Source organism: Calonectris borealis, chromosome 2, assembly GCF_964195595.1.
Source record: "Calonectris borealis chromosome 2, bCalBor7.hap1.2, whole genome shotgun sequence".
NCBI classification, from domain to species: domain Eukaryota; kingdom Metazoa; phylum Chordata; class Aves; order Procellariiformes; family Procellariidae; genus Calonectris; species Calonectris borealis.
Genome location: NC_134313.1, coordinates 16,229,537 through 16,301,625, shown reverse-complemented (window position 1 = coordinate 16,301,625; position 72,089 = coordinate 16,229,537). Strand labels below are relative to the sequence as shown.

At 41.2% G+C, this 72,089-nt stretch overlaps 1 protein-coding gene across 4 annotated transcripts; it reads left to right on the top strand.

Annotated features, from left to right (window-relative positions):
* Positions 1–50,831: 50,831 nt before the first annotated feature.
* Positions 50,832–70,814, top strand: MED30 (mediator complex subunit 30). 4 transcript variants are annotated; one of them, XM_075141249.1, is made up of 5 exons: positions 50,832–50,918; positions 51,690–51,895; positions 52,875–53,033; positions 56,629–56,739; positions 66,834–67,079. In XM_075141249.1, exons 2-5 carry the CDS (start codon positions 51,722–51,724, stop codon positions 66,927–66,929), a joined length of 540 nt encoding a protein of 179 aa, XP_074997350.1. In that variant the 5' UTR covers positions 50,832–50,918; positions 51,690–51,721; the 3' UTR covers positions 66,930–67,079. The 4 variants fall into 4 exon arrangements, with proteins under 4 accessions (XP_074997350.1, XP_074997353.1, XP_074997352.1 ...); XM_075141252.1 differs by having other exon boundaries at positions 50,883–50,979; positions 66,834–70,814; XM_075141251.1 differs by having other exon boundaries at positions 50,901–51,142.
* The last annotated feature ends 1,275 nt before the right edge of the window (positions 70,815–72,089 follow it).

Here is a 72,089-nt window from a genome sequence, read left to right as displayed (position 1 = left end):
CTGATTTGAGAGATAGTCTATATGACTATGCAAATTTATCCCTCTGTGTCCTGGGTTTATACTGTCTTGAAGAATCATATTTATGCAACTTCCAAGTTAAGGTGTTTTTCCAATTGTCAGTTTGTGAAACTTCCCCTTCATTTCTGAAAGTCAGGCTGGAATCTTATACTTACATCACTCACAGAAACCGTAACCATGCTAATATGTACAATCCGACACCATATCCAGAAACGAAATTGGCTGGCTGGGGTTATTGATGATGTCGCAAATCTGAACAAAAGCTCACCTCAATTTTAAGATGGGAGACTGGATTTTTAGACTGGAGGGGAAAATCAGTATTTATAACACAGAAGTAGGGAAAATTGGATGTTATTCAGTAACCTTTGGAGCAAAGAGTTCTACAAAGAAGAAAAATAGCTTCGTGATTTAAATTCTTTTGAATACTTAGTTTATCCAAATAATCTGCCAGTGTGAGTTTCTGGAAGTCTAACAGAAAAATAACGTGCATCAAATCAGAAATAGGATAAAATTATCTTCAGCCACTGCATTATCATCATTTACAGCATAGGCTGCTTCATTTGCAAACTTCCACCAAGCAGTTCGTGAATACACCCTTCTCAAAGAAATCAAATGCATCGACACAAGTATGACCTGAGCGATGCTACATGCTGTCACAGGGACCAGAGCAAAAATAGAGAGATGTTTTCATGGCTGGAAAAGGATTCACTTCAATAAACAGTTTACACAACCATTTGACAAAGACTAAGAATTCTGCTTCTACTGGAGGCAAATGGCCGATTTGCAGGAAATAAACAACCTTATAATAACAACCACTCCATTACTAGATGTTAGGGAAACATCAACTTGGATTTATATTTTTTAACTACATGATGAGAGAGCTTCATGTTCAGTTGCTGGCTTATTCTAGGAGAAACCAGAAGTTAAAGAGAAGAACGTCTTTCAACATCCATATGATGACAGAGAGTAAGTTTAATCATCTCTCCTACTCTCCAGAAAGATTTGTAATGTGACTGAAGGAACACTGTGTACACTGCTTTTATTCTAAGAGAGATAATAACTCCTTATAGGTGTAAAAATGCACCGACAGCCTACTGCATAGTGAGAATGTGAACACAGAGTCAAGGAAGTGGGAACCTGGAGCAGAACTTTTAAAATGTGAGACACGGTATAATGAATAACGCAATAAACAGCGTTCACAGAGCCCAAGGCTGTTGGTATAACCAGCTATTCTCCCAGTATGAACTAAACACCACGATTAGTTGAAGTAAAAATGTGCAAGCAGTACTAAACAAAACTATGTTTTTTTATTTTCTTCATTGAAGATGGGGAAAAGGAAAAGTACCTACTAGCTTTTAGTTTTCTATGTAACATTTCCTTCAAATTATAATTCACCAACTTATTTTCTCTCCTTAAATAAATGATGCAAGTATGTCACACATTAAGGTTTCACGGTTTCTTACTTATTTTATTTCTTGAACAAGTAAGCAGCAGTTAGCTAAACCTTGATCAAACAGGATACCTGCAACTATATTCAAGTCCCATGCTGCTATTTCTAGACTGTCAAATACGATGGCTTCCATGATTTTTCTAGTGGTGAATGAATACTGTCCATGCATGAACAAGCGAGCCAGATGGAGCTTTAAAATGGAAGCAATTCTCCTGGGCTTCCGTATGATGCCAACCACTCCTCATGGAAAGCATGACAGAATTTTTATTATGAAACTACTGATACATTTTTCTCACTCCCAATTTTACTTTAAAAGACTGAAGTGATTGAGAAATTGAAGAAAGAAATTCATTCTTTTTCCCCCCAGAAGCTCTCTATGGTGTACAGCACAATTTTTGTCAAGAACTAGTACAGAAATTATCCAGGCAGGGCTAGAAGGACACCCTTGGGACTACTGCTTGATGGAGAAAAATCATAAAATCACCTTCAGAACGTACTACCAAGGCATGGTGGACCTCAAAACCACTCCTGGCAGAGGCTGGGAAAAGTGATTCAAATCTGGGCTCCATGATTTCATCTCTCTCTCATTCTCTTCTTTCTCATCAGAAGAGCACAGAATTTGATATATATTTATATTGCTAATGAGAATGTCTACAGCTATATTTAAAGGGATAATTATTTATGACAAGAGATGAGAGAGCCTTTTTTCTCTTGGGCTTAATCTAGCCACACTCTGGTGGGACTTGAATTTCCGTATGTGTTGATTTACATGACATGGTTGAATTCTTTTGACCTGGAGCTCTGCAGTGCAAGCCTGACTAAATTTTGCTATTTCGCTGTAATTTATGCAGTTACAGGCAAGTTGCCCTCTGCTCACGAATAAAAAAAATGAAGCAGTAAATGGAAATGGGATTGATGGATATCCATCCCTTGCAGACAAATCTCACTTAAGTTTCTATAGTTATTCTATTATCATGCAGTTATTTGTCTTCTTTCATACTATCTGCCAAGTGCTGGACAGATTAAAATCCACCCATGACATCATTCCTCTGGGCTTCAAAAAGAGGAAATCAAGGACAATTATTGGGAGCTTTTGTAAAAAGAAAAGAGATAATTTAAAGTAAAAATATTCCCTGTTTCTCATAGTACAATCAACTATTTCAACCGTATAAAAAATGTAAATAGGTGATAGAGTAGTAACACTTGGTTATCTCTAGGCAGGCCCTGTTCCACTTCTCACTGAATCCAAGGGCAGTATTTCTGCTGGTTGACTTTGAATCACGTGTTGAATACCTACCCCTTTGCTGAGTCACCTCAGCGTGCACATAACTTACAGCAGAAAGCTGCAGTTGTACTCAGCGTGTTTGTAAACAGTAGAGCATTGATAGAGCAGCGAACAACATGGTGACATTTTATAAGGGTTACTTTAAAATCTCCTACATTCTTGGCAGATTACTTGACATTTCCGTGTTACAATTTTCTTTTACTGTTCTCCCTAAAAAGTCTGTTGAGCACAGGCAAAACATTAACCAGTTCTGAAGCTTCTTGTGACTAAGCTAATTCAGGATAATCTAGCAAAGAATTTCAATTCTCTAGCCCAGCTCTTGCATGTGTAAAGCATTCCCCATCACTCCTTTGCAATCCAGCAAAACTCCTGCATTGACATAGGCACTCTGCCTGAGGAAGGAATCTTGGCCCAGCCATCAGGTATCTTCAATCCAGCTTTGAACAATTTTCCATTCCCCTGCTCTACATCTAATAAATACACATGCTAACAAGTATCACAACCTTTAAATAGCCAAACTTAAACAATCCTTAGCCTGAGTCCTTCTTACCTTGCTCCCAACTTTCAGCTTGTTATTTTTCAAGCACTAAAAAAAATGAAATTTGGTGAGGTTAATGTAAGATGCAAGAGAGATTCCTGCTGCTCCTCAGTTGCAGGAGCACTCACAAGCTTCTCTTCATGCTGCCAGTAAAGACATTTTCATTCCAATCTTGCAAAGCACATACGTTGTCATGTCCTTGATCCCCATGGGTCCCCTCTGTTCTGGCCACCAATGGTGCACCCGCTGCCTTCCCATCTCCACCAAGCTGGAGAGGCTTTTGGTTATGTGAGAAATCAAGCTGCTCCTCCACCACCAGCCAGCCCTTTGGGGCATTGACCTTCAGCCAGATTCTCAAACTAGGAGTTGTCTCTCCAGCTACGTACAATCCCATAGGTGTGTGCATGGAGCTAAGCCTGAAATGACGAGTAGAAAGTTATGTGTGTCCCACCTGGAACTGCCGGTGGCTGGAGCCCTCATTTGAGATGTAGGAGACCAGGGCAGAAGTCCTTGTTCTAGTCCCCACACCAGTCTAATGTGAGTCAGGGTTTCAACGCGAGTCTTCCTTTCTCACCCAGTGCATATTTAATTAATTGACAGAGTCACAAATTTGCAAGAATAAAGGTGGTTAGTGAGGGCACTTCCCTGAGACACAGGATCAATCAACCAGAACAAAGATTTTAACCTGAATTTCCTGTGTGATTTAAAAACTAGGAAGCTGATTGATCTAGCAGCATCCTCCATCCCTTAACAAACTCCTCAAAGACATGTCTCAGGATTGATTCTTCAGTGCCTAAATAGCCTGGGAATTAGCCATTACAAAACTGCAATTAGGTTTTGACAAGGCCATTTAAAACTAACCTCCTCTGAGAGAGAAAACAATGACGCCCCAGTGCTTCAAGCAGCTTTAGTTCTAGTTCTGAAAGCTAAATGATTTTGGAGCACAAAGGTTTTTGCTTATACTGTTGTCCCTAAATTTCTTATGCGTTTAAACAATCCCTCTTTCCTACTTCTTTCTGTCTAAATCATCTCCTGTATTTCAGCCCCTTGCACCTATTTCCACAGACAGTTAGGTGATCAGTTAGACAGTTTTTTATCCTAAAATGTAGTCCAAAACTGAACCCCATATCCAAATATTAATAATGGGAACTTCTAAAAATTGTCACAGGAACTTTTGTCAAGTATGAATGACTGTCAGTTTTGTGTATTATACGAACAACTGTACTTCACTGCTCTCTCATTGCTCCTTTGACTGCATTTTGCAATAAGATGGCACCTACACCCATGAGTATATGAACCAAGATTCAAAACCTCTTTAGCTCCCATGTTGGGAAATTTTCAAGCAGATTCCGTGTTAGCCTGCATAAATCACATTCTGTTCCACTTCACCAAGGTTTCTCAAGCTTTTTCAGTCTCTAGCAACTATATTGATTAATACGTAATAGAATGTACCACTTAAGTTTGCATCGTTTTCCTTTGTTCATAGTTAACTCTTTCAAAGCTTTTTGGTAAAGACAGAAGTTTTCTTTTGCCTTCGTTAGTCCTGTTGGAATTGGAATGAACAGAAGTTCGCTCCTAACAGATTTTGCTCTTTTATTGTAATTTCCTTTTTTCTTTACAGAAAACATTTCCCTTATTTTATAGCCCAAAATTGGCCAGAGGAGACAGTTACTTGTCTGGATGAATCCTTTCCTGCCGTCCCAGTGGGGTGCTACCCACTCACTCAGTACCATAAATGTAGAACTGTTCTGCAGTCAGTTATTAATAGTGCCCGTTAGCCCTCCGAGGTGTTTGCAATATGACTGCAGAGGACTAGCACAATAGAGGGAAGTCTGGGGCGCAGCATGAAGGAAAGGCACGTAGAGCCACCTAACAGCATGCAGCTATCAGAGGCAGCAGTTTTTGCAGAAGAGAGGCAGGAGCTCTGCTGAGGACAGCGTACACAGGCTCCGTGGTGGCGGTGATGTGCCACAGGGCATGGTCCCAACAGCTGCTGGAGCATCCATCCCTGTAATGTCAGGGTCTTGGCCCAGGTGAAGCTCGGAATGGAGGACACAGCCCTGCAGCTTGGGGATTGACAGAGCACTGGCAGTAGGTTACAGGAGATGACAGCTCCTCTCTGCTCAGCACTGGTGAGAAACATCTGGGTGCTATGTCCAGCATTGGGCTCCCCAGTACAAAAGAGACATGACATACTGGAGTGAGTCCAGCACAGGGCCATGAAGATGATTAAGGGACTGGAACATCTGTCATATGATGAGACTCTGAGAGGTGGGACTGTTCAGCATGGAGAAGAGAAGGCTTACCCAAATACCTAATAGGGGAGTAAAGAAGACAGAGACAAGCTATTCTCGGTGGTGCCCACTGAGAGGACAAAAGGCAAAGGGCACAAACTGAAATACAGGAAATTCCACTTAAATGTAAGAAAAAAATATTCTACTGTGAGAGTGACTGAGCACTGGAGCAGGTTGCCCAGAGAGATTGCAGAGTCTCCATTCTTGGAGACCTGACTGGACACGACCCTGAGAACCCCATTGTAGTTGACCCGCCTTTGAGCAGAAAGATGATCTCGAGAGCTGCCATCCAACCTCAGCTGTGTCTTGTTAGACTTTTCAGGGCTGTTGACGATGCTGAGATATTAGCTGACTCTCCTGCTGAGCATGCAGGACTGTCAAAGCCCAGGAAAACAGAACAACAAACACACTTTAGCAGCATTTTAGAAAAGGATCTTTAACTCATGGCACTTATTTATGACTTAAGGTACCATAGAGTTGCAAGGATGGAAACTGTGTAGAATTTTTCTCGTTTAAAAGTTTTTTTCTTTTAATAAGCTCTGCTTATGTAGCAATATAATTACTATCTTGGTTTCCAGAAGGCTGTTTGCATGCTGTGTACAACTGCCTGCAGGATCCCTAAGTGAAGAACCTCTTAAATTCAGAGACATGCAAATGATACTGAGGATACAGTAGCCCTAAGAACGTGGGAACTGCAGACTTCTACCCAGAGTAGGTAACTTACTGAATTTTGACACGAGAGGACTATTAGACAGAATAAGAAGCACTACATTGGGGACCAGCCCATCCTATAACAATGAAAAATATTTATTGTTCTCTTCAGCCTACCAGGAGATAATAGGGAGACTAAAGTTGTTTAAGTCATTTAAGTGATGCGAATCACAGGCCTTTTCTTCCCATATTTATGATGATCAGTATATTAAATGAAACATATAAAGAATTTTAAGATAAATTCATATATTTGACTATCATAGTCATCTTAATTAGTTTTCAGGTCAGTCTTTTCCTGAATAACCTTTAGAAGCAACACCATAAGATCTTTATCCTATATCTAATTGATATCTTGAGTCTCCATAGCATCCCAAGTTATGCTCAGACACATATATAAATATGAACTGAATTTTGGCTCATGCAAAAAAGCAGAATTTTTTTTCAACCCATCACATTTCTACTGTGCATTAGAACTGTGATTAACTTATTATAGTTGAACCAACTTACAGAAGAAATATTTATTAAAGAAACTCACAATAAACACATAAAATGTTCTTCATCCTGAACAAAGTCTCCTACCATAACCCCCATAGACATGTGGCTCCATAAGGGATAGCAGAATGTTTAGAGATGATCAGAAATTTTCCAGCAATCCAACATTTCATCAGAAGATACAGTTTTATGGAGTGGGAAGGATTCATTTGACACATTTCAGGTTTTACAGACTTTTATCAAATTAACTTCTGCTGGTCTGTCCTCGGGTTAGGTATCAGGGTGCTCAATAAAGCTAACGTCTTGACAACTTCATTAGAGTTGTTATCTGCTGAAATCAAACAGCACACAAACTTCACTAGATACTTGTGAGGTCTGGGAAGCCACTATTTCATGGAAAATTTGGGAATTTTATGTTTCTTTTCAAATTCAGGATTTAAAAAAATTAAATTTCCTACAATGCAGAAACACTGTTTTTTGGCCACCTCTAATAACGTTTGACTTTGCAGTGCACTGAACAGAGGTCCTGTCCAGAAATCATTACCAGGAAACTGCATTTAGTTCCCTCTGACGCTGGGATTTTTGCCTGAGTATAGACTTCAGCATTAAGCTAGGAAAATATAACATCACTAAATCCAAATTAATACATCTGTAGAAGAACTATATTAACAATATATCTTGCATCCACAGGCATTTTGGGGAGAAAGTGTCTATGAGATATAGCTTATCAGGTAGCTCCCAGCCCTGGGACCCAAAACACAAAGGCTTAATTTCTAGTTTTAGGAATTGCTACTTTGTGCCTCTGTTTTCCCACCAGTAAGACAGTATGATGAGCTCTTCCTCCTTTATAAAGCATTTTAAGATCTACTGGGGTTACACTGATTAAGAAATAGTGATATTTGGTTTTGCTATTATTTAAAATAATGAAAATGAATAAGCCAATGAATTAATTTGAATTTTCCCAACCTCCTCACTTGGATTTTTTGCTTATTACATCAGGCCTCTATGGAATTACTTAATAATGTCATATATAAACAATATGTTGTTATTATGATTTTTTAATATGGTCAATGCACAATAAATACAAGCCATGATCGCACACTGTTAAAAAAAAACACCGATGAAAATCTGTGCTTAAACTGCACAAAACACAGCTTGTTAAAAAAACCTGGCCAATAAACATAATACTCCCGAAAATGTGGAACTGACCACCATGAGACACAAATATGCCAACATCTACTCTAGCCTGCTCAGCAAGCACATCTTGAAGCATTTCTGCCTACAGACTCACAAGAATCATACTGCCTATCGCTAACCTACAATTTGCTGAGGTATAATTCTGCTTGGAGCTGCTCTAAATTCGGCATGGCCAGCATCCCCGCTGGGAGCAAGCCCAGAAGCTGCTCCCTGGTTCTTCTTCCCATTTCCCTGTGCATATCCCGCTCTTGACCCATAAATTCACATCATTGGGAAGTTGGCAGGAGAGAAAAAACAGGGAAAGCATTTGCTCGATCTTGTATCAATTTGGCTCACGGTTATGTGCATCAGGAAAAAGGGCACGGGGCAGTCTGACCCGCCTGAACTCAGTGCCAGTTTTGCAAGTGTAGCCCAGTGTCCTTGTACGATTTTCTCTCTCACAACTCCGCCCTGTCTTTACTTTTCAACTATTGCTGCACACCTCTGCTCAGAGCTCTGCATGACGACTTTTATGTCTCTCTCCTCAGAGAGACCTTGAAAAAGCAGAGCCCATCAGCCTATCAGAAGTTTAGCCTATTTTTACTAATGTGCATTACCTAATGGTTCTCAATTATACTTTAATAGTCCCTTATGAGGGCTCTTATCAAAAAGTCTTTTGAAAATCCAAGTATGCTGTTTGCACCGGGTCCCCTGTATTAACACTCAAAAGAGCTCTAACAAGGTAAAGCAGCACATTTTTTTCTAAGAGAAGCGGTGCTGCTTTGATCCCGAGAAGCTATGCTTATTTGAGCATTGTGCTATTCTATCCCTAATTGTACCCTCAAACAGGGTCCCTGCTATCATAATAAAGTTCACTGATCTGTAAAGCCTCAGATGGCCCCAAGCTTCATTTTGAAGATAAGCATCATGCTAATGAGTTTTAAGTTTTCAGGCCTCCTTGCTGTAAAGACTGTAATATACCCTTGTCAATGTTGCTCCTGTTTAATGCTTTGTTTGTTTACAAATCCTTGGATGAGTATCAGTCGGTCCCTGTGATTTACTGCTCCCGGGTTTCGCAAGTTGTACCACTGATAACTTTCTCCTTAGGAGATTCAGTCTATTAAAGGCCACAATGTGATTTCAAATAACAAGTGCCCTTTAAATAGGATTTTCCCCATGTTCCACCATACAGATTGATGCACACGTGTACTTTAATTCCTTTGCTTATTCTTATTATAGCTGATAGAAAAGAAAAAAATCATAGGAGTGGAACTTTATTAAAAAATACTTTTTTCAATGTACCACTGTCCTAGGATATTACAAAACACACTGTGAGATCATAGAGGAGAGTTTGTTTAGCAGGACTGAAGCCAGCAACATAAAACCATCCAGGTAATTTTCAACACTTTAATCCACGAGGGAAAAAAACCTCACTGTTTGTCTGAATCGCCTGTGCAGGTGCCTCCTCTCCTCTGAGTGTAAAGACAGCCCAAGGCAACTCCTAATTTAGGTGTATCAATTAAATTCCTTAAAGAAAGAGGAGTATGAGGAGAAAAAACCCCTCCAGAGCTTAACTTGGAGTTCCTCAGTCAGGCTCCTACTCTGAAGAGCATCTTTGTCTTCTCTAAGAGCCCACGGCTTTCCACTCACTGTCGACCTTCCTGATGCCCCCAGCTACATCAGCTCCCCAAAGTACACGTTCCTGTATATTTAGGGAAACAGTGCTATGTCCCAATCTTCTGGATAGAGAGTCTCCCCGTGTTTTCCAAGGTTTATGCTTTTTTGCTGGAAGACTCTTATAGTGTTGCTCAACTGTCATTATTTTTAAGAACCCCTTGGTTTGAAGGTAATTTTGTTCATAGTGAGGTTGCACAGTTGAAGAGGAAAATATGAGCTGAAACAGTGACTTCACTTTTGAACATTAAGTGGAAGAAAGACATACTCTTTTGTCCATAAATAAAAATTCTGTTATTTTTCCCATTGAAAACCTCTGGATGTCCATACTTAGGAGGGAGGACCCGGGAAAACTAGAGAGTGGGAGAGAACTGACTGGAGATGGTAAACCTGGCTGGTGCTCTTTCCTGTCTTAGGGAACGTCTACTCAAATTTGATCAAGAAATTGAGAAATGTGAGAAATTATAATTTTCACACAGTCAGGAAGGAGTCAGCTGCTTGAATTTTGAATATAATTGCCAAGAAGATTTGGATGCAGTCAATCTTCAACATAAGGATACAGATTGCTGAGCAGTTACTGAGTATACAGGCTGGACGTATTCTGGGCATGGATCAACGTTGTGAAATGGCAGAAACTGTTATTTGTCATGTCAATACCTCCCAACGTCTGCAAATGAAGTGCGCTGAATACAAGAGGACGGACTCATAGCTACAGCAGTGGAGTGTGGCCCTGAGAAACCGGATCAGCAGCTGACCCAGCCACAGTGCTCCTGTCGCCCGCTACGTGAACTGCACAGACCAGACCTTTCAGAGCCATTAATGGTGTATTCTTCATTTTCTGGCTGGCTGAGCTTGCAGCGCCGGGGCACTGATTTGTGTACATACCTCGTCAGCTGAAATCAGCAATAACTCTGATCAGAGCACATTAATTAGAGATGCTTAAAATGTTTTGGCACCATGACACTTTATCCAAGTCAAAATATTGCACAGGTGCCATATTTAATGATCTTAATTTTGAGGAAAAATAGAACCTGTTTGTAAGGGCACAAGCCCAGCACAGTAGCAGGAGGGTCAAGTCCCACTCTGCCAGATTCAAGGTAATCATACACGCATGAAAAGCTTTGCTTTGAAGCAGGCAGTTGAGCAGGGACGTCAGCCTGAGGCTATGTCTACACTGCCAAGGGATGCAGCACGATGGGGATGAATCTGTAGAGCAGAACAGCTAGTGCTGAGAAACCAAAGCAGGTGTTTCCAGGGTTAGCACTAGTCTGGTTTGCTGGACTGAATGTCTGTCAGCAGGTTGGAAAGCATCAGGTGTCCATCCTTTAGCTAAGTTTCACCCAAAAGGAATTCATTCAATGAGGATGATAAAGAGTCACTTCAACTTACCTCTGACCAAAATTGAAACGTTAATGTGTATGTACCCAGAGCCTCTGACGTACCAAGCTTGTGGTCTGACCAAGAAATATTTTTACTGCTCCAATTTTGCAGTAAAACTCAAAGAGTTTTCAACTCAGTGTAGATCAGAAATGAAATAAAAATGTCAAAAGGCTCTCTGCAACAGAGCTGTTGGCATGTGAGTAGCTCTACTCAGCAAACCCTGCTGTTGCACACCATGAAGAAAAAACATAGTTCTGTCTCTCAAGTTGGCATGGAGAGTCATTGATATGTTTGATGTTAAACTCTCTGACTTGATTCCCCATTTGAAAATGAGAAATACAGTATCTCCTAACTTCACAGAAGTGTGGCAAAAACTAATGAACTTTTATAAAGTATTCACATATTATAGAGCTGAGGGGAAAAAAAGAAAGTTTGATAAAAATATTACAATAATATTCTGTAATGAATAAGATCACTTACTGGATAATGAAGGAAAGACAAAGTATTGTACATTTGTCTATTAAGTAAGCATTATTTCTTTTGCGTGGACAGAAAGACTAGGGCCTACAGAAAACCAGTACATGATAATAGGCTTTAGAATGGTATCATCTGTATATACTACATAATTTTATAGGAAATAGTATATAAGTTATGCGCAGAAGGAGACCTAAGATAAGATAACTCATCATAATTGTGAAATACTTAGATTTGCAACTTTAAAGAAGGTAATGTAGATTTTATAGTGTAAGATATCTCTCTCTGTCTGTCTGTCTGTCTAAATATGTCTCTACTAATACAACACACCAGTGGAGTGATATCTCTCCTGAGATATGTTTGCTTACTGTGAATTAATAAAAGGTTTAATTTTAAGAGAGTAGAAAACATTAATCCCTCCATGTATGCATCCCCTTTTTTTTGGTTGGATTTGGGGGGGAATGAGGAGATGCCTCTGTCTGTGTATGTGCATGTACTTTTGGGGCTCAGTACCATAGTGTGGCTCTAACTCCAGGAAAGCTGTCGCCCTTCTGCTGCTACGACGGCCAGCAGCACTGCGGGTCGTGTTCACAGAAACAATCTGCCGATACCCAGAGCTAATTCCTCAGCAGGATCTCAGCGAGAAAAATAGGAAATTCAGACTGGTCTCTAGTCTCTGAAATGAAATTCTGGAAATACAACACAGCCTTATTCAGGTAGATTGATTTTTTTCTCAGGCCAGGTTTCTATAGAGGCCATTAAACTATCAAAACTGCCATTCTGTGTGGCTTCTTGAGAGCCCCAGGATACCCATCAGAAAATGCAGAGCCTGACTGCAGCTTCCTAAGATTTCTGTGGCTATCTCCAGCCTCAGACTCCCCCACACCAACCCCTAACACGCTGGGATGTGCTGATTCAGAAGGAAGGCTGGTTCTGTGGAAATTTCAATTATGGAGGTGTGTTCAAATCCAGAAAATGAAATCTTAGAGAAATGAGCTTTGCCTGGGTACCTTGGGAGGCTCAACCAGGGAAGAGTTGATTAGGTTAGCAAACAAAGACAACGTAAGAACAAGACAATGAACATATTTAAGTGTGAAATTAGAAGACTGTAATCCTAACAGGAGTGAGTTTGAGGAGTCATGGAGGCTAAATACCCAACTGGTTTTCAAATAGATCCTAATAACTTTTTGGAGGGAGGGGTATGCTCAAATATTTGGATGCCAAAAATACGGCATGTGTTTCTTTTCACAAACTCTTAGCTTAATTCAAGCCTCAAGTGACAGCTATTCAAGTGTCCTCTAAATGTGAATGGGATTGAGGATTTCTTTTTTATCACTACACAGCACTGGGCATTTTAGTAAACATTGGCCAAGCTGTCTGCAATGCAAAACTTTCCCCAGCAGAAGTACAACACAAACTCCTGGGACTACCTTTAACATTACGAGAATCTAAGTAAAACATGGAGAATCTATTGAAGGAATTAAAATATTTGTGCCCCACAGAGTGTGTCTGGAAAAAAGCTCGCTTTTCCCTGAAATGCAGTTGTTTCTGGAATGCGAGGCTGGAGAAAAGAGCACTTGTGAAGACAAGTCTATCTGAAGCTGGGTGGATACCTTGTAATTACCCAAGTTCTAGACAAATCAGGCCTAAAGTCTGGATCAGTTTAAAAATATATAAGAATCTTCTTTTTGATTAAATATGGCAAAGATCTTCATTTTATTTCTTACTTGCAGAATTGGCTAGCAGCCCTCAAACCTCATGATGATGCACTGATTTAGTGCTTAGTGTGGATGAAAAAATAGGAGACACAATAGATAATTCTGTCTCCTGTCATTAGCATTGGTATCTTGAGAACAAGGACAAATGCTACAAATGCTGCAGAAGCAGGCAGAAATAGTGACAGTAGCTTCTATCTAGACATAATGCTAGTAACAGCAGTGAAGTTGTGGTTGCCCAGACTGCTGTGTGTGCTAGACAGGCCCATGGGGGAGCTTGAGTAGCTACTTGAGTCACTAGACTACCCTAAAAATCGTGCTGCCACATCTTCAATGCTGCCTAGCCAGCTATATTGGGTATATCTGTCTTTACGGTAGTCACACATCTTGTTACAATACTTTTGGGAGTCTCCAAGTCAAGTACTGAGGTCCTTTGCTTAAAATGTGAAATCTGCTGCTTGAAGTACAAATGGCACCTTAAAAAGAGAAGGCCAAGTAAACATCAGTCAGCATTCCTGGAAAAATACAAAAAAACACATAAAAGTTTACCATGAAGATGGTGTACAGGAGGTCCCACTGGCTTCAGTCCCACTGACTCTATGAGACTGCCCAAGAACCATCTGCGCTGGAGCTGGCATGTCTCTTTGAAATTACTAACTCCGTTTTTGCTAACAAAAAATACAACTCCAGAATTTCCTGGGACAACTTCTGCTGCTTTTTACACAGCTAAACAGCACTTGATAGGTCACTACAAGATTTCCATTGAGACACCACTGAGGCTGTGATCTACAATCAGTATTATTGACTGTTGCCTGGTTTCTGGGCCATGGCTAGGGTCCATGGAAGGAAGGAAGACCTGGTGGGCAAAAGCTGTCATAAAAAGCCTATCATTTGTAAGTACTGTCAAAAGCAAATGGTCTGAAAGCAACAAAGATATTCCTGTGCTTGTTTTCTTGCCACCCTGTTGCAGATAAACTGAAGCCCAGATGACTCAAGGCTATCACAAATATCTGGAGGTGCATGTGATGGCTGTGAGGCTCCTGCAGTCTGGGGCACTCGTTTCAGGGACTGAGGCAGGAGCATATGTCAGTGCCAAACCAAAACTGGCCAGACATTGCCTTAGGCAGTGGTGCCTGCTTTGGGCCACGGACTAACACCAGGATCTTCCACTTTCATGAGTGTCCCACACTCCCATACAACTGTGGGGCTGGGTCTCAATCTGGCTTGTTGGACATCTGTTGCATGCGCTCCCACTAGGTATGGGAGAAAAAGGTTCAAGCCTCCCTCCTTGGTTTATGTATTTAGTACTAAGTGAAATCTCATGAAAGATTGTGTTTTATCCCTGCAGCTGCCTTGAGGTTAGGACATGCCTGCCATATGGTGAACTGAAGAGCCATCCAAGTATTTTGAGTACCATCTAATTGCTTTTAATCAGCAACCAACAGCCAACATCAAAAGGCCTTCCTTTGAAACAGAAAACTGTGAAATCTCAAATCATTTCCTACCCAGACCAAAGTGTAAGACTGCAGAGTTAGAAATTGGACTTTTTTCTAGATTGAGTTACTGTGGCAGCAGGCAAGCCTGAGCAGTTTGGTTTTCTCTCAAGGTGACTGTGCAGAGGAATCCTGACCAAGCTGTAAGAGTATTCACAGGCACAGAAGTTAGTGATGTGTCAGCCATTAATACTGCTTAAACCTCAGATTTACAGAAGGATTTTCTTCTCTGTGCTTCAGCCAAAATTCACTAGATTCTTCTTGTGTAACTGATTACAACAGGAGTTGCTGTCAGCTCTATCAATCAGACAGATAAGGGCACTTGAAACTTTTCTGCACTATTTCTGAGGTCAAAAAGACCTTAAAATATGTACTGCCCACCTACATAGAGGATGAGGTTTTTATTTTTGAAAGGACTGCAGACTGCTGATCACCTCCCAAGGGATAGTCACAAAGCCTCGTAAGGGATGCAGCTCCTTGTGAAATTTCAGGGATGGCATTAACTGCTAACAGAAGACAACCCAAACTCCAGATACTGCCAGCTGCCAAAAGCCTTTCACTTCACCTTTAAAAAAAACAACCGCAGTGTCATTTTGCAGAAAGGCAAAAACTACATCCATGAGGAAACTTGTTCAGACCCAGTTTGGCATCATGTCTGTGTGGCTGTAAAGCACAGATCATCTGCAGCAGCAATTAAAGTTGGAGGAGGAGGAAGAGGTCAGTGGACCAGTCAATAATCAGTGCACCTTTTCCCCACAGCTGGCACACAACCCTTGCGCAGCTTGTTGCTTAATTAAAGTTTGGAGCTTTCTGTAGTACACTTCTGCCATCTAGAGGCTTTGCTGCCCTTCTGAAAGTCTCCTCTGCCAGGAGGGATTTTTTCCCTTCTATATCCCGAACATCTCTAATCAGGTATCAAACCTCTGATTAAAGGATGATAAGGCTAAGATTGATATCACATATGACTAAACTAGAATTAAGAATAGGTTGGAAATAGGAAAGAGGTGTCTTGTGGATCATAGCTTTGGTGGGCTGCAGATTTTATCACACAATTATATTTCATAATAATCTCTCTGAAATAAAGCATTTTGGAGCAAGGGGGTTAATACAGGAGACCTGAATCATTATCTAAGATAAACCACTCTAAAAACCCCAGTGCAAGACACTGATATTTTTTAACGTTCTCTGAGACTGGAGAAGAACAATCTTTATGTTTATTGCCCACAAAATCATTTGACTTATAATGAAGGTTGATCCCATGATTAATACAAACCTTTTACAAACTGCATTGCTGGAACATTGCAGTTAAACATCCCTAAGCACATAAAAGTATGGGGATTTACATAACGAATCCCTCCACTCACCCCATCACACAGCAATCCACCCCACGTGGTTAACGCTGACCCCCCATACTTAGAACATCTTTCAACATCCCCAGCTCTTGATGCAAGTCTCAGATATTTCATGAGGGAAGGCAGTCCCATTAGCTCAGCTACATACTGCCCTGTAAGCTTTAAGCACCTCTGATATGCTCAGCTTTCCTATTTAAAAGGCAGAGTCTCTTCTTCCTCTCTCGGTAAGGAACCACCCGCTGCTCTGTCAGGAGAGAGAGTACGCAGGAGAAAACAGACCGGGAGAGGTGAGCATGGCAGTGTGAAAGCCCCGAGGCGGGATATTTAGGATATATGTTTGCACTGCAATGTGAAGGCTGCCTCAAGGTTGCCTTTAACACCAGACCCTCCACTGCTTTAATGGCAAATAGGAAAGCTTAGCTCTCAGCGAAGGGCCATCCTGTATGGCATTTGTGTGCCAAGTACATCTGGCGGGATGTTGTCAAGCATCAGAGAGCTTGTGTTCAGGCTACGCGCGAGATAGCTGCATAGTCTGAAGGCAAGTGGACCGTGAGCCAATATGCTCGTAGTTGCTCTTGTGCATCCATCAAATCCATCCACCCATCAAATGCAACGCAGTATACTCACTCAAATGTCAGCCGCCTCAGCCTAAAATACAACCCCAAAGTTCATGTTCAACAGCTGCCACTCACTTAAAGCCTGAAAGTTCACCAGGAAGGTCTGGACCTGCCTGCAGCTCTGTGTCTGCAAACCTCCGGCTCCCACTGAAGCCCTGCTTGAACCTCGAAGCTGTTGTGGAGCAGGGTCCAAGTCCCCTCAGCACCCACAGCTGACAGCTGTGTTTGGCAAATACCTAACGCACAACATCAGGATCAGCCTGCAAACAACGTATGGTTGCAGATTTGTTTTCTTAATAGAATGGGTGGAGGAGATCGAATTTTTAATGTAGTGTTGGTTTAATGTAAACTGCATGCTGAGGAGAAGGCTCGGGAAGCTATGTCAGCCCGTTGCGCATCTTCCCGGGGGCATGCTCTGAGCATGGAAGAACAGACTCCCTCAGCGCCTGCACTTTGAAAGTGAGCTCTGTTCTGCTTTTGAAAGAAGAGAAGCCCAGGTTCACTGTTGGGAGGGAATCTGGGACCTGGACCCCAGCGTGCCTCCTCACAGGCAGGGCTCCAAAGGGGCAGATTTCAGGAACATCCCTGTGTTACTGGTTCCTGCTGGCTTGTTCTGCTTTCCTCCCTGCTCTGCATACGTCCCATTTGATACATTTTCAATAACTGTACAGGATTTATATACCTTAATACTGAATGTTGGCTTCAACTCCGAAGGCTAGGTATGTCCCAAATAATCACCTACCACCCGGGACCTGTGATCCAGGTGAAGTCTTTGGTGGCCTGAAGGAGGACTCTGAGCATTTTAGCTATTTCTGTTGCCCAAGAAACCAGATATAGTCATCAGGCATAAGCAGTGCCCTAATGCTGGAAAGAGCTCAGAGGAAAACATGGGAGAGAGAAGAGGAGCACGGGGGTGGCAGAGTCCGAACTACCAGCGCACTCCCGCGGCTCTGCGAGAGCTGCTGTCATTGTACGTCAGCCCCAAGCCAGCTCATGTCCGGGAGGAAACAAAAGTGCCAGAGAAAGACCTTGCTGGTTTTTGTGTGATAGTGGAGACCAGGAAAGGTTTAGCAGCACAAAGCGCATCCGTTCCAGCAGCCACGAGGAACTGAGTCCCTGAGATTTCCCTCTTTTGAAGACATCAGGGACTCCTCGGTGCGTGGTTAAACTCATCTACTTCATCAGCCTTTAAAGAATTCGCTGTGGTACAGGGCTACCTCCTGGTGCTCAGGGTCTGACCCCACCGAGCGCTTTAAAGTTTCAGGAAAAATCAACTTGCAGCTCGGCCAGATAAACACTTCAGCTCTTCTGCCAAGCAGAAATCCCACTGCTTGGGAATAAAGGGAATAAAGGCCATAAACAAGCAGTAGAAACGTCCTGCAGAGAAACCTTTTTGTTCAATGCTCACAGAGTAGCTAGCGCAGTGGGATAGCAGCAACACAAATCATCATTATTATCATCCTGAAAGACAGAGGGAAAAATACCTAAAGAAACAAAATTGAAAAGGGAAATACACTTTCCAGGTCAGCGTTGAAACTAGAGGCTGCACTCGAGTGTGTTGCGATTTAACTGAAGTTTTTATCCTCTGCGTGTTATAAAATACACAGCAAGATGTGACTAAACAGATACAACCCAAATACAAACTTCTCCAGGGAAGCAGAAGAAAGGCACTGTACTAGAAACAGCAGCTGAAGACAATGAATTGGATTTCGAGACCTATATTCTGGTTTTTAAGTATTAATGTATTGAATTACACTATTCTCGCTCGTATTGATTTGAATTGACTACTTTCAGGAAAGCAATTGATTAGAATCAGTAGGGGTGACAATGACATAATTCAATATGGTAATATTTTAAATACCAAATATTTAAAAATACTGAAATCTAAATCTATTGACCCCATTCGGCGGCATATATAAAAATCTGTGCGTGACATCTGTGCAAACAGCACTGACAAAACCCTGCTGGAAGGTTCTTCCTTGTCTGACTTCAGTCCAGCTTTAATTGCATTCCCAATCCTGTTGAAATGTCACGTTCTTAGTCAGTCCGTTGGGATGGATCACCAATTTCCTCCACATAGGCATGACCATGCCTGGCCATTTCTCATTCACTATCAAAATGCTACCTTAGGTTAGGCAGCGTGACACGCCAACAGGTTCATCCTAAAACCCTTCTGCTATTAAGCCTTGGAAACTACTAATGTCCCATCCGAGGTCTCATTCCCTTGCATAATTGCACCTGAGATAAACTAGATCCCTGCTTTTGCCTATCTTTTTATTTCATGCCAGGTCCTGCCTGGAACAATGTTAGAGGTATAGAGAGGATTTGAAAACTCAAGGGAGGTTGGTCTCTGGGGTGAAGCACTGCCAGCACAGGAGTTAGAACAAAGCTCATGTCAAACAGAGTGGCGTAAAGAAAGGTGAGCTGTGTTTGGTACCGCTGCTTGTTTTTCACGTTCCTCATCTCAGACCCAGTTCTTCCTCCCATGTTTGAAACTGGAGGACCAGGGAGCCATCATGTGAAAAAGGTCAAGAGCATTATGCTCCGGTGCCATTGGTTGATCCAAATTCAACAGCCAAAGCAGATACGATGATTTAAATGAACCCTGTGCTTAGGAACAAATTACACCAGAAAATATACTACAGGTCCTGCTCTTACATTTGGTGAGCTGTGTGTCTATTGATTTAAAAATATATTTTTCTTTCTCATTATCACTTAAATGTATGGGATAGTGACTGATTCATGAAGCAGTAGGTATTGTTTCTTTTAAGTCTGATGATAGTTACTTTTATTTCATGAATAAGGTCCAGGTTCAATAAAAGACCCATCTGGCTTCATATAATAAATTGATTTTATGGGACTGCTGTGAAGCGGAAGCCAGAGAGAGTTTTTATTGAATCGAGGCCCAAACACGATATATCACAACTCTCATTTTCGGCTTACTTCATCTATTAATAAAACTCCATTTAATATCCTTGGATATTTTTCAAAAGGTTTGTCCTTTATCCTCCTTGTCATAATTAGCACGGAGGGTAATTAGTTTTTACATAGGCGTTCTCCTTCATCTAGATACAAGTCATCTAAATTATTTTCATTTGCTTATGGAAATGAGAACACCACGTTTTTATTTCTCCTTCAATTGCTCCCTGGCGATTACCTTAATTGGAATTACTATTTCTATACCGCTGTTGCGGAGTTTAACTCTTCAGGAACTGTTGCGGTGGACAACAAGCTCGGAGACTTCGCTGGATGGCAAATGAACGGGCTCTGCGTGGACCTAAAGCCTCCAGCTGCATGTCAAAAACTCATGACAAGAGTTTGAAGGCCACGGGACCCCCATGACTGCCTGGACCCCCGCGAGCGGCCGGGGTGTCACTGGGGCGGGAGCGCAGCTCTGCACCCCCGCACGCTGCCTCGGGGGAGGCGGCCGGGGGCGACCTCGACGCCGTGGCGCCCAGACTGGCCTCCCACCACCGGCTCGTCCTCCTGCCTCCACCACGGGAAACCACGAGCCCTGAGCGACAGCGATTGCTCTGCCTGCCTCAACTCCATCACCATAGTAACTGAAGTCTTTTGGATGCCCCCGCTCGCAGCGCTGCATCTGTAAACGCAAGCACGAGCAGAAGACGAGGTGAAGCAGTAACGCTTGGCCTAGCAGAGGCTCACCTCCACCACAGGGCTTACTTCTTCATTCAAAGGACTTTCCAGGGAGGTGTCCGTGTTGCTGCTAAAATGCTCTCCTTTTGTTTGTTTGCTCAGGAGGGTTGGTGTAAAAATGAAAAAATATACACGTATAGACCTGCAATTAGTAGATTTTTATATAGTTTTACATGTAACATGGAATTCTCTATTTGTATCTAATAAACATATATTTTCTAAAATGTCTTATTTCGGACAATATTTGCATGAAAATATAAAGTAATATAAATTAACATTAAATTAATATTAAATAATAAATTGCAATAATAATATAAATATAAAATATTATTATTTAGTAAAAAGAATATTTAAATTTTTATTCCAGTTTCTGAACCAAATGGAATAAAAAGCATTCAGACCCCAAATTTATTCCTCTCTCCTTCTTTTGATATGAAATGAAAATTTCCATTGCATCAAAAATGATATAAAGATTTTTCAAATTTCCTAAATGTTTTTCTTTCACTATGACTATTTTTAATTCATTACTAATATTTCAGGGAAGCTAACTCCTCAAACTGTTGTCAGTATAGTTTTGCTACCGCCTTGGCTTAATTTTCACGGCATTCTGCAAACTGCGCTCTCAGACTCTCCAAGAGAGCGGGAAGGTGTGTGGAATACAGGGAAGATGAAATGAAAAATATTAAATAATTTAGAAATTATTTTTCACTTTTTTAAAGAATAGTTTGTTTTAAACAATACGTGATACTACATGTGTGGGATACATGTAATCTGTCATTTCAGAATAAATATTATTTAATCTTAAATATTTCCAGGGGTGCTTACTCTCACTCTTACTGTGCAGCACATTGCCTAAGATTTATCACAATCACATTTTGTTGCTTTTTTAATTCTTGGACTCACATGTGATCTGTTAGGGCTTTTAAAAGACCTGAGAGCTTATTCAAAGTATTTTGATTAATTACAAAGCAGCAAGTAACTTTCTGTTCCAGTTGAATAACACAGACAATAAAATGTTATTTAGTATGACTACATTTAATATCTATTTGACATCTTTATGTCATAGACTCAGTGGCATCTTTTCTTTAATATTAAGGTCATTAGAAACACGCAGCTTGACCGTTCTTACATCAGGAAAAACACTTTCAAAGTTAATGTAGTAAAACTGGGAGTGCAAGAAAAAAAAAGACCCATAAAAATGAAGCACAAAATTAAAAACCTGGGCAAGCACATTTATTCAGAAATCAGCTCTGCGTGTGTACCCAAGGACATATCTAAGAAAGGAAAAACTTTCCAACTGACGGCTGCTGTTAACCCTGCAGTATGGGACAAAACTAGCTGCGATGCATCTGCAACTGTACTTCCATGTCCAACAAATGAAAACCAAGTTATAAATGATTGAATCCCATAAACTTTGTTGCTGAGGAAGCAGAAAAGCCCAGGATTTCACATGCTCAGATTTCTGATGTAACACTGAGGGCGGAAAAACACTTGTAAGCAGGTACAAACTCAATAAGGAAACCCAGAGAGATACAAAAATGTGGAATACGGAATAACAGCTCAGTCACCCTTCAGAGCCAAACTTCACTTTGCAGACTTGTCTGCTTATCATTTAAAACAAAAAAAACCAAACAATCCCCCAAAACCTACCCTGGGTATCAAATATTTAAGCTGTGTAATCACCAGAATATCCTCCTCTGGACTCCTGCACATTGTTTCAGGGATCAGTAAGAAGCACAACATCTTTCTTCCAGTCCTGCAGGTTTCATCCTCCAGCCACTGGGACTCAGCCACTTTGTGCCAAAAGCACAAAGCCGAAGACGGAATGAGATACCAAGGGCAAGAAGGCGGCAAGAGGGGGAGGAAAGTGGAAGAAACCTGGTTGCTGCAATTCTGCATACAAGTAAAGCACTTCAATGTTCATCTTCAGAACTAGAATAACTAGTGACATTGCCGACAATAGCACGGTGCAGTAAGAACCGAGGAAGGAAGAAACACAGGGCTGAAGGTGCTTCACTCCCTGTATCCTTGGGTAGAAATGGGTGTGCTTGGAGTGATGGTGTGTAAGGAATAGTTCAACTGAAAACAGCCCCTGCCCTGTGATGAGACCTTTTTTTTTTTTCCATCCCATTTCTGGCTTTGCCACAGGCATTAAAATGGCATGGCAGAGATTTGAGGCTACAGGGGAAGAGAAAGCCAGTTGATAATTAAGCAGGTAGTGTCCTTTGTACTATGGTCCTTGGGCAAGGCAGCTTTGCATGAGATAAGGCTTTGGTAACCAGATACCATAAAAAATACTTTAAAAGTAAGAGATGACTAAGGATCAGCAGCTAGGATAGGGTTTACAATGGAAAGGAGGGATTAATTTTGGAGATACACTGTGGGCTTGGCATTTTAGGAGAAGGTTAGCCTGGGGAAGTGGAAAGTCTTGGAGGCTGGAGAAAGAAGTGGATCTGAGATGGCATCATTAGTGACAGGGGATTTCCAGAGGTGAGGAGTTCACATAGAGGTGCTTGTTGGAGGGGGTCTGAAGCAGTTATCGTCTGGAGGGCAGTTGGGCTGGATATCCCCAAGAGTTCCTATCTGAGATGTCCCAGCCATTTGCATACAAAATTTCTGTCATAGAAATAATGTCATAAAAGCACAGGTGAGAGTTCTCACTGCCTAACTGTAGGTGCCAATGGCAACTGGAGAACTAGTTTCCAGTGCTCTCATGTAGCAGAGAGGAAATTAGAAAGGCAAAAGCCCGGCTAGAACTCAACCCGGCCACTGTCGTGAGAGACAACAAAAAATGCTTTTATAAGTATGTTAACGACAAAAGGAGAGCCAAGGAGAATCTCCATCCTTTATTGGATGGGGGGGGGGGGAACGTTGTCATCAAGGACGAGGATAAGGCTGAGGTACTTAATGCCTTCTTTGCCTCAGTCTTTAATAGTCAGAGCAGTTATCCTCAGGGTACTCAGCCCCCTGAGCTGGAAGACAGGGACGGCGAGCAGGATAAACCCCCCATAATCCAAGAGGAAGCAGTTAATGACCTGCTACGCCACCTGGACACTCACAAGTCTATGGGGCCGGATGGGATCCACCCGAGGGTACTGGCGGAGGGAGCTGGCGGAGGAGCTTGCCAAGCCGCTCTCCATCATTTACCAGCAGTCCTGGTTAACAGGGGAGGTCCCGGACGACTGGAGGCTCGCCGATGTGACGCCCATCTACAAGAAGGGCCGGAAGGAGGATCTGGGGAACTACAGACCGGTCAGCCTGACCGTGGTGCCGGGGAAGATCATGGAGCGGTTCGTTGTGAGGGCGCTCACGAGCCGTGTCCGGGACAACCAGGGGATCAGGCCCAGCCAGCACGGGTTCATGGAAGGTCCTACTTGACCAACTGATCTCCTTCTATGACCAGGTGACCCGCCTCGTGGATGAGGGAAGGGCTGTGGATGTGGTCTACCTGGACTTCAGTAAAGCCTTTGACACTGTCTCCCACGGCATTCTCCTAGAGAAGCTGGCGGCTTCTCTACACAGGTGCACTGTTCGCTGGGTAAAAAACTGGCTGGACGGCCGAGCCCAGAGAGTTGTGGTGAACGGAGTTAAATCCAGTTGGCGGCTGGTCACAAGCGGTGTTCCCCAGGGCTCAGGACTGGGGCCGGTCCTGTTCAACATCTTTATCAATGATCTGGACGAGGGGATCGAGTGCTCCCTCAGTCAGTTTGCAGATGACACCAAGTTGGGCGGGAGTGTTGATCTGCTGGAGGGTAGGAAGGCTCTGCAGAGGGACCTGGACAGGCTGGATCAATGGACTGAGGCCAACTGTATGAGGTTCAACAAGGCCAAGTGCCGGGTCCTGCACTTTGGCCACAACAACCCCAGGCAACGCTACAGGCTTGGGGAAGAGTGGCTGGAAAGCTGCCCGGAGGAAAAGGACCTGGGGGTGCTGGTTGACAGCCGGCTGAACATGAGCCGGCAGTGTGCCCAGGTGGCCAAGAAGGCCAATGGCATCCTGGCCTGTATCGGAACTAGTGTGGCCAGCAGGAGCAGGGAGGTGATCGTGCCCCTGTACTCGGCACTGGTGAGGCCGCACCTCGAATCCTGTGTTCAGTTTTGGGCCCCTCACTACAAGAAGGACATGGAGGTGCTGGAGCGTGTCCAGAGAAGGGCAACGAAGCTGGTGAAGGGCCTGGAGCACAAGTCTTATGAGGAGCGGCTGAGGGAACTGGGACTGTTTAGTCTGGAGACGAGGAGGCTGAGGGGAGACCTCATCGCGCTCTACAACTACCTGAAAGAAGGTTGTAGCGAGGTGGGGGTTGGTCTCTTCTCCCACGTAACTAGCGATAGGACGAGAGGAAATGGCCTCAAGTTATGCCAAGGGAGGTTTAGACTGGACATTAGGAGAAATTTCTTTACTGAAAGAGTGGTCAGGCCTTGGAACAGGCTGCCCAGGGAAGTGGTTGAGTCACCACCCCTGGAAGTATTTAAAAGACGTGTAGATGAGGCGCTTAGGGACATGGTTTAGTGGGTATGGTGGTGTTGGGTTGACGGTTGGACACTATGATCTTAGAGGTCTTTTTCAACCTTAATGATTCTATGATTCTATGATAATGGAGATGGGCTTCTCCTGAGGGATTCAGCAGAAACCCACCGCAGATGCTCTGATTTGCTTCTTCAAGTGCCTCTCTCGCTACAGAGGGAAGCTGGATGAGTAGCATAGAATAGCTACCTATCTTTTAGATAGCTAATGTAGGTTAGACAAAGCAGACTTAATCAAATACCTCAGGATGAACTGAGTGTTAAGAACTTCCCACATGATATTAATGCTTCTTCGCCTTTGTCTTCAACATCTGGGACCCCCAGAGCCCTGTGTTGGAAGACCGTGACTGAGGGGATGATAAACTCCCAGCCGACTCTGAACTTGTTCAAGACTTATGCACATCTGGATGCACATAAATCTATGGGGCCCGATGGGATCCATCTCAGGGTACTGAAAGATCTGGCCGATGTCATCACGGGACCTCTCTCCGTTATTTTTCAATGGTCTCGGGAGTCTGGAGAGGTCCCAGTCAACTGGAAGCTGGCAAATGTTGTCTCAATTTTCAAGAAGGGTAAGAAGGAAGACCTGTTAGTCTCACTTCAGTGCCTGCTAATTATGGAGAAGGTTATTCTGGGAGTTATTGAAAAACACTTGAGACACAACGCAGTCATTGGTCATAGCCAGGGTTCATGAGGGGAAAGTCCTGCTTAACTAACTTAATTTCCTTTTATGACAAGGTCACCCATCTAGTTGACCAAGGGAAGCCAGTAGATGTGATGTTTTGGGATTTTAGCAAAGCTTTTGATACTGTCTCTCACAGTATCCTTCTGGATAAACTGTCCATCACATAGCTAGACATGTCCCTAATACGTTGGGTGAGCAATTGCCTGACGGGTAAGGCTCAAAGGGTTATAGTAAATGGAGTTACATCAGGCTGGTGGCCAGTCACCAGTGGCATTCCCCAGGGCTCAATTTTAGAGCCAGTGCTCTTTAATGTTTTTATAAATGATCTGGATGCAGGAATCGAATGTACATTAAGTAAGTTTGCCGACGATACTAAACTAGGAGGAACCGTGGAGTCCCTCAAGGGTAGAGAGGCCTTACAGAGAGATCTGGATAGACTACAGAGCTGGGCAATCACCAACCATATGAAATTTGACAAGAGCAAGTGCCAGATTCTCCACCTGGGACGGTGGAGGATTGGGGAACGAGAGGCTGGAGAGCAGCCCTGCGGAAAGAGATCTGGGAGTTTGGGTTGATGGCAAGTTGAGTCAACAGTGTGCCCTGGCAGTCAAAAGGGCCAACTGTGTCCTGTGGTGCATCAAGCACAGCATGGCTAGCCAGTCAAGGGAGGTGATTGTCCCACTCTACACTGCACTGGTGTGGCCCCACCTCGAGTACTGTGTGCAGTTTTGAGTGCCTCAATATAAGAAGGACATCAAACTATTAGAGTGTGTCCAGAGGAGGGCGACCAAGATGGTGAAAGGCCTCGAGGGTAAGACTTAAGAGGAGCAGCTGAGGTCATCTGAAGTTCAGCTTGGGGAAGAGAAGGCTGAGGGGTGACCTCGTCGCAGTCTACAACTTCCTCAAGGGAGGCAGACGAGGGGGGAGGTGCTGATCTCCTCTCCCTGGTGACCAGCAATAGGACACAGGAAATGGAATGAAGCTGCGTCAGGAGAAGTTCCGACTGGACATTAGGAAAAGGTTCTTCACTGAGAGGGTGGTCACTGGAACAGGCTTCCCAGGGAAGTGGTCATGGCACTAAGCCTGTCAGAGTTCAAGGAGCATCTGGATGATGCTCTTAGTCATATGGTTTAGTTTCAGGTAGTCCTGCAAGGAGCAGAGAGTTGGATTTGATAATACTTATGGGTCACTTCCAACCTGACATATTCTATAATTCTATGATTCTATATGGCTGGAAGAGCTAGAGACACAAGCTTGCTACCTACTGCACCTGCCTCAAGTCAGACAATCTGAATAATCGGTACTGTTCCAGATGACAGCAATGGATCATCCTTTGTCAAACGTGTCATATCTTAAACTCATTGGTTACTTCGTAATTTTATCTCCAGACAATTTACTTTCTGATGCTTCTAAAATATCACAAGTTATTTCAATACATGACAAAATCTATCTTACCCAAAACCAAAAAACATCCACTAGTTCCATTTATCTTCATGGAACACCCTTCACAGAGTGCATCTCTGCACACTTCGTAACAAAAATCATTTTCTATGGCAGTATCTGCTAATGAATCTTCTTTAATTGCTGACAGCAGGATGAGCAACATCAGTTTCTTCTATGAAGCCATGTACATATACATATACATACACACAGCAAAAATGCAATTGATTGCTGCTGTGCAGGATGAGTCTGTTAAAAAAAAAGAAAAAAAAAAAGAGGTGCACTTGGGTAAATCTAATGTAAAATTCATATACTGTCATGCATGAACAGATTTGAGTTACTACATAATACAATAGTAATGTCCATGGCCTTTTAAGGACGATCTTGTTCCTTCTTCCCTCCTTTGCTAGTTCAATTATTTATCTCTCTGACCCAGGATTTTAATTTCTTGTGGTCTTCGCTTCTGTCTTTCTGCTTTATGCAATTTTATTCCCAGTTCTCCATGTTAACTTCAGTAATTACCATTCCCACTTCCCCAGTTTTCTGCCATATAGAATCTGGATTTTCCATAGATAGATGAAAATATTTAAAAACTTGAAATACATTTCTTGCTCTCACTGCAAGGAAATGCCAGCACAGGCACGCAAGTTTTAGAAATATAGAAAAAAAATTACTAAGAAGATTTTTCAGTCAATTATTTCAATATTGCTGAAGTAGTCTTCTCTCCTTTTTCTTAACCTTTTCCAATATATAGTCATATACAAAATAAGCATTTTGATAAGCTTGATATAAAATATTTTGCCTCTGCCAGAACATGATGTTTCAATATTTTTTCATTAAAAAATTGAGTAACCAATACATCTAATTAACTTTTTTGTTTCCTCAAATCAGCATTTTCTGATAGAAATTATTGGCCAGTTCCAGTTATGTTTATTATTCCCTTTTGGATTGTTGTCAATAGCAACAGTAATTTATTCTCCTTTAGAAACTGTAACCGGAACCTGAATACCAGGTATTAAGCCTGACTTACCCATCACCCACCAGCTGAAGCTGGAAAACATGGATGTTCTGTAATTTTCCAGGCCAAATCAAACCCCTTAGAAGTTTTCTGCTCTACTTGAGACAGATTCCAAAGTTCAGAACAATTCTTATTTTCCTCAGCTGTTTGCTTGCTTAATTGGTGTCAAGTCAGCTTTGTTTAAAATAAGATCTTGACACCAGAGAGCGGGAAGCGGAGATTGTACCTGGAGATTTTCTTTGCTTCAAGGCTTGCACGTCTGGGTCTCATACCGACTTCAAACAAGTCAGGAACATGTTTAGCTCTGAAAAGCCTGTCACAGCTTGGGTCACAAGAAGAGGTAGCTGCGGCTACTGAAAAAAAGAAGTTAAACTCGCAGGGTTTGGACTCCCTGACAGCAATGAGGTTTTTCTTCCGGGCTGTTCCGACGGTTTGCCGCTGCCGGCTGCCGGCAGGCTGCTGGCGCTCGGCGGCCGGGCCCGCCCGCACCCCCTCCCGCGCGGCGGGCTGGCCGGCAGGGGGCGCTCCCGCCCCGCGCGTCCCCGCCGCGCCAGGGCTGGCTGCGGGGGGCGGGGCGCGGGGCGCTGCCCAGGCCGCCAAGGGCACCTGGGGGCCGGACAGGCGGCGGGGTGGGAGCCTGCGCTTTCCTTCAGGCCGCTGCGCTGTTTTCATCTGGTGCTGAGGGCGTAAGGTACGCGAAGTAGTGATAACTTGGAAAGACGTACCGGTGAATAGGACTTGATAGTTATTATTGCTACTATTATTTCTCTTTGTGTTACTGTTAGAGGCTCATCTTCTCTAGAGAAGAGATAAAAGAGACTCAGGTATGTGAGAAATTCTTACAAGGAACAGGGGGGATACACTGCCCTTTGCATTCTCTGAATAGGGCAAAAAGTAATGGGCTTAAATTGACATACGGGATATTTAGGTTAGGCAATAGATGTAACAAAGAGAGTAAAGCACTGGAAATGATTGCACAGGGCGGCTCTGGAGACCTCATCACACCGGTTTTCAGGAACAGCTGGGACTGGTTTAGGATGAACGCAGCCGAGGAAGGACTAGAGGACTTGTCAGGGTCCCTTCTAGTGCTGTTTTCTAGGATTAGGGGAGATAAAGATTGTACTCGGGTGCTCAAACAGCATCTTGCCCAAAGGTACAGGCTGCATAAGGTCAGATAAAAGTCTCGATAAACACTTGGTAACGAGCTCTTCAGATCCAAACACGCTAACTGAAAGCTAACTCGGGTGTATCGATATCGGATACTAAACGCAATCACCCCTTTGGATTGCATCCCATTCACACCCTTAGATTTGACGTTCAGAAGAGAGACCAGGGGTAAAGAAGCAGCTCCTTCCTCTTATGAAGAATTTCTGTCTTTCCCCTTGGAGACATTTCTTTTTAATACCTGAAAACATGTATTTGCCTGGTTGGCTTGGTTTGTTTATTCAAGACCTTCAAACTTGGAAACAGACTTTGTTGTATGTATGTGTAACAGTTTCCCACACTGTGGGCCATAAGGATAAAACTTACACTTGAACTAAAAAAGAAAAGAATCGTATTTCATGAACAACGTATTCTAACATGCCTACATACCACATATGTGAACATATTTCATATAATAACAAACATGGAAATAGTAAGATAATTTTCTGAGACTGATGAGGTAAAAATATCTTCGTTTTACTAGATGACCATGATGTTTCTGGATTGGATAGAAATTCAGGATTAACTGAAACAATAGTAGAGCCCTTATTTTTGGCATTTTTTTAAATGTGTGTGGTGGGGTGGGTCCTCTTAAAATTCAAATTGAGATCCTCACTAGCTTTTTCACACTGTTGGTGACTTTTCTTAAGTAAGAGCCTAAATTTGCTTTCAGTGGAGAGTCTTCTTTCTTTTCGTTCAGTGACCTTCCAGCGCGTGGGTCTCCCTCACACAGAAACTTCCAGTTCCTGTGATGCCCCTTCTCTGTGTCGGCTGCTCTGTGATACATGCAATTGCTGCTGCACATCCCCAGGAATGAACCTGCTGTTGCGTATTTCTGCTGGGACCGAATAAGAATTAGACAAAATGATATAATATGAAGCTGCAAATAGCAAAATGAGACCTAATTTAAGGCACTGGGAATGCTGGTACTTCAAAATGCCTTCAAGATACTAACTAATCCACAGCAAAGTATATGACACAGATAGAGACTCTGATTTACAAGTTGTAAGCCCAAGGCTACTTGGATTAAAATAGTCACTCCAGGCTCTATGTGCTCTGGTTACACTATGTAGAGCTACACCGAGCACTAGAAATCACGCCTGTATCTGTCCACCTTTCATCTCTGCTGTCATTTTGGGAGTATGTCAAACCCTCCATGGTGAAGTGGAAAAACCTCTGTTCTTCTTCATCATTTCTTTCCCTATGAACATATGTACGCAAGGAAGCACAGGCTAAAACTGTCTCCTATTGAAGGTGCCAAGTCTTATACTACGTTTCAGTTTTACACGCTGATTTTCTTGTGTGTGTGTCTCTAATTTCACCTGTGTAAACTGATCACTATTATAGCTTACTAGACTAGGAATCAGGTCGAGGTTGACTGGAAAGCCATAACAAAAAAATGAATGGCATTTACTTTTATTATGAATAATAAATGTTTCATTAAAATTCCTCCCATCTCTCTCAGTTCCCTTCTGGATGGATTAACCACGTCACCCATGTAGATTGCTGATATGTTGTCTCTGATGTCTGAAGCGGGAAGAAATAGAATCGAGCAGTCCCAGGGAAGCACTTGACTACAGTAAAGTGGCAGATTACAGCCATCAAGAGATTCTCCCATCAGAAGCTATAACCAGCCATCTTGAAAATGGTTAATAAAAAGACTTGACAAGAAATCCACATTAGTATTTAGATTTTAGATAAGCAAACACATTTGCATGTATCCCTACAGCCATTTTAGTCTTAATTCTGAAGTTCCCACATTCTGGTACAGCCTCCCTCACTAACACTCCTGCATCTTTTAAGAAATCCATCTCCCTTTCTCACCTTTCTTAACACTAGTCATTCCAATTATCACACAGATAAAACTATAACAATTTTATAAACAGCATACCAGTTAGGATTTTTAAATATGTAAAAGTTACCCATATCCATCACTGAATCAGTTTGCAAGGAGATGTAACATATTTTATTAGACCAGATGGTGCAATTAAGGAAAAAGAGAAGCCTGGATACAATGTAAAAATTGAACTTTTCCTATTTGGAGCAATAAAATGTGTTAGTTTTACTTTTCAAATCACTCAGATGTTTAAATGCATTTTATCTTCAAATTCTGGAGAATTTAGAAAGTCAAAACTGACATTAAATTTCTGATTTTAGTGGAAAGAAACATGTCATCTGACCAAGAATGAAATATTTTCTTAATTTGCCATTTTTATTCAGATTTTAAAAGAAAAATGAAAATCTGCAGTAATTCCGTTCCTGTACAGCTCTAGCTATGCTAATTCAACAACGGTGGGCAATTTATAGACAAAACCCTCTAAAACTGAAAGGAAGCTCATTCTGCTTCTGAGTCTTAAACAATAAGTTATATTTCAGTTTACCTTGAGTGAGAGTTAAGCGATGGGTTGTTGTTGCTTTTTAATTAAAGCAGTAACAATTAAAGCAAAGAATCAGTAAGAGAACTAAAGCTCGGCAAACAGATTTTCAAGCCTTTTTGTTGCTCAAGGGCAGGGGAGGCTGCAGAGGAGCAGACAATGGCAGTAGTAATGAAGTGATAAGGTGCGTTCTGAAATGCAAAGGTGAATCACTTTTGTTGTCAGACAGCAAAGTGATGAGGACAAACAAGACATTCAATAGCACCAAACTTCTCTGAAAAGTTTGAAAGATCTGAAAATTGATGGCGCTCTAAGATTCAGGTAATATGAAACTGAGAACATTAAAAACAAACAAGAAGAGAAGGCGGAGGAGTTTCAGCTGACATTTTCAGATATGCATTTAGTACAGGAAAGAGTCCCTTTAGACTAGAAAGTAACTAACATAACCTTTTAGAAAAAGAGTCAAGGGACCCGACAGGAAAATACAGAGCAGTCACGTTCACAATCTACTTTCAGAGATCAAAAGGAAGAATAGCTAAAATAGCCAGACTTCTCTTGCCTTCAAATGCATCCTTTGTTAAGACTTCTTTGAAGATGCCTCTGACATGCTACTCAAGAGAGATGCATTCCTTAGCTAAGATGTCCTAGAGCACTTGATAACACAGCCCACCAGCAACAAATGTCTAATGTGAATAAAGAAGCATCAACAGATAAGGCAGAAAGTAGAACAATGGGATAAGAATAACACGTTGTCATAAACATATCCTTCGCCTGCTGAAAAGAATGCCTGCAATACCTTAGAGATCAGCCTTAGAGCTGGCTCATTGCTTTGTCAACAAGTCAAGAGAAAAAAAAAAAAAGAATTGAAATTGTTTGTGTGTCTTGTACAATAGCAGAAGAAAATGCACATTAAGGCTGAAAAAAATAAAGTATGTTAACACGGATTTACTCTCCTGGAAATGATATGCGAGGCTGTCCTGGTTTAACCTGGCAGGCAGCCAAACACCACGCAGCTGCTCACTCACTCCCCCCCTCGCCCCCCCAGTGGGACAGGGAGAGAATCGGAAGGGTAAGAGTGAGAAAAACTCATGGGTTGAGATGAAGACAGTTTAATAGAACAGAAAAGGGAAAATAATAATGATAATGATAGAATATACAAAATGAGTGATGCACAATGCAATTGCTCACCACCTGCGCTGACCGATAACCAAGTAGCAATTGCTACTTCCTGGAACATGCCTACCATTCATATACTGAGCATGACCTCACATGGTATGGAATACCCCATTAGCCAGCTGGATTGGCTGTCCTGATTATGTTCCCTCCCAATGCTTGTTTTGTTTTGTTTTGTTTTGTTTTGTTTTTTCTTGAGCTGAATGTCCTTGACTAGCAGGGTACTTAGCAACAACTGAAAACATCAGTGTGTTATCAACACTCTTCTCATACTAAATCCAAAACACAGCACTAAGAAGAAATTTCTCTCTCTCCCAGCCGAAACCAGGACAGAGGCGGATTCCACCTTCTACTGCCAGATAAATTACAACTAAACCCTAGTGACATCAGACAAAACAGCACAAATGTTTGAAGATGTCTCTTCAGAACTCAGCTAAGGTAGGTAGTTAGTGGTTTTCTATTTTTAGGGACAGATCCTCAGCTGATGTAAGCTGGCACAGGTCTACTGAACTCAAGATGCCAAAAGTTAAAACTAAGCAGATAGTTAAGACCTTATTTTGAAGCACAACAGTAGTTCACACTATGCACTTAAGGCTTGAACAGGAGATCTGTTGAATACTCAGCTGTTAAATCCAGCTCTCTGGAGCTGCAGTCCAAAGACTTACCCACAGTCACCACGAAGGATGTCCTTAAAGCCATCAGAGTCAAATCTTTGCTGCTTTCATGGAGCCTTACACGACTCAGTTCCTCCTCAGTGTTATTTGCCCCTACTCCTGCATGTGTCCACTAATCTTTTATACATCATAGCAATCTAAACTAGACTATAAATGGCTCAGTGTAGGGACTTAATCTCATTTGTTAGTAAAGTGCCACACATACCTTTAGTACCGTATAAATAAATAATAAGGCTAACAAGGCTGACTCTATATATAGAGACTTAAAAGTCAGACAATCCTAACATCAATCTGCCACTTTATTAGCAGCCAGTGAAGCTTGCAGATTCCTGGCCTAATGTGCACACGCCAGCCAGTTTCAGTTGGCAGCTTAGCTGCAGGTGACAAAACGTCTTTTCTGACTTGCATAAAAATATGTGTGGAAGCAAAGAAAAACCCAAGAAACTAATATCCACTAGAAAGAAAAATTATACAGGCCGACAAAGAGATTTAGAAACTGGGGGAGGGGGGGAACGTATAAAGCCCGTGATGATTCAAAAGTGCAGAAAGATGTTGGATTCAGTGATGCTGATGGTGATAGATTGGGCATTTGGCAATATGCATCTCCTGTCGTTCCAAGATGCTTGTCTGAATTCCTGTTCCCTTTGTTTTGTCTCTTTCATCTGAAATAATCTGTCAATACTGGGAGCATGGGAATGGAAACCGAATCCCTTACCTGACCAGGACTGAAAATGCACCGCGCGGAGAGGGAAGGGGCGTGCGGGCTTTTGCCAGGTGCATCTGTTAAATAATGCAAACATGTTAAACAACACGAACTGTCTCCTTTGTTTGGCACCAGATGAACTAAACTCAGAGATCCTGTTTCAAACTTCAAAACCCGTCACACTAAGGCCAGAACTCTCAGAAGTGGTTCAGCTTTTGGAATTACTGATTGGAGGATCTCTGACCACTGGCATACAAAAAGCTGGTACATTTAGAGAGGAGCACTTGGCACCTCGTCAAAAAGATTTGAGGCTGGGTATATTATAAGTGAATCCAACCACATCATTAGTCCCCTTAAGATATCCTTGAGAAAGATCAAGTGTTTTATGGGACAAGACAGGGGAAGGAAAACAAAGGCTGGACAAGGTAGGGGTGATGACACTGATAAAAACAAAATCCTCATGTCCCCATACTGAGTGAGGTAATTCAGGTCACTAGTCTCTGCATCTCAGCTATGCTAGCTGGTTGTATTGAGGCAGCTTTGTTGGCCCATTGCTCTCTCTTTGTATGCACGTGGAATCTCTAGTGTGAATTCCACTGTCTCCTTGATCACCTCGCTGAAAATCATAGAATCATAGAATCATAGAATCATTAAGGTTGGAAAAGACCTCTAAGATCATCATGTCCAACCGTCAACCCAACACACCATGCCCACTACACCATGTCCCTAAGGGCCTCATCTACACGTCTTTTAAATACCTCCAGGGATGGTGACTCCACCACTTCCCTGGGCAGCCTGTTCCAAGGCCTGATCACTCTTTCAGTAAAGAAATTTCTCCTAATGTCCAATCTAAACCTCCCTTGGCACAACTTGAGGCCATTTCCTCTTGTCCTATCGCTTGTTACTTGGGAGAAGAGACCAACCCCCACCTCGCTACAACCTCCTTTCAGGTAGTTGTAGAGCGCGATGAGGTCTCTCCTCAGCCTCCTCTTCTCCAGACTAAACAACCCCAGTTCCCTCAGCCGCTCCTCATAAGACTTGTTCTCCAGACCCTTCACCAGCTTCGTTGCCCTTCTCTGGACACGCTCCAGCACCTCCATGTCCTTCTCGTAGTGAGGGGCCCAAAACTGAACACAGGATTCGAGGTGCGGCCTCACCAGTGCCGAGTACAGGGGCACGATCACCTCCCTGCTCCTGCTGGCCACACTAGTTCTGATACAGGCCAGGATGCCATTGGCCTTCTTGGCCAGCTGGGCACACTGCCGGCTCATGTTCAGCCGGCTGTCGACCAGCACCCCCAGGTCCTTTTCCTCTGGGCAGCCTTCCAGCCACTCTTCCCCAAGCCTGTAGCGTTGCCTGGGGTTGTTGTGGCCCAAGTGCAGGACCCGGCACTTGGCCCTGTTGAACCTCATACAGTTGGCCTCGGCCCATCGATCCAGCCTGTCCAGGTCCCTCTGCAGAGCCTTCCTACCCTCCAGCAGATCAACGCTCCTGCCCAACTTGGTGTTGTCTGCAAACTGACTGAGGGAGCACTCGATCCCCTCATCCAGGTTGTTGATAAAGATATTGAACAGGACCGGCCCCAGTACTGAGCCCTGGGGAACACCGCTTGTGACCGGCCGCCAACTGGATTTAACTCCGTTCACCACGACTCTCTGGGCTCGGCCATCCAGCCAGGTTTTTACCCAGCGAAGAGTGCACCTGTCTAGGCCGTGAGCCACCAGCTTCGCTAGAAGAATGCTGTGGGAGACAGTGTCAAAGGCTTTACTGAAGTCCAGGTAGACCACATCCACAGCCTTTCCCTCATCCACTAGGCGGGTCACCTGGTCATAGAAGGAGATCAGGTTGGTCAATACTAGCTTTCATGTCAGAGTGATGTAGAGTTACCTACATGTTCTCCTCTTTACTCCCTTCCTACAACAGCTGTGCAGACCACAGTGGGCAGCTCGAAGTGAAGTCCCCATTCCAGTGACGAGTGGCAGAGTTTAAAAGAGCTGCCAATGACACACTGTAAAGGGAATGTTGCATTTAAGGACCCTCACTGGACTGAATCAGAGTACTCATGCACGTATCCATACTGCATATAGGGACCGTCAGCTGTTTGGTAAAGGGAAACATCTACAGTACGAGTAGTGAAAAAAACTGTTCCACAGAAAACAAAATTAAATGTAAGTACATGGCAGGGCAGACAGTGCCAGAAAACAAATAACATGATATCAAAGAAAATGTTCCTGCATAAATATCAAATCTTACTCAGATACGAATCCTGTTAACTTCAGCTGATGCAGGAGTATAAGGTTTTTCAGATGAAAGAATGTTGCTGTAGACATTGCTGTAAATAGGTTCTACTTTATCACAGATGAACTTAAAATGGTTTTAAAATTCCTTTCCTTTTCTTACTCTTTCACTGACATTTTATTTTTTGACATCTTCACTCTCCTTTCCCTTGCCTGCAATTCATCCTGAGAACAGAGACTAAGTAGCAAAGTGCCATTTTTCCTTTGGTATGACGGCCTTTCACCTTTGTGATCCTTTGGAGGACACCAAGTCTTGTGTTTAAATCACTAATCCCCTTTGGAGGAGGTCTTACTTTCTGGGTGGCTTCATCAGTCAGACCCACAAAGCGACTGCTTCTCAGTTTGTATTATTTTAAATGACACCCCCTTATCTGTCATTGTCACACGGCACAGTAGGCCATCTTTGCGAGATGAGGGGGACGGTCTGTTTTGTCACATTCAGCTCTCTACTGCAATTAGAACCTGCTTGTCTGCTAACTAATCACACTTTGTCTGCCTCACAGCCACATTTTCACTTCTTCACTTTCCATACAGCCTTCAGATTAATTTCAAATCTCTGAAATAGATATGATTTCTCAGGAATAAGCTCCAGATCTATACTGATGACCCTCAGTTTTGCCTCAGCAGGAAGTTTCCTTTCTTCCATCCTTCTTTGTCACCAAACATTCATCTTTAGAAATAAAGAACAGCATTGCACTCAAGACACTGGATTCTGGACACCTGCTTCCAGTTTTCAGCTATGCCACAGACTTCTCCAGGAGGTTTGTCACTGGGAATGGATCTTGCCTTCCCTGACTCAGCTGTCCAGTCTAAGCTGTTCTTTACAGTCAAGAGTGAAGCATCCCTAGCAGTCCTGGGGACATCATCCTCTGCAGGTGTCTTTCACTCTCCTTTGACTAATGGGAAAGTCTGGACAACAGGGTTCATCTCCACACCACAGCTTTCAAATGACTAATATTTATCTGCTCTCCATCGCAGATCTCTAATACGGTAATAACAACCATGCCCTTCTTCCATCTGTTACCAGCCACCTCTCTTCAGGATATAAAATGTTGTAATGCTCATATTTCGTGTTTGAAGAGTGCCCAATTAGATGAAAGAGGGACTATGTGTGCCTCCACTGCAGGAAAGGTTGCAGCACCACTCTAGCTCCTGTTACACATCGGGCCAAACAGAGGAGGACACAGCCATCCTCCAAGGGCAGGTGGAGAGCTCTGCCAGCAATCGACCACATCCATCCAGCCTTCTTCTGTTAGCCAGTAGGAAGGTTACTTGAGAATGATTCTCAATATCCTTTCAATTTGGCCTATATTCAGCTTATATTCTTCAAAGCTTTCATATTTGCTGAATTTGTTAGTATCACAGTATAGATTCAGCATTCAAATACATGCAATTGTTTGGCCTGCTATGTTCAGCTGTCCCTCTGATCACTTTTGCTTTCCAACCTCATACTTCCTCATCTTGACATATTAAGATTTTGAGCAGAAGAAAGCCACAAAGCTCTGAATGTTCAGAGGCATCTGGAATTGAGCTTTTTGATTCCAATGATTATGAAAATTGAGGTTAAATATGAAATTCAAATCCACGCCCCGTATCTGGTTGTGAATATCCAGAATTCAGAAATACCCATATAACACATTATTAAGTTGGTCAAGTGTTAGTTCCCTAAGAACAGACCCAAAATGGTTTGGATTTATCCACCAGAGCTTAGAATTCCCCACTAGCTTTTGGTTCACCCTTTAAATCAGACGGTAAGGAGGAAGGTTACTCCAGTTCAGATCTCACGACTTGTTAATGTCGCAAGGATCAGGAGCCCCAGGCAGTTTGACCTGAGCTGGTCTCTACTCTTGATCCAACGTTGAGAAGACTTACAAATCCAGAAGCAGCAATTATCACTATAACAAAGTTTACAGCATCAGGAACAACATAATGAGGAGAGGCTGCCGGAGCAATTCACTCACTTTTCGCCAGGAAGCCAATCTGTTCCTGGCTCTCACGCTCGTATGAAGGCTGTGTTCAAATTTAGGTCTTGCCTTGTATGGTCAAATAAGGATCCTATCTGTGCCTAAGGAACATTTCGTCTGAAGTTATTTCCCACTTTTCCTTTCTCCTTTAGCTAAGGAACACTTCAGTTAAGTTCATTCTGAAAATGTTCTCCCCATTATAAACACACTAGTATACATTGGCATCTTCTTGTGGCATACGTATCAGTGCACAGAACATTACCAGCAGTAGCACAATTCCTATAGACCAATTATACTGCTGACATTTACTAAATAACCAACAGACAAGACAAGACACGAGCTGCTATCGTTCTCCTACTGTGAAGACAGATGGGCAAACAGTCTTGTTCAGACAATTCTCAAAATTTTAGTCAAGCAAGTTAAAATACATGAGGGGTCAGAAAGAATTATTTTCTTCATCTACATTTTTAATATGATGGTTTACAACACAAAGATGACTGGTTAAATGCATACATTTTATATGAATACACAGTTACATACAAACAGATGCAGATATACGCACACATACACATTTAACATACAGTACAGAATATGTAATATCAGCTTATATGGTTCATACGTTTTTATAAACACACTCTCCTAAATGTAGATTTGTGTATTGGATACATTATTAAGATGTGACATTCAGATGCATATAATTCATTTTAAATTTATTTATGTTGCCTGTTTCTTCAATTTTTCAGAAATCACTTATGTGCTGAATGACTTTCTAACATCCCTTATTTAGAAGGGTCAATACTAATCCGATTTTTGTGTCAACCTTACAGCACAAAGCACAGCAATTTCAATAATAAAATTAGTTATTATTTTGACAGCTCTCCAAAGTGTGATGTTGGCCTGAGTTTGGAATGTCAATAAACTCAAAGCTAAGCACACGCTTAAGTACTTCCCTGGATCAGAGCCAATAAAACCAGCTGAGATGAGGGATTCATTAAAGGTAGACTTATGAATCGTTAGCATGGAAATGGTCACTGAACCTTTTTAAGTAGATTACATAGAGAGACTGGATACAAACAAAGAGAAGAGAAGAGGCACTAATAACTGCCCCTGTTGGACGTGACAGGAAGGTGAGCTCAGGAGAAGGATCTGCCAAAAGCATCCCAGTAAGAACCTGACTCTGCTCCCTCAGACCATATGTAAGACTGCTACCGCTTTCCACTGACCTTAATATGGCCCTAAACAATGGGGAAAGCTGCCAAGCCGGGAGATTCAGGTGCAGTCCTGGGTATTGGGGACTGCAATGTGTCTGCATCCGCCATTTATGTCCATATTAAGGGACTGCAAAAATATTCGCACATTGATGGAAACCGAGTTTGGAATTCCCTCAAAAAACAAAAAAATGCTGTGGATGCACAGCTGGAGCGATGCAACAGCATCACCTCTTAGTCAATATAAACGATTTTGTACATGCACGGTACAAAAATATCAACATGTTCTCTAAAGCTGTTTAACAGATTAATTAACCTCTGTTTGTATGCAGCGTTATTTCAGCATTTTCAGTACAACAGCCGCTAGCACTGCCCTCAGCCCAGATTCCTGCTTTGCACTTGGAGTTCCCATGTTCTTCCTGTCGTAAATTTAACTGCACCACTAAAAAATCAAAAGTGGGGTGAAGGATATGTAGATAAAAAAACTGGTGAAAACAACGGCAAATTGGATGAACTAAACCGTGCTCTGCCTATAAGATCTGTACTGTTCATATGAAACACAAGATCTTGATACTTAAAATTCTAATGCTAAGTTTGGCATAGCAAACTACTGTCTCCTAGTATATTTACTCTAGAAGGATGAAAGATTGTTGGTCCCTCTGGGATTATGAGTCTGAGAAGCACTGTTATTTCAGACCTGATGTTTAGGCCAGTAATGATTCAGTGCAGCCTTTTCCTTTACTTCAGTAGCTGTAGTCCTATCCCTAATGTCATTTTTTCCCATTTAGCCTGCGGATTTGATGTGATTAACATCTGAAATATATTACTTGGGCTGGTGTTAATTAATTTAGCTGATATATTACAACTTTTAAACTCTATTGGTTATGGCAGGCTGAACTATGGGGTTAATTAATTCTGAAGAATTTTAACCATAAACAAAAATATTTTAGAAATAAAAGAAATTAAAATTAAAGAAAGACTTTTCTCTATCGTACTTTATTAGGATCTCACCAGTGGTTAAGTGTCCTGTAAAGAAACCACAATTCTCCCACTAAACTTGTGTTAGCTAGATAATACAGGAAGAATGTGCTCTCAGTCTGGGTTTCAAATAGTTATCCCAGCAAAGGTACGCATCTTAGAAATGGCCCTTTGTTTACTGTGAGCTGGACCAAGTTCATCACTCCCACATTCTGAAGTCTCCCAAGCCAAGACTTAAATTCTGCTGTTCACATTTTGAATTTGTATGAATCAAATTTTTTTAAGTTTTGCCCTCATTAGTTTTCAGTTAGGATTGTCAGTTAATAAAATACAGGATGGCACAGATCCTCAACTCATGTAAATTTGCCCTGCCACTCGATAGCCGGCTCTTTGACGTCAGTGGAACCATGACAATTTCCATCAACCCCAATATACATTTTTTTGCTCCTGTTATCCACTTCCCCGAAGACATGAATCACTAGATACTGCCACTGCTGTCATATAGAGCCATATAGACAAAAGATAAGTCACTTAGAAAACTTCACATTTCATGCCATCAGAAGATATGGATTTGAAAAACCAGTTCAACTTAAATGACAAATGGTGAAACACTGACTTGACCTTTGCACTGCAGTTTTCTTCTTTTCATGCTTGAGGATAAGCTTTTAATTCTCCTCATGCCTGCAGCTATTACTCAGCAGATATCAGCTTCTGAAGGACCTCTTCCCACGCCCTCTTAATACTGTATGTTTGCTCTGTCACTCCTGGCACTAATGGAAGCAGCATCCCTAAATACATTTCTGTCATTAAATATTAAGACGAAAAATGGAATGGCAGTGTTGCATCTCTAGTGGGAAGATGTGCACAGGCTGACAGGACAAAAAGGAATATTTGAAAGACCTGTATTTACTGGTCTAAGGGAAGGACCTTCCTATAGTGTGTGGAACACATGCTGGTAAATTATAATCTTTCTAAATGAAACTAAAAATTCATTTAATCTCAGCTGCAGAAGTAGCAACAGGGCACAGATTTTATCTGTAAACACTCTTTCTAGACCCAGACTTTCACACTGCAAAGGCTGCAAAAAGGATTTCACAGATTTTTCTGAATTAAAAAAATAGAATCCTTTTCTGTATTATTTATGTATGCCTTTCTTCTATACAGTAATTTGGCACCTGCACGTGAGAAATAAAGACATATGGGCCTGAAGATCCTCAGCTCAAGCAATGAGAGCTAAGGATTATATCTCTAGAAATTAAAAATAGAAAAAGAAGTCTACGATGAAGTACTGTTCCTTGCAGAGTATCTTCTACTCTTCTAGGTGTACATTTCTTTCATCTGTTCTGTTTTACAGTGATGCATGGATTATTATTGTTACCAGCATCATACCAAGAGAGCACACCTGTTTTCATACCTGAGTCTTTCTTTTGTTGATAACCACAAGGATGGTATTTGCTAATGCTTTTTAAAAAGGCATCTTTTAAAGGGTTAGTATTGGTTAAAATAACATTTTTTAAAAGTTCCACTTCTTACCCCCAAAACTACAATACCTGTCACGTGTGCCAACAATACCCTTATACCATTAAAATGGAAGAGTTTTTAAATGTCTAGTTGAACAATAAATAGTAAGCTTGAAGGGGTTTGGTTATCTTGCTTTGTTGTGGTTTTTTTGCTTGAGCAATCAAACTAATTAGTCAACTTCTCCTTTTCACACTGCCACTTTCTGGTCTGTTTCACTTCAGGTTTTTTCTCTTACGAAGCTATGTGATACGTCATTCAAATAGTGCTGGCCAGAAATTTTCCATCAAAAACTTTCATTTAATGAAAAGCTTCTATTCAGTTAAATGAAAACATCTGTAGCTACTCCTCACATCATATATCACAAGATGAGCACTTTCAAAAAGACACCTCCCCCCTGCACATTTCAGATGTAAAAAGTCAATGAAAAACAAACAAAAATCATTTTCATCACTTTTTTGGAGTCACTGGAGATGAGATGGAAGGAGGTGGGAATGAGGAGAATATGTTTTTTAATCAATCCTGTTTGTATCACGACACGTGCAGTTCTCTTTGAATATTGAAAATACGTGGTGGAAACATCTTCATTGACTTTTAGCATAAAGTTTGGGTTTTTAAGACCTAAATTTATGGCCTTTTAAAATTTTTTTAACAGGGTCTTTTAAAATCCGCATCAAACCTTCCTGCATTACAGGAAGCAGGCAATTGCAGCTGAAGGGCCCCATGATGGTTGCTTTGAGCTCGAGGATGGAGGTACACCACGGTAACATCCTGCCGCAACAGTCACAGTATTCAGTGATCCAAGGTATTCAGTGGAGCCAAGGTGATTTGTCAGCACTGCCAGTGCAAATAAAACCAGTATCATGTCACCCACTAATGCAGCAAGATTTTAGCTAGTTCTGCAGAGGAGCTGAAGATCCACTTGGAGGACTTGGTAGTTGGGCTTTACATGAATGGGGACGTGCGCTCTTCTGTTTTTCCTTTTCTTTGAGAATTCATTGCATTGATTTAAAACAGTTGGATTATCTCAGAATCCTTTGCTATGGTACCTTGTAATTTGAAAGTATTCTGCCTGTCTACCCCTACAGTTTGTCTTGCTTGCATCCTTGCTCTTTGCGTATCTGTAAAGACAGAAGCAACCATGAGAATTAGGGTTGAGACAGCTCCTCTGCTGTTCCTGTTAAAGCACCATCAACAGCAAGTCTATGGCAGCCCCTGTCAAAGGAACATCACTGTACTTCTCATCTGTAACAGCCTGATACAGTGGCAGAGATTGATATTTGAGCTCCGTGTGGCTGACGCTCCTTCCTTCCTTTTGTTGTCATTATTTTCAGTAAAAGTATTGCTACTAGCTGCGGTCAAGTCTCTACTCACAGATGACTGGAAGTATGCTGTTCCCATCCAAAGCAGGAATTCTCAGAATTCTCCAAGCATTACCATGTTTGGAGACCCTCATGCTGTCACACCGCATCTGACAGTATGCACACTCTGCTAATAAGCCTCTTCGAGTTGTAACCTCAGAACATGCTTAGATCTCAGATCACTAATTATCATCTTCATTCTAGGAAAAGCCTTGTTCCAGATACTGACAAACTTGTGAAACTGAAATAACACCAGACTTCTCACTCACTTCACACAGCTCATGGAGACAGCACTTGCTCATGTTAAAAAAGCCCCTATAACAATTAAAAAAACAAACAACTCCACCAAATTCCATTATCCTCTTAAAAATGACATGGATTACAAGATTATGAGGTTTCTTCTTTAGTAGCTCTCTTTTGTTCCATCCCACTTTGCATTTCAAAAATACTGGTCATAAGAACAAAGAGAAAAAAATGCTATTATTATGGATGTACTCGCTGGTAAGACTGCATTGCAAAAAGACGAGTAGACTACCCTCGTCAGCTAGCACTCTACCACCAACAGTCTGGGAGTTAACATGAGACAGCAATAATTTCCAGTAGGCAGCATGTGTGTTGCTACTCTTTTTCAAAGTTTAAAAGAGTCAAATAATATGCATATGGGCTGTTCCATGCCAGCTGGCCTTGCACCCAGAGAACAGCCTAATGAACACTTAATTTATTAGTACAGTTGCAGCCATATAGAGTCTACTGAACATCTGTTTCACATAGAGCATACCCTACAAGTTACAAAACACTTTCCAACACTCCATAACAAAATTAGGATACACAATGTTCAAGAAAAAAAGCCTAAAATCTAATGTGCAATTAGTACAGATCAGGCAAGATGATAAGTTTTGCCATCATCCAAGCCTCCACTAGCCGGGAATGTGGTCAGTAAAAATGGCCAGATGTTGTAGATAGATTCCAGGTTATAATAAGAAATACACTGCTTCTAGTAATTGTGATATACATCTAGAAGGTTATATAGGAACAGGATAGAAAACTCTGGGGAAATAGAGGACATCCTCCATTCTGTAATGTATTGCTTGTAATATTGCACAGAGAGAATGTGGCCAGAAGTTTTGCATAAATAATGTCAATGAGTCAATCCAGGAACCCCGCAATAATGCATCAGCCTAAAGGGATGATTTGTGTTCAAACATCTGCCTCCAGCTATGTTTTTTTCCTGTCTATTATTCCATTCCATTCCCCATTCACATAGCCTTATATCATTGGGAAGACACAAGTGGCATTTGACTTGCGTCAAGAGGTGATGGCTTTTGTGGACAGGATCTACACTATGCATCTTTCATGCCCTTGTAACTTTCCCTGCATTACCATCTATATTGTTGATGACTTTCACGGTAAATTAGGACACTCCAACCTCCTTATCCAGAAACTATTAGGCTTTAATCTTTTTAATCTATCTTTTTCTTTGCTGTGAAATACACAATCTCTGAAATGTAAACCATCCAAGGCAAGGACTGTTTTCCTCTGTATTCGCAGAGCAGAATGAGGTTATACTCTTGCCTAGTCTTCTGCTGCTACCATAATGTATCTGACACTACTAACTAATGTATATCTGGTTTTGTTTAAATCATTCTAAAGCTACCAATAAGAAAACAAGACGAGCAAAATGCACTTTGGGAGGAATAGATTATGTGAATGAATGTCTGAATGAGGGAGTGAAGGAGACAGAATGAGTCAATGAATGGTTACACGCATAGGGGACCTACTGACCAGAATGCAAAGAACACTCAGGACCAGATTTGTAGCACCAGAAGGGCTGATCTTACCACCTTGCTAATACCTGTTTTATATGCCATCCGTGTTTGCATGCAATATCTGATTCACATGCAGGAAGGGCTGTGGAACCTGTAAATAGAAAGGAGACTAGAAAATCTAAATTGATTGACACTGAATAAATCACAATTAATTTTGCTCATAAGAATGAAGTTAAGGTGAAAGAAAACATCTCTTGCCACAGATATAAGAAACAATGATGAGGCTTACAATACTTCAGGAATACAGATATTCTTTGCAGTCAGCTGATGGGTGGCCAGTGCCCCCCAGCTGACAGTGGGGTGGGCTTGTTCCTGTAAAGTCAAAGAGGAAGTTTTCACCTGCCACTAGGGGTTTATACTCAGAGAGAGAAATAAAACATTAACAGAGGCAGATGGAGAGAGAAACTCCAGGCTGCTATGCCTTTCAAGGTCTAGGACAAAAAGCCACGTACTACAGAGCACAGCATGGATCCCCTCGCACAACTAGGATATGTCTTGGGAAAGAAAAGAGCACAGGATCTCTCTCTCTCTCATACTATGTAGCGAGTCACAGGAATATCATCTGTCAACACCTTAATGAGAACTGTGCCTCCAACTGTGGAGCAACAGTGGGAAACTGCATACCAGCAATGACCCCTGAAGGGAAAACCCACCCTTGCACTCCTGCTTATAATGCTGATAGCACATAAGCAGTCAAACCACAGGGCAGACTAGCTTTTCTCCAGTATTAACTACTGTGCTGTCCACCACAAAGTCATTTGTCACCGATATACTTCCAGCATTGGTGTAACAGCTGCAAAAATATAATTAGTCCCTCCATCTCTGTCCCACTGGGTACCAGTCGCTGCTTCGGTGGTCTGTTTGGATATGTTTCTGTCCTCTACTGGCCAGAGGTCAAGTTTTCCAGAAGCTAGTTGCCTGTATAAATTACAGTGCACATATTTTACATCTCATTGTAATGCTTTCTTTTGCCAGCATCTGCTTCTTTGCAAATGTTCCATTTCCAAGCCATTTTTGTGCAAGCCCCAGGAGAAGCCATCAGACAAGCATGCTGAAAATTTATCCACAGGCATCACTAATGCACATCTGGCTGATGAAGACATACAGCTTATATAAACTGCAATTTGGAATGCCTCCTTGTCCAAACAGCTAGTCCCACAAGATACCATTTGCTCAGGAAAAACAGGACCAGGGGAAATATCTGAATGTCCAGTACAGGTCACAGAAGTCACAGACTGCCCACAGCTATTTTGGGGCAAGAAGAAAAATTTGGTACTGGTGTGTTTGAACAATTTTCAGTGTCAGCATTTGGAGCACCAATACAGCGGGAGGCTGCAGGAGAGGCACTGGGTAGCAAGAGACCAAAAGGAGACATGACACGTCTGCTTGTGGGCTTGGGTCTAAAGTCACAATGTTGAGATTATGTTGGGACTCCCAGATGCCTCTTTGGAGACAAGCAGCTGAACAACTGCAAAAGCAGAAAGGTTATAAGGATGAAACTTCTGCATTGGGATACCCTGGAAGAAGTCTGGGGACTTCCTGTTACTATATGTCGCAGTTACAGTGAGAGGTACCAACAGCTGGACATAGCGGCCCATCATGTAAAACATGGGAAGGATGTTTCAACAACCTTCATGCCAGAAAGCAGTGAACGCAAAAGTAGTTCTTTGGTGTTTAAAGGAACATGAAATGGGCCAAGGGCAACATTTCTGAGCTGAAGGTCAAGAGGCAAACTTTAGAGAAGTAGAGAATTTATGATATAACACACCTGTCAAGATCAAGAAATGGGTGTGTAGGACCCACTACAAAATGAGAACCAAAAATTTACATCATGCTTTAAGCCTCCCAAATGTACACTGAACTATCACACTTCGCCTGACTTCCCTATCATCTGTTAATGCTTGTTCTCATATTATGGGAAATGGATGTGACTCTGAGTTATGTAGGCAACGCAGGTCCCGACAGTACCTATACTGTAAGAGGACACCTATTCCAGTGCCGTTTGGATCAGCCTATGGCAGGACTGTGCTTCCGCGCGCAGCCTTTGCTTTCTTTCATTAAACTGTCTTTATCTCAAGCCACGAGTTTTTCATCTTATTTTCTTCCCCTGTGCTGCTGAGGAGAGGGAGTGAGGGAGCAGTTTGGTGGAGCGGCTTGGTAGGCACCTGGCAGCCACCCCACCACATAAGGCCATTCTGAAATTAGAGTTTTACAGATCATTTTTTCTGACCACTCAGAGGCTGGGCCATGGTAAACCACTGAAGTTGGTTGCTACTCGTATGAAATCCAGTAGGCATGACACGTGTCCTGCTTCTCTGTGCCCCGGCAGAAGGTGCCAATAACACACAGCAAGTATAGACAAGTTTCTTTATGGATATATAGAGGATGAAGGAGAAAAGAAGAAAGCAGGGCGGCTGAACCCCTTCCATCTTTCTCTCTTGCTGTCCTTCTACCACCTGCAGCACCAAAGAGCCATGCAGAGAGGTTATAATTGCTCAATCCCAACTTCCCCTTGGGCCAGAAAACAGTTGTGCCCATCCTCTACTGAGCAAAGGCATGGAGTACTGCTCTTTGCTCTGATACTTCGGGCTCCAATCCTATCTAATTTATCCCATCTTATCTAGCACTACCATGGATGATCCTGCTTCCCTCTAAATGGCTGCCTCCATAGTTCATGAAAATACCTGTCAGGATGGGAAAAACACTGTCCACTGTCCAAAAAAACCCACACCACACGAAAAACCCCAAACCCACAATCCGCCTCACCTAACCACAGTCCTTAACTGTTTCCTCTGGCCTATAAATGTAATCTCTGCTGACTTAAACTCCACCCAGCTCAACTGTCTGTACTGGCCACATACTAAAAAAGTTATGTGCTGTGCTGTTATCTATCACAGCTTGGTAACAGTAAAATGGTGCCTTGTCTGTTTATCATTGGCAAAGGTTCCACAAAGTCCCATTATTTTTCCTTGAATCCACACATAAACACTGAATGGGACAGGACTGAGGATGAAAGTCCTTCCCCGGTTAACAGATTTCCCCTAAGCCCATCTGTCACCCTCGGAGCAGTATAAAAGCACTGTGGCTAAGGAATAGCATGAGGAGAGCTGGGAGTACACTCTCCTTTATTCAAGGAAAACAGAGGATGATCCAGGAATTCCACCAGTTCTGTTTATTTTTAAATTGCCAGCATATCGACCGATTTACAGAAAATTGTTTAAACAAAAGCAACAATTATCCTTTTGCCTCAGTACTGAGGATTTTACTTTCCTGATAGAACATAGCCACACCATATTTGGAGTTGCTCAGGGTATTTGAGTGAGAACCTCTCAAAATATAAAAAAATCGTAAGCCATTATTATTGTGAAAATGATAATCACTGAAGAAGTTACTCTTTAAAAAAGAGTCCTAATTTCAAATTTGGGTTAAAGCTGATTGGACTAGAGTATTACATGCAGACATATGCTCTTTGTTAGTTTTTTGGTAGCTTCTCTGCAACAAAGGCTGCAGCATCCTAAGACACCAGTTGAACTCATGCCACAGAAATTGAAATGGATGTGAAAGATGAACTGTCTGATTTGGACACCTTCCAGATGAAAACACTTGGCCCAAACTGAAGACAGAAAATGGCTGCTTAACAGATTGCTTTTAAAAAGCAAAATATATATTCATCTTTTTCTCATTCAACCAAGAAAACATTCCTTATCTAAAAGGAGGAGATTCCTTTGTCTAGGAGTGAAAAAACAGATTTATATGGTTCCACAGATTGGCAATGAAGAACGTTAGGCCTCCTAGCAACGTTCTTCAGCATCCTTCACATGCAGACTTGGCTCTGCATTTCCACTGCCTACTGAACGTGGCAGTCATATACTTTGGGATATGACTGTATACGGAGTCTGTGTCTGGCAGCCCTGAATAGTAGGTGGTCTGAATCGCTCATTACTCTCATGCCTTTGGATTTGGGGCAGCAAGTTAAGCAATGTGAACGCAGCTCTTGGGCATGCAGTCAGAAGAGGAAAACATTATCCTTTGTGCTCAACTCGTGAACAGTTCTTGCATCATTTCCTTAATGTACAGTGAACTGAGATGCAAGCACTCACACAAGCCCTTAGAAATTCACTGGGGGCTGCTCCTCCCAAGCGTTGTCTAGCCAGACACTGTGGGATGTTCTTTTGCTGTCTGAAAATATCCCCCTTATTTTTATGAACAATTTTCTTCTATCTGTTTAAGAAACCATTTCTATATCTTTTATGCTAAGACCTTTGTTAAAATACCTTGTAATTATTTACATTGCGCCTTGGCTAAAGCAGCGTGCTAGAGAGAATTTAGCCAGGCAGCAAAAAACTTCAATTTACGGAAGGGGGTGGTGTTTCCCCTCATTAATCTGTTTCTGAGGTAAAAAAAATGCTTCCTGCAGCAAAATGCCTCTGACAGCATGTTTGTACGGTTCTGTCCCTGAATGTTCCTTGACTGCTTTCTTCTTTCTTTAATAAAGGCTGTATATCATGTGTCAAACTTCTCATTTATTTTTACAGCATTACAAATGCAATGCGTTTTGTACAAAAGATCATTCATAACATCAGTTTTAATATAGCGCAACTACTTCTAAGACTGTACTTCCTAAGAATTCATAAGAAGCTGCAGGTATATAAACGCCCTCTTCTGCATTTTCAGGTACTTATTGTCAAAATCACTCAAATAGAGAGTCCTAGGTATGACATCAACTGGAAAACGAGAAACTTTGGTCCTTACTGATTTTTGCATATGAAGAAATTTTTTGTTATAGAGACAGACAGTAAGCACTAACTACTGTACAGACAACTCATACCTATCACCCCTGGTTTCTTTTTGAGGGCATTTCTTCTTCCTCACGCAGGAGGCCTTGTCTGTACTTCGAAACTGCACGAATTCAATTGTGTTAGTGTAGTACAAGCACACAGGGTAGACAACATCAAAGTGTTTTACACCCACGCAAATACTGCGATACAAGAAGACCAAAGTGCAAGGCCTTTCGATACTAGCAAAAATGTACCTACGCAGGACATAGTAGTAGTACACCTATAAAGGCACAAAATAAATACAGGTGTGCATGTGTATACCCACATACACACACCCACCTGGCACAGATATTCAGGAACTTATCGGCATGACCTGCCAAAAATGGTATGTCCGAATCCTCACCTTCCTTAGAGGGGTGGTGTGGCTCGTGTGAACGTGCTACGGCTTTGACCGAACCTTTCGGCCTCCAGAGCCACATGCAGGGCTCCGGGCTGGCACCTGGGCGCTGACCTGCCCGTAAACCCTCACTTGATCAGCAAGCCAGAAGAACGACCCGCCTCCCGAGTAAGGCCTTCAACGGAGAGCCCGTGCGCGGCGGACAGAGGGCTGCAGGCCGAGGCGGGTTGCCCCGGGGGAGCCGCAGCGGGGGACGGCGCCTCCCCACCCCCCCGCGCCCGGGCCGGCCCCGCGCGCCCCTCGGCCCCGCGGCGCTGACGCCGCACCATCCCTCGCGCCAACCCTCCCTCACGCCCCGCCCCCCGGCGCCTGCCGTGACGTCACTTCCGCCTAGGGTCGCCCCCGCCTCCGGGCCCCGCCGACTGCTTCCGCCTGCGCGTTCCCAGGGCAACGCGGCGGCCCGGTCCCCCGTGCGTACCGGCCGCCGCCGGGGGGATGAGGGGGTCTGGGGGCCCTCGCCCGCCGCGGGGGGTGGGTCTCGCTGCCTCCCATGCTGGCAGCGCGGTGCCGCGGCGCTCCCGTTAACAACCGGGCGTCCCCAGGGAGGGGCTGCGGGGCCCGGGGCGGCCCCTCCTTGCCCTCTGCCTGCGGCCTGGGGGCGGGGGGAGCGGAGCACGTGTGGCGCCCCGTCCCGGTAACTCCGCGCGGCTCCTCGGGCGGCCGCGCTAGCCGGGGAGGCACCGGGGGGCCTGCTCGTCCAGGCGGGAGCGCGGAGTGGGTCTGCGGGGTCCCGGGGCACCGCCTGTGCCCTGGCCTCCCGGGCTGCGGGGTGGGCAAGCGGCGCCTCGGGCCGTTCCCTGCAGCGGAGGGAGGAGCGGTTGGGCAGGTGTCGGTCCCGGAGCCCAGCAGGAGGGCTGCGGTTTTCGCGTGTGGGAGCTAGGCAGAAGGCCCTTCCGTGTCCCCTGCGAGAGATCGAGGCAGGGGACTCCTGGGAGCCGCTCTGAGGGGAGGTGTGTGAGCAGTCCCCCCAGTTCCACTGCCCGGCAAAGCCGTAGTGGTTGAGGAAGCGGTGCCCAAACCGCAGGGTACAGCGCTGAGCCGTCTTTTATCGGTTGCAGAGTTCTGTCTTGCATAGGGCCGCGTATGGGGAAAAGGAATTGTGTAGCCACCGTACAGAGGTTTGTTTATTATGACAGACTCAAACAAGTACTTAATCATTCCGTCTTAACTTCTGTGTGCAGCTTGTCTCAGTGGGACTGGTTAACGTCAAGAGATGTCAACTCCCCCTCTCGCTGGGGCAGGCATGCCGCCTGGTGCGTTCTCAGGGACACAGGCTCAGGCAGCTAGGGAGGTAAATACAGCTTCTCTCTGTCGAATTGGCCAAGAGACTGTGCAGGACATTGTATTTCGAACCATGGAAATCTTCCAGTTACTGAGGAACATGCAGGTGAGAAATAACTTTTTCTTTTTATGGTCCTCAACTTCCCACGTTTTTACCACCAACTGCCAGTATATGTAGGCACAGGAGGTAGCTTAGGACATTTAAATACAAAACTCGATCAGACTGCTTTGAAAAGGGGGCTTGATTGGAGAAATGAATGCTACTCAATATATTTGCTTACTCCTGTACTTTAAGTGAAGATGGAGAAGATTCAGAAATGCTGAATTGTTATTATCCCCACAATAAATATGCTCTAAATCCACGTAGTATCTGTGTTTTCCTTTATGAATAGTGAAGTCTGTTTATATGCCAGTTATGTTCCTCTATTTTTGTTAACATCTGGGGAGTAATTTTAGAGGAATTTTCATTGATCTTTTTCCGAAATATTTTCCACCTGGAACTTTTTGACATTTCTTTTTGTTATTAAAGTGGACATAATCCTTATTTGTGGCTACTTACTGAGAAAACATGCAAACATTTGTTGTGTTTCTCTGTTGAGAGCAGAAGATAAATAATCACTCCCATTCCTTCTGTATTTTCATGACTCGGGCAGTTTCCTTCTGTAATTATCTTAGGTACAGGTATATGTATTTAGAGTTTGCTAACTTTGAATTCACTCTGATTGTGTCTCTGAATTGTGACCTGGGTTTGAGACACAAAGTGTAGTACTCGTAACAGACAGCAACAGGGTCATGCTTAAGCATTTTGAAGACGTTCACTGAAAAGAGTTATAGAGGAATTGACAATGACCAAAGTATAGAATACATGAAGCTGTTTGATAGCAGTGATTTGGCACATCAGATAAGCAGATAAAATGCAGAATTTTGCTGATAAAGAAAATAGAAATTTCAGTGATTTCTGTGGGGAAAGTGTGATTGTCTTATTTTAAAATGTACAAAAACCCTTCTGATTTATTTTAGTTTATTTATTTCGTGTGACAGAAACTTTAATGTAATACTTTTAACATTTTGGTGTTTTGGTTTAGTTACCAAATGGTGTTACTTATCATACTGGAACATATCAAGACAGACTGGGAAAGCTGCAGGAACATCTCCGTCAGCTATCAATACTCTTCAGAAAACTAAGACTAGTCTATGACAAATGCAATGAAAACTGTGCTGGGCTCGATCCTGTTCCTATAGAAGTAAGTATCCTTATTCATATATAAATTACAAATCAGAATAACCACTCTCTCCTTGGCATATCATCCATTCTCCTGAGTTGCAGGAGACTGACAACAAGTTTTAAATGAGACTGGAATTGTTCAGTGGACTGAATTCTGTTTATTACTTGGAGCTGGTTGAAAGATTGTAAAACTTTCACGTTAACATCAACAATTCTTACCAATTGGGAGGGATCCAATTTTGAAATCAAACTTCATTTAAAATGTTAGCCTCAGGTTTCTTGGTACATTCACCAGTTTTTTTCCACTAGGAAAAAAAGAATCAGGGCAAGTTTTTTTTAAACAGGTTGTTATAGTGGGAAAAAGTCTGTTTTAAGCTCTCACCATTATTCCCTGGCTCTGGCCATCAGTCTGTGCCTCCATAGTTCCCTCACTCAGCTACTCTTAACCTGCTGAGCCAATATGAACCAAATCTTAATGTGCAGTGGTGATGGAAAAGTGAACAGCATAAGACTTCAGGAGGTAGGATTGGCCAAAGTTTTTCCTAACAAAAGTGCTGTTCCTAGTAAAATCAAAACTTCATTTTTCCCCTCTCATAAGTTAAGTTGTTTCTAATTCCTGGTAATACTCTTAAAGCCTGTTTTGTCTTATGATTTGAGTTACTACAGCTCTATATTAAGCAGAACTCTGAAATTCTTTAATTGCTGACCTCTGGATTCTGAGGCAACTCTATTAACAGAGTTCCGATTGTCCTTTGAGTTTTAATCATTTAAGCATTATATTTTATATTTGAATCCCTTCGCTGAATAGGAATAAAGAAATGAAGGAGTCCATTCTGTGCAGTGCAGTCTAGACTACTAATCTATTTCTGTCAGCAGTCACTGTCATGCGTTTCAGAGAAAGGTATTCGGAAACCTTAGAGCAAGCAAGGGAGTCAGATAACTTCCCAATTAAAAAAATAAAATTTTTTACATGGTTTGTTGACTTGTGTGCAATAGCTCAATATTTCTGTCCCCTTTGAAAGCTTTTGATGTGTCTTGTTTTCACATACGGTTGGGATGAGGTGCAGTTGGTCTTTTTTTTTTTTTTTTCTTTTTCACCCTGTTACCAGGGTGAAAAAGAATCTCCATAGAGAAAATGAGTAGTCCCTTTAAGCTTTTTTAATGCAAGGTCTCACTGATACCTTATGCACAGCAGAGTTCTGTATCGATAGTTGGAATTTTTTTTTCTTTTATCTACTTAGTCTTTTCTGCTCTGAAGTTAATAGAATGCCTGCCTTCTCATGTTTTATTAGTTAGGGTGAATGAGAGTGGCACACCAGTCCTCTTGGATCAGTTTTCTTAAATTCTTATTTCAGCTTTTCAATAATAGTCTCAATCATATTATTTAATGACTGACATTTTAATCATATCTTCAAAGAATATCAACAAATCTCTTTTTTTAAACAGCCACGAGAAGTCAGTACCTACTAATATTCCTTAGTCAATTATTATTGATATAAATGTTTTTACATTTTTTTATTAATGTGTACTACCAGTGTAATAGGTATTCTTACCAACTTTCTGTTAACCAACATAGCAAGGCATGAGGTAATTGTGAAGCAGATCTGGCTACAAAGTTCTCTAACTGATTGTATTTCCTGCTTCATTTGTGTGTTAGTTGTAGTTATTTGCTTTTCTTTGTTTTTTTTTTCTACTAGCTTTTCTGAAAGTTTTTAAATGAAATGTTCTTCTTTGTGTGGTACATTATTTTTCCATCAGAGAGAGAAGGAGTTTTTCCCAAGAGTATTTAGCAGCCACACTACTTTGTCTTTATTGTATAAGCTGTTAGCCTTTACTATGTTTTCATGGCAGAGTTTAGTGTGATGGTTTTTGTCCATTTTGATAAGCTTAGTAAGAATGCCTACAAAAATTTTTATATAGAAGGAAATTAGATTTTCAGTGGATTAAATCAAAATAAGTTTTCCATCAGAATGCTGAAGGATGCTGCCGAATGCTTTGTATCAGAAATAGAGTGGCCAGCAGGATTAGGAAAGTGATCGTCCCCCTGCGCTCAACACTGGTGAGGCCGCGCCTCGAACACTGTGTTCAGTTTTGGGCCCCTCACTACAAGAAGGACATGGAGGTGCTGGAGCGTGTCCAGAGAAGGGCAACGAAGCTGGTGAAGGGCCTGGAGCACAAGTCTTATGAGGAGCGGCTGAGGGAACTGGGGTTGTTTAGCCTGGAGAAGAGGAGGCTGAGGGGAGACCTCATCGCACTCTACAACTACCTGAAAGGAGGTTGTAGCGAAGTGGGGGTCGGTCTCTTCTCCCAGGTAGCAAGTGATAGGACAAGAGGAAGTGGCCTCAAGTTGTGCCAGGGAAGGTTTAGGTTGGATATTAGGAAAAATTTCTTCACCAAAAGGGTTGTCAAGCCTTGGAACAGGCTGCCCAGGGAAGTGGCTGAGTCACCATCCCTGCAGGTGTTTAAAAGATGTGTAGATGTGACACTTAGGGACATGGTCTAGTGATGGACTTGGCAGCGTTCAGGTTATCGTTGGACTCGATGTTCTTAAAGGTCTTTTCCACCCTAAGTGATTCTATGATAATATTACACCCCAACCCAAGTAACACATTAATATGCATGCAATGAGCAACTTGCTCCCTGACTTTTAAATTAATGTCTTCTTGCTCATTTGCATCAATTACTAGCCTTTGATTTGTCTGTAATGTGTATGTGAACAAGGATGTAATTTTACTATCAACTTTAGCTTTTCTCAGTTCAGGACAGAAAGATCAACAGTAGACTTTGTGGATGTATGTTACATATAAAATATTACAGCTTATAATTATTTTTGAATAAGATGTTAGTAGCTTGGGAGTGTTCTGACACAGAAGCATGTATTTGTTTTGTATTTAGTATATTTACTGATTCTTTTTAATTTTTTTTTTTTTAGGAAGGGAACATGCATTAATATTCATTTAGAAATTCTTTATCAAAGATTTTTGATTATGTAGAGGCTTACCAAAAAGATAGCACACTATATGCTTGAAGAGATCACAGTGGGAAATCATTACGGAAAAACTCCTATTAGCTAACTGTGGGCCTGGTCTTAAGAATAGCCAAATGGAGGCCCACTAAAATAGCAAGTCATAATTAGGGTATTAACCCAGTAGCTATGTAAAGCTATAATTATGTTTAGTATATCACTGAAATACTTTATAACAATGATAACTTCATGTTTGTGATATTTCATAGTGTGGAATAGTAAATTTTAAAATCACAATCTATAGACTTGAAGAATACAATGATCATCTGTGGTAAACATCTTAAAATGTAAAGACTGGGTTCTACCTGCAGTTGTGAAATTGCTTAGGTCTAGGCATGGTAATATGTGGGATTGTGTCTTTTTGAAGCACATCGTTTTCCTGGAGAACTGACTGTGGTCATTCCAAGGCCTTTGGGTTTGAGGCGATGAAGTAAGCCTGTCTCCACTTCCTCTTGGGAAGTTTGAAATTTGGAGAAAATGATAGCACTTATGTACCTTCTGTATCTCCTGTTTTCAGTTTCTTTTTTTCTTCTTTTTTTCCTCTCCTTTTTTTTTTTTTTATTTTTGCTGATGTTTCTTGTCTTCACAGCAACTTATTCCATATGTTGAAGAAGATGGCTCCAAGCACGATGATCGTGGTGCTGCAAGTCAGCTTCGTTTTGCTAGTGAAGAGAGAAGGGAGATCATGGAAGTGAATAAGGTAACAAAGTTGAAATTAATTTGCATAAAACTGTCACTTTGTCATTACAAAGCTTATATTTCTAGATTGCTGTACTAAATGCAGCATGTGTGATGACTACCATCAAACTTGGTAATAAATACTTCTTGCATGTAACTCTCAGAATTATCTTTTAAGCAGTTTTTTTTCAGCTGTACCTCTGGCTGTAGAGTTTAGGTTTCCTGACAATTTTAACTTGTGCCTCTTTTTAAACCGATATATATTCTTCTGAACACGGTGTATTATGTTTATGCTTAACCCACTAGGTATTGGTGATACAGATTGAAGTGATGTGCCTGTTGAACTTACTTCTCTTCAAAACTTACCTTAGGCATTAAAAAATGGGTATTGAACGTCAGATGTGTAAATATTATCACAATGATGTGAGTTGGTAAAGGATTTTCAGGGCTACTTTCTGTATTTTGAGAGTTTGAGGGAGACCATTCCTTTTGTTAAATGTAGCATTTATTGAATCTTGACACATTCAGAAAAAAATGTACTATTTATGATAAAGATGCTGTTAAATTTTCAGTTTGAGTGGCAGTATGCAATTGAGTACAATTACTAAAGATGGATTCACATCTAAAAATAAATATGCTGTAGTAAATGCTAATATAATATTGAGATTAAAATAATGTAGTTTTACCAGACCACAATTTTGAACATTGTTTCTTCAATCTGTAAAGTACAAAGATAGGATTAATTAAATATTTCTATAGCTGTAATATCTGTAAATGCTTGGTTAAAAGGAGGCATAATCTACAAAAATAACCGAACAAAGGAAAGAAATGTGTAAAACATTTCTTTATGGAGAGAAAAATTGGTGGATTTTCAGCTTTTGAAATATTTCCAATATTTTAATTTGTCTTCAACAATTAGAGATGTACCGAATTTTTCATATCCCATTTATGTAGAAAAATGCATGCATATTGTACAGGAGAAAATGGGGACTTCGTGAATTTAGAGAAAAGCAGTTGTCAGCTGTCCTGTTGTATTCTTTCTGTTCAGTGCTGATCTAGCAGGGTTGTATATATTATATTGTATGTAATGTTGTACTGTGAATTTATGCACATTTATTTGCAATCTTTAAGTGTTAATAAGCTTAACTGTCTATATTTGCTGTGTTTTTGATAGTTTTATGACATGTTTTTGCCCTTGTTGTTGTACTTGTATGCTAATATGTTTTTAAACCTCCTTGGTGTGATCTTGTGAAAAGAATTTCATAAATGTTTATGATGAGTTCTAAACCTTAAAAAGGTTGATGGTGTTACTGGACCGTTGGTAGCAAATTGGTAATTAAGAATGTACGCAGACATTCACTTAAATCTGGTCTGAAATCCTGTATTTACATGTAAATGCCTAGACCTAATTTCCAGATTTTCTGTAGTAAATCTTCAGAAGATAGTTGAATTTTATCTAGTATTTTTGTGGACAAATATTTACTAACTGCTGCAAAAAAAATTTAAACTTCTTGTTTTTGAAAGTGCACTGAATTTTTTCTTTTGTCTCTCTCCAGCTGTATAAGCACATTCACTACCAGTTTCAAAGTTCAAATTTTAATACATTACAGAATAGGGAATGCTTTGGGTTTTTTATGACTAGAAATAAAGAAATTCTTATTTTTGCAAAGAAAAATCACTAGAATCTGGTTAATTGGTCTAATTTCTGACACTGGCTGCTGGGCTTAGATAGCCCTCTCTGGTTCTTAGCTAGCACCCCTGACAGCTCTGTAGTACGTAACTCACTTTTGCTTAATTTATTTTAGCAAAATTTCGGTAATACAAAATGTTGATGAAAATGCTGTGACAGGGAAACAAACATGACAGATGAAGAAGCTTTTTATATTCTTCACCCACTATCTTTTCTTCCTTCAGCTGGTTGTCCTGTTCTCACCTAGTCCTTTTTGCTGTGATAGGCAGTATTTTTTCAGTCTTGCATGTTACTCGTACCAAAAAAAAACATTATTGCAATAACCCAACACTTTGACGCTATTGAGGCATTTGAATTCTTAGACCTTTCATGGGTCTCTTAATTTTGCCCTTCTTGCTGTGATATCCCAGCCAGTCTGATCTCTTTAGTGGCTCTGGATATGTGTGAAAGACACTAACTGCCCTGCAGTGTGGGAGCACAGCCAAAATTAGTAGATCATATAAGCCTTCTGGATCATACATTCTCACACAAAAACGCCCCTCACTTCCAGGAACCGCTGACTTGAAACATAGCAGCTCTGCTTTGCTACCGCAGTTGTCTGGGAAGGGAGCATCCTCAGTGGAGGAGGAGAGGAGTGTCACGTACTTCTTATACTTACCGTCTCACTCATGGGGCAGGAGAACCTGTTGATGTAGCAGAGTTCCTAAATACTGCGGTAGCTTTTGATGTCAGTTTGTTGTATGGTGACACCTTTTGGTCTTAGCTGCTCTCTACAACTACCTGGAAGGAGGTTGTAGTGAGGTGGGTGTTGGTCTTTTCTCCCAAGTAACTAGCGATAGGATGAGAGGAAATGGCCTCAAGTTGCACCAGGGGAGGTTTAGATTGGACATTAGGAGAAATTTCTTTACTGAAAGAGTGGTCAGGCCTTGGAACAGGCTGCCCAGGGAAGTGGTGGAGTCACCATCCCTGGAGGTATTTAAAAGACGTGTAGATGTGGCGCTTAGGGACATGGTGTAGTGGGTATGGTGGTGTTGGGTTGATGGTTGGACTCGATGATCTTAGAGGTTTTTTCCAACCTTAATGATTCTATGATTCTATTTATTTATTTATTCTGCTGTATTAGACTTATCTTTTAGGTCAGAAAGTTTAATGCGCTCGCCTTGGCTAAGAAGTACTTTCCATTAATTTAAAATATAGATCAGTTTACAAGGTGATGAATTTCTGTCCTAGCAATTCAGTAATATTTAGCAACTGTAGGTTTAAATAAAACCTATTAAGCTTAAAGATAAAAGGGATTTTTGCCAGCACTAAGAAGAGTGCACCATTATTATAAAACAACCAAACAAACCATTTATTGAGCACTGACTACCTCTACCTTTTGTACGAAACAATTCTCTCCTGCAGTTCCCAAAAATGTTGCTTATTCCTTTTATCTGTATTTGTTTTCTGGGATTGCAGTTTGTTGAGGTGGTTGACTCTTTTCTGCAATAAATAATTTACTGTTCCAGAATCAGTTTAGCATTTGCATTGGCCTACTAATACAAGTCCTGATCCAGTTTTCACTGAACGTAATTACTATTTGCAACAATTGGAAGCTGTACCAAAATTTCCTCACTTGTCTTCATATTTTTTGAGTCTTTAATGTTCTATCTACAGGTTTTATACCTTCTAAGTATAGCATCATCTGTAGTATTTTCAAGATGTCAGGCTCACCTTGGGTCCATGGTCTTGTAGTACATTTGACAGGACTTAAACCAGGAAATATCAAATCATAAACTGAGAACACTTTAATCTGTGTTGCTGCCTTATCAGCAGTTTTCTTTACTGCTTGTTTTTAGAAATGGAGCAAGTACAGCTTTGGTTTTTTAGATGCTGTAGGTCTGGTTTCAAATGAAACACTTAGGAAAAGACCATCACATAATTAATAGTCTCAATACATTTGGGTGAAAATTAAATTATGTGAAATAGCATTAGGACATTCCAGGTGACCCTTTAGAAAACAATCATGTCTGATATTCTTAATTAATCTTTGCTAACTGGTTAACAGTGATCTTGCTAAGAGAGAAAAAGACAATCTACATGACAGGCTTTTAAATTAAGCTGTTATGAGTTTAGCTGTGAGCTTTTTTGATAACAAAACCATTGTGCACTGCAGCTGATGTTGTTTAGGAATGTAGTCCTTAAAATGACAGCAATTTGCAATTAGTCTTTCTCTTTGGAGAACTTTACCTGAAAACTACTTTTGACTATGCTGAAAACCTGCATTCCTTTTAAACTATCTTTCATGCTGTTTGCATGTATTTTTAATTTGTTTTGTATTTGTGGAGTCCTTTTTCACCCAAAATATGAATGTACACCAAGGAACACTTTAACAAGAGGGGAAGAATTGTTTATTTGGACACCTTCTCAGCAGATTAATCTGCACTGGGGACAGTTCCATCCTGTTTTGGGTACCCAAACTGGCTCTCTGCAGTGGTAGAATCATAGAGGAATTTAGACTTAGTGGGAGGTCTGGAGATTATCTGATGCAACCCCTAGCTCAAAGCAGGGCCAACCAGCAAAGTTAGATGCAGTTGCTCAGGCTCATATCCAGCAGCATTTTGAATATCTGTAAGGATGGAAATTCTACCCTTTCTGGACCCTTTGACTTTCACTGTGAACGTTTTCCTAATGTTACATCGGAATTTTCTTTGTTGTAACTCATGTCCACTGCCCCTCATCCTTTTGCTGTGTACATTCAAGAAGAGTCCAGCTTTATCTTTTCTATGATCTTCATTAGGTAGCTGAAGACAGCATCGCAATCCTGAGTTGGCCTTCTCTGCTTGAGACTGGACAAATACAGCTTTAATCATCTTGGTGGCCTTCCACTAGACGTTCTCCAGTATGTTAGTGTTTTGTATTGAGCCCCAAATTGGACAGTCATTCTCCAGAGCCAAAAGGAGGAGAGTAACAATTTCACTTGACCTGATAGGTACACTCTTGCTAATATAGCGCAGTGTGCAGTTAGTCTTCATTGTTGCAAAAAGATCCACTGCTGACTCATGTTCAACTTGTCAGAAAGTTTCAAAAAGGACCTCCGGTCCTTTTCTGCAAATCTGCTTTCTATTCAGTCAGCCCTCTGCCTGTGCTGTTATATGAGTTTATTCTGTTTTCAGATGTAGGATGTTGCTTTAATTGAAGTTCCTGAGATAGGTGTTGGCCTGCCTTTCCCACCTGTTGAGGTCCCTCTGAATTGGACATCCTACCACTGAGTATATTGACCACTTCCCTTAATTTGGTATTGTCCACAAATTTGATACTTTGATACAGTGATTAGGTCATTAAGTGTGGATAAGTCATTAATGAGGATATTAAGAATATTGACCTTAGTATCAATCCTGAGAAACATCAAGAATGACCAGCTGCCACTTGGTCTTAATACTGATGATCACAACATTTAGAATCCAATAGTCTAACCAGTTTTCCATCAACCCTATAATCCACCTATCCAAACCACATCCCTCTAATTTGGCTACAAGGATACTGTGAGAGGCTGTGTCAGAAGCCTGACCAATATCAAAGTAAAGAAAATCCCTTGCTCTCCCCTTGGCCATGCAGCCAGTCATTTCTCAATAGAAGGCTATCACGTTGGTCAGGCACAACACATCTTTGGTAAATCCAAGATGACTGTTCCCAGTCACCTTATCATTCATGTGTCTGGACATGACTTCCAGAAGGATTTGCTGCATTGTCTTTCTGGGGTCAGGGGTTAGGCTGACCAGCCTGTAGTTTCTGTAGTTTTCTGGATCCCCCTCTTTGCCTTTCTTGAAGATGAGTTGAGATGTTTCCTTTTTCATCAGGAGCCTCTCCCCATCTCTAATAGAAAATCATGTAGAGTGGTCTTGTAATGTCATCAGCCAGCTCTCTCAGCACTCAGATGTATTTTATTCCATATAATGAAATATTTCCTTTTCAGTTTCATATAAAATGTTGCATGCAAAGTTTTTCATGCAGCTTCCTATATCAAAACAGTATCATGGTTACAAAGTTGAGAAAAGTTAGGAAATACCGAGTTTAAAGCTGTCCGTACAATCCCAGTTGTCCCCTCTTCTCCTCATGTAAATGCATACTATACAACCTTTATTACATTATCACATTTGGTTCCTCTTCCCTTCCCCAACTCCCCACCCCCACCTCCCTTCTTTTCTGGAAGAGTCCTTGAGCTATTCTGCTTTTGTTGCAGAGTAGGCACTGTTTAGATTCAATCAGTATTGTGATAAATAAGATTATAAGAATCCTGGTTTATGTATTGTGTAACTTGCATGAGCGTATTGAATAAGCAGGGAATTTGGGAATGAGAAGGAAGGATTTAATGTGAGTAAGTAACTGAAGGCTGCTCTTGAGAACTGGATTTTTATCCTTGTCTCTGCCACAAAATGTCTGTGGTAGTTGTTCATCCTTCCCCTTATGGTTGGTGATAACTGTCCTTTGAATATGTGGGAAGCTGTTAAAATACGAAGTTTAGTGATGGACTTGAATCTTAGACGTCTCTGGACAAAGTTAGTAGGCACTCCAGTTTTACCCATAGTGTTCCTGTTACTTAGTTTGCCATCTGTAACTGAGGTTCATATATCTGTGTGATTTTTTCATGTTAAGAATGGGGATGTAACACTGAGGAGTGTGGTGGAGAAGCACCTTGGGGAATGGATAATTCCATTACAAGCTACATAGCTTAGAGGGTACTCAGTAAATAAGACCTCGGATTTCGTCGTTGAATGATAAATAATCGGTATGAAGCAAACATCCATCTATTTTAATGAACATACTTACTCCTCTTTGAGCAACAGAGCAGTGGATGCATGCAATTGCTGTCTGGTTCAATACGTGAAAAAAGTATTGAGCGTGCAGTGGAGCACAGGCTGTCACTGGTACCCCTGCTTGTTTCAGAATCAAAGAGTTATGCATGCAGAAGGAGCATTTTTCCTTTCAGCTGTCAGGTAAGGAGGGAGGCAGAAAACCCAGTCTCTCATTTCCAGTAAGGATAGAAGAGTTATGCCTGTGAATGACATCAGGAAAAGCTGTGGTTATTGAACAATGAGTGTGTTAATGTTTAATTGCACAGCAGTTAGTGTATTAGTGATGAATACTTTTTATCCATTTGAAAAAATATTATAAATAGATGAATATGTGAATTTATTATGATGGAAAGTGGGCGTTGGTATCAGTTGAGTAGCCATAAGTTAGAACATCACCTGGCAGCTTTAAGAGAGTTTGAGCAAAGGGTTGAGGCATTTTTTCCTATCATTTTTTTCCCTGCCGTATGCATATAACATTGTAAGTCTTTTGACTATAAAACTGAAGGGAAAAAAAAAAAGAGAAGGTTCTCCCACCTTCTTACTTCAGAGATTTCATTATGAAGAACTCACTTAAACAAAGAACAGTATATATTGCCAGGGCAGGCTTTACTTTTTCTCCCCTATCTTTCTGTAGAACTTTGTTGGGTTTGACTTACATGGAAAAGCAGAGACCATTGTCGCCTTCATAAGATTTTCAATAATCACTTCCTACAGCAATTTAACCGTCAGGAGGAGTAAGATGCTCATGAAGAAAAAGATGATGCAAGTTCTCTCTGTGGTAGAGTCGTAATTAACAAAGTAAACATAATTGTTTTAATTCTGCTGAGATTTATGCAAGTAAAGGTACTACTATGATTAATATTCAATGCTTTATTATGCTTAGATGTACGTCTGGCCTGTACTATTGCAGGTCTTGAACAGAGGAGGTAAAAACTATAGTTGGCACAGCATTCAGGAGATGGTCTTTTATGTAAGATTTTCAAGATGGAAACACCTCTTCTTTTTTTTTTTTTCTTAAGCAGAAGTAGCGCCTGTACAACATAAGCAAGTACTTTTGATGTTTTTACAGGCATCAGCTGGAATACAATCTTACTCTTCCACAGTATTTACACTGTTATCTTTGCCTGAAGAAGGGACTTTTAACAAATGGATTGAATGCAAAATAATGACTCATAGTGAAGTTTAGGTTTTAAAACGTGAAAGATAAATGAGCTTAAGATGAGGAGAGAGACGGGAACAGTGTGCAAAGGAAAGTTCTGATACATCTCCGACAGAAAGTTGTGGGTTGGTCTAGACAGCACTGATTTCAAATGAAATGAAAGTGAACCAAAAATGAGTTTAGGTCAAAAATTTATTTCAGTCGAAGTTGAAATTACTGAACCTAAATCTGTATGAAACATGTCAAGTTCTTTATGGCACATTCCTTGAAAGACAGCTATTTTCTAGATGTATGTTGTGGTTCTCCCACTTGGTTTCATTTATGTGGGTTTTGTGCTTCTGTACATGTTTTCATAAATGTCCTACCTGACCTAAGCCTGCTAAGGTCTCATTGGTTACTGGAAGGTGAAGTCCTTGCCAACTCCATCATGCCATAGTACTTGCAGTGTCAGTCAAAATGGATAGTTAATCACATTGAAAATTAATATCGCCAAAGAAGACCCCTTAGGATTGGTTTTCAGTCAGATCACTTTTCTGACAGAGAGGGACTAACAGAAACATGCCTGTCAGATGTAAGCTGAATTTAGATCTCTTAAACTGATTATAAACTGCTTCATAGAAGATAATTTTCCTGTGCTGTCTTAAAACAGATAAAGTCAGAAGCTGTAGCATATATGTAGGATGAAGTACTTTTTCTTGTTTCATGCAACTGTTAATCCTGAGAAGCAGTCCAGGGTTCAACTAAGTCATTTCAGTAGAAGGAGGAAAGAGTGGGAGACAACTTGCAAGCAATCTGTTCAAATGAAAATTTGTCATTGCTGCAGAAGCTGCTTACAGAACTTGCCCGTTTCCCGAGAAGGCCATTTTGCCTGTCTTTCCAAGGTTAGACCTAAGTTGAGATATTCTTACTGGCTCAGCAAAGTCTTAAGCAAAGGCCAGCACTGCCAGTGGTGCAGAACATATTAATTATGTAGTACTTCGTGGTGTAGGACCACTGCCTTTAGTCTGTCAAATGCTTGATTAGAAATTCTGAGTTAGTGGGCATGAACTGTCCTACATCTATTTTTACATCCTTCTCAGGAGTCTGGCATGGAGTGTTGTCTCTGCTTCCAGGAAATGTGTCCACCAAAGTCTGTGTTCAGGAATATTTCCCTTACTCAAAGTACTATGTTCCCCATGTAATCTAAGCCTAATTACCATATTACTTCAGACCATTTTTACAGGTCTGAAGTACAGGAAGTGAATAGACTTCCTTTTTTTCTCTGGACTTCTTTCCCAGCTGACCAGCTGGGCAACTTAAAAACATTGGTGTGTTGTCCGCCTCAAAATTCAGGAGACTGATTTTCAGGATATTGCTTCTTTTGTTGCGTCCTTTTATCACTGTTCCAGTTACTTTGGTCGTATTACTGATCCGAGTCACCCTTTTAATGTATTGCCATTTGTGTAGTGCAAATAACAAAGTTATGTCAAACCTGAAACATTTTGAATAGTTTGTCCTCTTTTGATGGTAGCAAGTCTTTCCTGTGCTTTCACTTTACTTGGAACTCTGGACTTCCCTAACGAATAAGTAGTTTGATCTCTAATGTGAGAAGGCTGACATGTTATCAAATCGGAATGAAATGAAGGACACAGGTTGTTGTTAACAATACACAGTAACTTAGTTCTTGACAGCTTTGATTTGAGCGGTAAAATGAATAAATGAGACAATAAATATGTGTATTATTGTGAAACATGAAAGGTTAGGGAGATTGTGCGATGTCTTGATGCACCAATCTTTCTTCTGTAAAGACATAATTTTTAAGTTCTGGTTATGCACCCAAATAAAAGCAAGTTTGCTGTTGTTCTGTTTGTTGAAATGCTTCTGCAGTTTGCAAAAACAAATACATAATTGTAAAGAATTTGGCATGCTTGGCAATATCTTGTTTCAAGACAGGACCCCTTAGCACATCAGGATTGACCTACATAGGCAGAAGGGCTGGAAAAGCTTGATTGGCTTCACCTGTACCTTGTGCTTTGTTCAAACTTCTATTGTTAATCCCTCATTTTTCTGTGCATTGAAGTTATACAACATATATTCACATAAATTTACCTGTTCCCTGAATTCTTTATTCCTACTTGAAGTGCTATCTTTTGGACTTTGGAAAGAGATGACTGATTCCCACAAGCCTCCAGTTTTTGAAGGGATCAAGTGTTTTGATAAAGAGACTGCTGTGAAAAGAAACAGCATCCCCCTTCAGCAATGGTCCTTAACTTTTGAGGCTTTCTTGTATTTTTAAAGTGTGTTTTAAAGAGGGTGTATTATCCCACTAATGCTGCTCACAAAAAACTGTGAGCATTTCATATAGCATTTCATAACACTGTAACTTTTGTTGAATTTCTGAGTGTGCTATTTGAACTGATCACAAAAAAACTTCTAATAAACTCTTCCCACAGAAACTGAAACAGAAGAATCAGCAGCTGAAGCAGATCATGGATCAGTTACGGAATCTTATTTGGGACATAAATGCCATGTTGGCAATGCGGAACTGAACAAGGAAAATCAAACTTTGTAATTGGAAAAGATACAAATTTGTTTGGATATACTTAATTTCTTTCTAAGAAGTAACATGTTTTCCCACAACCATATTGCAGTAATGTTTGAAAAGTCTTCAAGATTAAAATATTTGTTTTTTGTAATAACTTAAATGGTGTTGGCTTTGTTTTTATAAAAGATTCATCCTACAGGTTTTACCTGAGTGATTCACTTAGGCTGAATATAATACAGCCTAAGTAACTTACAGTAATAATTTCGATTGCTATGCAAATAGGGGTTTTTATAAATGAAGTGTTTCTGGATTTTTTTTATAATACAATTAACACTGTTTTAAAAACATGTGTTTGCATGCCGTGCTGCAGTGGAAACCACCGCTACAGACAGGAAGAATTGCAATACAGAAGAGTCACTCTAGTGAGCTACCGGGCTGAAATAAGTCATCAGATACTACAATGCAATATGTTTCCCCATTGTGGGAACATATTCTACAGGCTACTATGCCATATAAGTTAATCTTATTCCATATCCTATCACTGGATATGTTATATTAGATAAATTGGAGCAAAATTCAAAAGCTACATAAAATTACCCCTATATCCTTATGGATATAATTAAGTCTTTGTAAGTGGAGACTACATACATACATCCTCAACATTAACTTCTTCTCTAACTATGTGTTACAATTTCTTGAGTACTGCTCCAGCTATTGTATGGTGTCGTATTCCTGTAGCATGGTGTTGTATTCCTGTAGCATTATGTATGGTTGGAATACTCTGCTTTTGTTTACCAAAATGCACTGAATAAATGCCTCATTAATCTTTTCCCTAAGACTGCCAGTCCTAGAAAACTTTGGAGTATATGAGCAGTTCATTATTTTGAGTTAATCATCAACCTTCATCTTTCTTTGTTCTGCCTCCAGTATTTCTCACAATTTTCATAGTTTAGAAAATAGTCTTAATAATTTTTGCTATCCATAGATGCTGCCAGTGGACTATGTGTTTCTTTTTCCAGATGAAAGAATATGTAAAATAAGACTGTTTCAGTACCAATGTGTAGAGCACCCTGTTGTTAAAACTTGTCAAGTTGAAAACTGACCATCCTCATGATTTGCTTCTTGCATATTACTTTTAACTCTCATTCCATGCCCAGTCAGATTCTGTAATAGTTTTATGCTCAGAACCTTCTGAAGAGTCCAGTTAAATGGTATCCTTTTAATAGATATCCTGTTTACAATATGTGGTTTTGATACTGCATGCTTATTGACTTGAGATATATGGTTTTAAAAATGTAATACTGGTTTGTTGTTCTATCAATCTTTTTTATTTTGTTTTTTAATAATTTCAACCCATTTGTCCACTCCTTGATGGAAAAATCACTGGCATGTAATAGATCTGATCACACCTGGTTAACAATATATGACTTTTCCCTGAAATTAGGTACAATATAGTGGTCTTTTATTTCTCCTTTTGAAGGCTTTAAATCTTAACAGATGAATGGATGCCCAGTCTTATAATTGCAAATAAACAGACTTAGAAAATGTTCATTTTGATTAGTTTACCCAGTGTTGAAAGTGATATGTAACTATGCCAATACCTAGATGTGAGTAGATGTCGAAACACCTTACAAATCAGGTCGCTCTCTTTCCTCCCATACTACAAATAGAAGAGTGGATAGCTTACTCAGTGGCAAAGCTGGCAGCAGAACTGTTCGTTTCCTGTTGAGGTTGACCACTGTGGCAGACTTGTTGGTCAGAAATAATGGTTGATTTCTGCAGCTGTGAGAGACATAACTATTTTTTATACAAAGCTTTTGAAAAGGAGATGAAGACTGCAAGTGGAGATTTTATTTTGTTGTTTGTTTAAAATGCAGGCACATTTTTGTATTTGCAAGGTGTAGTGGCAGCTTTCTGTTTAGTGTATGTATAAGCATGCATCCAGCCTAGAAGAAGTATTTGAAGTGGATTTTGAAATGGCACCAAGATTTTGAGTGTGAAATTCTCAGTACTTAGTATTTTGCTCTATTTTTGGAGCAATTATGGAAAATGGAGATTAGTCTAGGCTTTACTGCATGTATACTATCTGTGTATTCTCACTAAATGTCTTTGAAGTTTGTTGACTTTTTTATTGCATATAAACTGTGCAGAAGTAACCTAAAATGTGAATAAGAGTGCAAATATTGCAAGTAGATGTCTGCCCAATACAATATTCAGCTTAGTCTGTATAGCTGCTAGCAGTAGCCAAGGTTTGTCCTACAATTTTTCATCTGGGAAAGAGGAGAAAACACTTTAAACCACCACCAGAATAGATAGCGCAGTAGCTAAATTGCAAAGTGCAGAAATTGACAGAATTGTAAATTATCACAGTAAATACTGTCAAAACAGGAGCTTTGCAAGGTGTTGGACCAAAACCATACACTTTGACTTACACAGATGAAAGTAAGGGTAGTGAACATAATTCATATGCTACCACATCCATGAATAAGTATAAGATTTGGCCAAGAAGATGACAGTTTTAAGAAAAGTGGCAATTCCTCAGCTGTGAAACACTTTTAAAGGAATTACTGGGCATCAACATGTGCTGAAATTTAATATTTAAGTTAAGTTAATGCTAACTGCTGGTTAATGAAATGGCACCAAATGAAGTATTTACAAATACCAGCAAATCAATACCAACACAGATGTTTCAATGTTTTGTTTATATATCATTGACTATTTCTGTATTTTTGATTAGGCAGAAGCTGGATAAACATAGAGACAGTCCCAGGAGCAGAAACCAGAACCTAGGATGGTTCCATTTTTGGAATATAAAAATATTTGAAGGGGGTGGGGCTCTTAGGGTTCTATTTTGCCCAGAGGGGACTTGGGGCAATGGAGCTAGGATGCTAAATACTTTGTAGCATGTTTGTGGGAGCACCCTAAGTTAACACATACTCTCAAAATGAAATCATTAATCCAGCACCTTTGTAGACAATATAACAGAATGTTCAGTTCAGTGTCACAACACAGAAGATGCCTGCTAGGCAGTGCAAAGGTCCAAGGTTTTCCTTACATAAAAAGACAAGAGTGCGGAGCAGATTTATGCCATGTTCAGGAAAGATGCTAGGAGTTTATCTTCCTCTTGTCTTCCAAAGAGGCAGCAAGGCTACATCTAGAGTGCTCTAATAAACCATGACTGGTTTTGTTGTCCTGTAGGAGAAAAACTGCTGTGATTATAGTATTTCTTACTGATGGAGAAATTGGAACTTTTGCACAAGTGGTACTTAAATTAATCACTGTAAGTAATAGATTTAGGTGGAGTAGGACGAGGATTCTGGTCTTACAGGAATCAAGATTTCATCGGTGTGCAAGATGGCTGCACAAGCCAAAAAGACTACAGCTGAAGGATGACTGACAACTGCTGTGGAAAACAGTAAGCTCCGGATGTAGATTTGAAGATCTGAAGTTAAGAAAAAATGTCAAAAAAAAAGATGCAATGACACCCAAGGACACTGTGAGTTAACTGAGGTTTACAGAGGATGGATTAGTTTAATTACTTCGTGCTAACAAAGGAAATGGGGAATTATAAAGGAATTTACAAAAACATCCATGCAGAAAAAAATATTTGGAGGAGAAAATGAGTAGTTTGCTCACTCTCCTTATTTAATAGTAATGAAGACTGATATGGTAGAGCATCAGGGCTTTAAAAGAGAAGATTTTTGCTGAGTTGCAAGGTTACTCTATTTTTATACATAACAAGCTGGCTGATATGTATTGCAGGATATTAATGAAAGTGACAAAAACCATGTACCAGTGCCAGTTTTTATTTAAGAAAATGTAATGGATAACTGGAATGTAAGAGGTAAATAAATGCAATATAGTGAAATTTTTGTCTTGTTAAATCTAACTTCTGTGTAAATTTTAAGGATTTTTTTCTTACTCACATTGCATAAGGGACGCGTTCTGGCATCTGTTACATCACTACACAACAAATAACACTACTAAAAGCCGGGAACAGTGTTTGTGTTGATGTGAATGTAGTCAGAAGCACAATACATGTTTTACAGCACTTCTCACTGGACTAGGTCCAGTAAAGACCGTGTTCAGATTTGAGGCGAATAAGCAGGGACACGTTTTCTTGCGTGCACTTAACTCTGGGAGCATCTCAGCTCGTTGTATGCCTTCATGTTCAACTTGCAAGCTACCTAATTGCTTAGAGTTCTGCTTCTGCACGTGTTCCCAGCAGCTGATGATATCTGATAATCACTGCTGAGGTTGTATAAACTCTGTGATTTTTCTGCCCAAATCCTGTAGGAGGCCTGATGTGCTAGGCCCTCTCTGGCCCCTCATGCTCTCACTTTCCCTTCTCAGCTGACTGCCCCTGCTACAAAGCTGTCGAGTAATGTTCTGGAATAGAATTGAGAATGAGTGGCTGAAAGGAATGAATTACATACATATCTGCGATAAAATCCTTTCCTAGATCTGCGTGTGCTTTCTCATGAAACCTTGCTTGAAAAATAAATTCAGATTTGCCTAAATAGGAAGAAAGATATGTGATTTTAAAGTTGTCTGAGTAGCAATGGATAGCAATGCAGTTGTTTTTATAGCCATGTAGAGGTTTTAGTGGTATTTACAGCCCTAGAGAGGGGGGAAGAGGATCATGAAGACAGCCCATTACTGAAATACATTGTTGTAGTGGGAAGACTTTCAAACAATAAGGGGAAAATATAAAGAAATGTAACAGCAACAATCAAAACTTAGGTGAGCACGAACTGGCCATAAAATAGAGGCAAGGAAAGAGGATTTGGGAAAACACGTTTTAAACCTGTGTTAAAGAGATAATTGGGATGCAGCGAGAGAAGAAAAGCCACTGCAGTTTTGGGGTGCACGACCAAATATTGCGTAGTAGGGAGTTGCTCTCTCATTGCTCTGAGACCAGTAATTCTGGGACAGTAATTCTCCATTAAATACTGCATTAGTTTTGGGGTCAGCATGTTACTAACACAGTGAAAGAGAAGAATACTGATGTGCTACCATATGAATAATCATTAGAATAACTTGTGAAAGCAAAGACGAGGCTCAAATGTAGAAATTCTTGGGTAGATGCAAAGGGGAAGTAATTAGAGTGATTTGGAGTGGCTGTAGTGCAGAATAGAGAAAGAAGGTAAGCGAGAACTTATTT

Bases quoted from the DNA above. Each gene is read 5' to 3' on its own strand.
- MED30 (XM_075141252.1), top strand. From the start codon at position 51,722: ATGTCAACTCCCCCTCTCGCTGGGGCAGGCATGCCGCCTGGTGCGTTC. The intron at 53,034-56,628 runs GTAAGTATCCTT...TTGTCTTCACAG, and splicing joins TCGATCCTGTTCCTATAGAA to CAACTTATTCCATATGTTGA. The intron at 56,740-66,833 runs GTAACAAAGTTG...CTCTTCCCACAG, and splicing joins AGATCATGGAAGTGAATAAG to AAACTGAAACAGAAGAATCA.